This window comes from Pantherophis guttatus, chromosome 2, assembly GCF_059756535.1.
Source record: "Pantherophis guttatus breed Tessera chromosome 2, ASM5975653v1, whole genome shotgun sequence".
Classification (NCBI taxonomy): Eukaryota; Metazoa; Chordata; class Lepidosauria; order Squamata; family Colubridae; genus Pantherophis; species Pantherophis guttatus.
Genome location: NC_142064.1, coordinates 226,402,494 through 226,474,582, shown reverse-complemented (window position 1 = coordinate 226,474,582; position 72,089 = coordinate 226,402,494). Strand labels below are relative to the sequence as shown.

Genomic DNA, 72,089 nt, shown 5'->3' with positions numbered 1-72,089 from the left:
TCTTGTCTTGCAGCTGTACTGATGGAAATAAGCTACCAGTGGAGCTGATTGCTTTGCTGAAGGGAGGCAGATCCTTAAAGATTCCTAGTCTAAAAGAATGGTACTTCTAGTTTCACCTGTTTAATTTAGCATTCTTCAACTAGGTCCCATAATGGGACTTCTTGGTAGAAGGAATGATCCCTGTTTTGTTGCTCTCGGGAAACTCTTTTATTGGACACCCAAACTCTGTCACCTCGCTGAGCTGGTATCTAAAAGAAATAGTGGCAGTGATCAGTCTACTCCTTTGAATCGGAGTTAGATGCAATTTCTGGTTCTCAGTATATTGCTAAATGCCATTTCCTATCAAATCTAGCCAGTGTAGTAAAAAGGGAAAGCTGATGGGAGCTCCATTCCAATGACATCTGGAGGGCCATAGCATGAATTATATGATGGGGGAGCCGATTTCCCTTAACTTCAGGCAGATTGTATTGTGAATCTACACACCCAGGGGGCAGGTTTTTATATTTGTGCTTGTTATCCCTAGTTATCTTTCAATCTAGGTATCAAATCAAATCAAATCAAATAAATAAATAAACACTTCTTGAAACAAAGTTCCCACTTGGCTTTGGCTCTCCTGATATTCTTTGCAATATCAAAGAAATTATTGATGACAACACTTGCATGGCCTCCTAAAAATCTTTGGCTACTTATTTCTACAGATCAGCTTATAATTATATGAGTATGCTGGGTCCTCTTTTCTTTCCCCCTTGTCCAAATTAGTTGTATTAGGAATTAAACCCTGAGGATTTAGGCCACTTGCAAACTCAGCTACTGAATACCAACCATTACATTTTCCTATAAGTAATACAATCCTATACATATCCATTTAAAGATAAGTCCCACTCAGATCCACCAGGCTTGCCTACAGGAAAAAAAGGAAAACCTAAAACTAACCTAACTGACTTTTTCCCAGGTACACAATGTTCCATTCTGAGAATTGGGAATATTTCTGGTAGCCAGCAATGCAATATGTAACTCATCATTTTGCATCTCCCTTTATTGCGGTTGCCATAGCTGTATGCTCAAAATTATTTTATGTCTGATCTAGTCTTCTGTTGTTGTGCAACCATTCTGTTTTTCAAGTAATCTACGTGCAATCCCATTTTGGGCAAACAGCTGAGTTTCATGCTGTTGGAATGACGTCAAAGCCTGCAATCTCCTCCCTGTATTTCATTTCAACACCAGCAGTGGTAAGGTTTCCAGGTGAGATTGCAGCTACTGTCACTGAATGACCAAAATCACATTAGGAGAGTTCGATCTCCACACAGCGTGGTTAATGGGTTACCAAAAGGAAACATGTGCGAGTGAGAGAGATTTACCAAAGCTTGCATTGCTACCCTCCTCTCCTCTATAGAAGTCAGAAATTTCTATAGTCAATAGAAAATTGCTAAGTGTCTCTAAGAAAAATAGGAACTGATGTACATTCAAACTATTTAAGAGTCTCATCTTTTATTCTTCTGAATAATACAGCATTATCCTGAAAAATAAAATATAGGGTTTGATAGTGCTCGAGATGGATGCTTAAGATGAATGACTCAGTAATTGGATAAAATGCTACATGATTCATAATAGTAAATTAAAATAGGTGAACATCAAAAGCAAATTTAAATTAAGTGCCTAGAAACTTTAACGAATAGTATACAACATTTTTGGGATGGTAGAAATCTATTAGAAATACAATATGCTTTAAGGATGTTAATATTTTTAATTATGTTCTTTGCTTCAGGGATGAAGATGGAAGGAAAACAAGATGTAGGAAAAAGATATAGTTGTGTATCATTGAGTTTAGGAGTCATAGTACCAGAGCTTAATCAAGTGTCTAAGTAACACTGCTAGAAGCCCTCCTTAACATTATCATCACTAAATAAGGTGATAATGGAGAAGGATTGCTTGGGGTGACAAAGTTTTAGGATATATTCAGGGGTGAAATCCAGCAGGTTCTGACAGGTTCTGGAGAACTGTAGCGGAAATTTTGAATAGTTCAGAGAACCTGCAAATACCACCTCTGGCTGGTCCCAGAATGGGGTGGAAATGGAGATTTTGCAGTATCCTTCCCCTGCCATGCCCACTAAGCCATGCCCACCAAGCCACACCATGCCCACCAAGCCATGCCCACCGAACCGGTAGTAAAAAAAATTGAATTTCACCACTGGATATATTGGCTGGGTAGAGATTCCATAAAAGGAATCTATGGAAAGGGGCTAGTTCAACCTTCAATCCTTTGCCCAAAGTAGGAACCCAATGCATCTCTCATATAGTTGCCCAGCCTGCATCTATTTAGCACCTCCTCCCTGGTAACTGATCTTGTTTGCCTTTGCTCAAGGTAAAGCTTGAATCCAACTCTTGTACAAAGTAGTTTTCATATATGTTCTACTGCCAGCTTTCATTATCAAGGAGAAAAAGGAAGGCTGGAAGGCTCCCATTTTTCCAGTGAAGAGAGGTGGCAGAATGAATCATCCTTTATGCAAGCTGGAGCAAGAACAATAGAATTGTCTTGCAGCATAGCTTGCAGTGGTTTTGGTAGGGCGGCGCTCTTGCTCTTTAATTATGTGTTTATTATGGCTTGTAGCAGACTAGCAAGTCTTTTGCAGCATTCACCTATGTTCTGGCACAAGTCTGGAAAATACTGACTCATAGGCATTCTCCATCTTGTCCAGGATCCAGGACAATTTCATACTGGGTGTATAATTTCCAGGAATGCAATACTACAATGTATTGTTATTGTTGAAGGGTAAGATTCTTCCAGCCCAGCCTCTTGGCTCTCTCAACCAATTGCAATAAATATTAGTGTCTCATAATAATAATAAAAAGATTACTCTATGTGCCTCCTTCTTTCAGCTGCTTGGTTTTCCTACAGAGTTACCACTTTTGGATGAATTGCAAAGAGTTTTGTATGGCATACATATACCGTACATGCCCTCTATATTTTGTAGAGAAAAAAGGCAATTCTTGAGTTTTTGAAGTCTTTATTAACCAGCCTTTAAACAACCTGCATTGGCTACCTGTCTATTTCAGAATTTGGTGTGTAAAATCCTTATTTAGCATCCTCAAACAAATGAAGATCTTGGTTCCTTGAAGAATTGTTCTACCTGACAGGGGATTGAGAAGAATTGTTCTACCTGAACCTGTTCTGTTCTTGGTTCATTGCCTGCTGATACTGCACTGTCTTCCATTGCTTTTGGAGTGCTAGTATGCTCAGAGCTGGACACCTTGGCACTTCCATTTTTTTTATTTTTTTATTTTGATTTATATGCCGCCCTTCTCCGGAGACTCAGGGCGGCTTACAATGTGTTAAGTAACAGCCTTCATACTTTTGTATATTTTATACAAAGTCAGCTTATTGCCCCCACAAACTGGGTCCTCAATTTACCTACCTTAGAAAGGATGGAAGGCTGAGTCAACCTTGAGCCTGGTGAGAATTGAACTCGCAGTAATTGCAGGCAGCTGGAAGCTAAATACTACCTTTAACAGTAGCATTAGTCTGCTGTGCCACTCAGGCTCTTTTTTAATTTTAATTTCCCACTATGTAACTAACAGAGCACATGGATCAAAATCAGTAAATGTGACAGGAAGAGATGTGTCAAAAGTATGGAAAGGCTAGGCCACTATGTGCTTGGAAAATGAGGATAGAAAGCCAGTGAAGGGGGTTAGAACTGCAAGTGAATAAATATGGTAGCAGAGAGGTGGATGGATGTGAGTAAAAGTAATAGCACCTAGCAATAGCACTTAGACTTATATATCATCCCATAGTGTTTTACAGCACTCTCTGGGCAGTTTACAATGTAAGTGGGGAAATTCAAATTTTTTACTACCAATTCTGTGGGTGTGGCTTGGTGGGCGTGGTGTGGCTTGGTGGGCGTGGCTTGGTGGGCATGGTAGGGGAAGGATACTGCAAAATCTCCATTCCCTCCCCACTCCTGGGGGAAGGATATTGCAAAATCTCCATTCCCACCCCACTCTGGGACCAGCCAGAGGTGGTATTTGCCGGTTCTCCGAACTACTCAAAATTTCCGCTATCGGTTTTCCAGAACCTGTCAGAACCTGCTGGATTTCACCCCTGCAATGTAAGCATTATTTGCACATTACCCCCAACAATCTGAGTCCTCATTTTACTGACCTCAGAAGGATTGAAGGTTTAGTCAACCTTGAGCCCCATCAGGATAGAACACCAGTCTGTGGGCATAGTTATGCAATACTGCACTGTAACCACTGTGCCACCATGGCTCATATCAGTGGCTCCTATCCTCATATCAGTGGAGACATGGAAAACAGAGGAAGAGAGTGCCCATTGAAAGAATGATTAGCTGGGCGGGAAGAGAACCGACGGAACTATCATATTTAGAGAAGAAAGGATATCAACCCCAAGCTTTCCCACCTTTTGGCTTTGCTATCTGAGAAGGACATTTGTAAATCTACCAGTGACAAGGAAGTCAACCTGGGGAAGACTCATATTGGTCCAACTGGATTGTTTTCTCCTTTTTGAATAAACTCTGCACTTTAGGGCTATAATGAATGGGACCCCAATGGGTTTGTGATGGTGAGCGATGAATAAGTACAAGGAAATTGCAACCAAACATAAGAAATAATTATCTTCATTTGTTACAATGCCTTAGGCTCAACCAACAGAGGCACCAGAACACACAGTAGCTGCTTTTTTGAACTACAGTCAGTTAAAAATGAGAAGCAACAGAGTTCCCTTAGCTCCAGTAACAGACGCATATACATTTATTTAGAAATAGGGTCACAAATTACCTTCCAACTTCCCTAGAAGTGATACAAATGTTTTTTGATAGTATTCTGTTCTTCATGCTTCAAGTGGCCTTCTGTTCTTGTTTTAAAGTGTTATGGGCTTTGCATGTTTATTTGATTTGTTTATTTGGAAAACTACTGCAAAGAAGGAAAAATTCCATGACTATCTCGCCAGCCAACCAATCACTGCTGCAATGAGCCTGTTTTGATGCCAAATTGGAAATAGGAGTGTCGTTTGGTTTTGATTGAGATTGAGGTTGTGTCAAATTTTATTTCTATGTGTGTTATTATGAGTGAATTTCCACTGTGAACCATTGCAATGGCTAATTTGCTTTCCATAGAAATTCCATCTTTCAAGTCCTCCTCTCTCTCACTTAGACACAAAGTTGAAGAGATAGTATCAAGAATCACATGATACTGATTCAGCAGATTATCAGCCTTGGAATTTGGTAAGTACTGACTCAGCTAGCAATCAACAGGAGTGGGTTCAGGAGAAGTCAGTTGACGAGGATCCTGATTCCAGCCAAACCTTTTTAGGAAGTGTATTGAGAAGATGGTTAACCTATAGCTCCAGAAACAGATTATCTGGACCTCAGTTCCAGTGAGGACTCAGACCTGGTCATAGTACCAAGAAAAATATTGATCATTCTGGTCTATTTGGCAGGCTTGAGATGAGGGTTGGTGTAGGAGATTGGGAGTGGGAGGCACACACTATTGCAGTGGTTCTCCTTTTTCTGGAGCCAATTTCAATCAGTATTGATGGGGTGGGTATGGAGCAGTGGTGGGTTCCTCCCGGTTCGGCCTGGTTCGGCCGAGCCGGTAGCGGTGACAATATGACAGCACCAAACCGGTTCTCTTTGTTCGGGAGCTGCCTGCCGCCGCGTTATTCTTACCTTTTATTTGGCCCTGCACCCAATCTATTCACTGCTTCCCGAGTCCTAGCTGATCGACTAGAAGGAAAAAAACTGTTTAAACTCTTGCCACGGGGCTTCAAAGGGCCGCCCTACAGCTGATCAGTGTTAAAAGGCAGTGTGGTGGTAAACCAGTGCACTCGAAAAACAAATGGGTAGACCGGTGCCTCCAAAAACAAATGGGTAGACCGGTACAGCTCTGCAAGCAGTTAAAAGCCTGGTAGACCAGTACCTCTGCTAAATCCTAAAGAATTGTCACATGACCATCAAACCACACCCACAAAATAAGCCACGCCCACAGAACCGGTAGTAAAAAAATTTAGAACCCACCCCTGGTATGGAGCCCTGTTTTATAATGTGGAATGCCTTTTCCCTTGTGATAGAGAATCAGTTGAGAGGAGTTTTGATATCACAGTGTTTTCCCAAGGAGGCAGTAAATCTCATCAAAGAGAAGCCTAGTTTAAGAGACCTCAGAGTCCCAGGCTGGATGAGAGAAGAGGGTAACCTCTCTCATGTTCAGAGTAGCCACATTCCAGAATTTCTCAGGATAGATCTAGTTAGAGGATTATAGCCTTAGTTTGGCAAGATTTTGTCCATCAAGTGTAAGCAATAAAGGATTGGACTTAATTGGATTTCTCTGTGCTGTTTTGGGGCTTGAGCTTGACACCTAGATGAAGCTGCTGGGTTAAGTCATTCATCAACAACAAACTCGATTGCAGAAAATACGACTTCTGCAACAGAGTGGTCAATGCCTGGAATGCACTACCTGACTCTGTGGTTTCTTCCCCAAACCCCCAAAACTTTAACCTAAAACTGTCTACTGTTGACCTCACCCCATTCCTAAGAGGTCTGTAAGGGGCGTGCATAAGAGCACCAACGTGCCTACCGTCCCTGTCTTAATGTCCCTTTTTATTCATATCCATTTCATGTATTAATAATCATGTTTATACTTATATCTGTAATGTTATATATGCTTGACAAATAAATAAAAAAACATGTAGTATGGTATCATAAGTTTGTTATTTGTGGGGCCACCTTTGTCTAATTATTTCTGCCATCGTATAAGATCAGTGAGGGTAGGCATGATCCAGAACTCACCAATTAAACAGAATTCCAGATCTGGGCCTTCCCTTTCACTGCTCCCATCTTCTGGAATACCCATCCCTCCTGAAAGGTTGACTGGCTCCGTTTTTGTCCTCCTTTAGAAAAGCACTAAAACCCCATCTTTTCAGACACTTTTAGGAAATGATAATATATCTGTTACCATAAGGATGGCTGAGCGCCAAAGAATTGAGGCCTTTGAACTATGGTGCTGGAGACGACTCCTGCGAGTCCCTTGGACTGCAAGGCAGTCAAACCGGTCAGTCCTAGAGGAGGTCAACCCTGACAGCTCTTTAGAAAGCCAGATCCTGAAGATGAAACTCAAATACTTTGGCCACCTAATGAGAAGGAAGAACTCACTGGAGAAGAGCCTAACGCTGGGAACGATTGAAGAAGAAGAAGGGGACGACAGAGAATGAGGTGGCTGGATGGAGTCACTGAAGCAGTCAGTGTGAGTTTAAATGGACTCCAGAGGATGGTAGAGGACAGGAAGGCCTGGAGGAACATTGTCCATGGGGTCACAATGGGTCAGACATGACTTCGCAACTAACAACAACAACAATATATCTGTTATCTTTAACATAGAATTTCAGACTTCTACTCAGTCCATTTTACCATGAGCCAGTAATCTGTAATTTCAAAACTGATGAAAATTGAAAACATCACAGCCATGTTGGCTGAATGCCCTTGAAAAATATTTTCAGCAATTAATGATGAACTCTTGGTTTCTGTCACTGTTTCTATCTTGTATTGCAATATAGCAGTAGAGGAAAAACATGTTCTTTGTGTCAATACTCCTGTAGCATTAAGAGGACTTGGAGTCCTTATCTGGTAATGTTCAAGGACTGCAAATTAACAAAACAGCCCAGCGGCCTGTGTAGAAATGGGATCCAAACACTTTCATTAATAGCCCAAGCTTATGGCTTTGAAGCACTGTGCATTCTTGCTAAATAAAAGGAAAATAATATAAAAAGCATATATGCTTTTAGCTGAAAAAGATTTTGCTGCTAGCTTTTACCTCATCAGAGCCCATATGAATAATGCTGAGGGTGGGGTACTGTGTAGCATTGAAGAGGTAAGATCTTTGTATTGCTGATTTTCAATTTGAGCAAAAGTAGAGTTTGAATACTTTTGCAAGGCTGATTTTTCTTATTTAAAGCATCTCACGTGAGCCAATATTGACCTCGATTCACCCTTGCCAACATATGGACCTGATTGTCATGGGATCATTACAAGAGTCATTGAAACTCATGGGAGTTCTGACTTCCCAGTCCCTTTTTCACCTAGCCTCTTGGAACAAGACATATCCACAAAATAACATTGCTAATGCACCCCTTGCCTCAAAGCAAGACATTGACACCAACAACATTACCCAAAAAATCCTGACATTCAAAAGCAACTGGGGAATGCAATCACCTCTCCTGCCCACCCTCCCCAAAAGAGAAACCAGGAACATTAACTGAATTGCTCAATTGGGAATATTTCTAGAGAAGTTAGTTCCCTCCTTGTGCTTGTCATCTATTTGTTTATGATGCTTTAAAACTAAGTGGCGTGGGAGCTCTAGCATATTAGATATTAGAAGGAGCTCTGGTAGCGCAGCAGACTAAAGCACTGTTATTAACATCAGCTGCCTGCAATTACTGCAAGTTCAAATCTCACCAGGCTCAAGGTTGACTCAGTCTTCCATCCTTTCTAAGGTAGGTAAAATGAGGACCCCAGAGAAGCTGACTTTGTATAAAATATACAAAAGTATGAAGGCTATTGCTTAATGCATTGTAAGCTGCCCTGAGTCTTCAGAGAAGGGCGGAATATAAATCAAATTAAAAAAAAAAGATAGTGTTTGTTTTTCTTTTGTTGGATTTTGTGGAATGCTTTTGTTTTTATTCTGTTTGCTTTGCTACCCAGACTTTCATTGGATAGATGAGTAACCTATAAATTCATTAAATAAATAAATGACCTTTAATTAGAACAATGAGATTTTGCCTGCTCTATTAACAGAGAGGAACAATTATATTCACTTGCTATCTTTGAAACACCATTCAGGCTTGAGATGCTGGAATATTTGCTTTTGTGCGGTAATTATTACCATGTTTCCCTGAAAATAAGACCTAACCAGAAAATAAGCCCTAATGTTTTTTTTGGAGCAAAATTTGTTACATGATAGTAACAATTTATAGCCAGTACATCTATCTTGCCTTGATGTTTTCCTTCTGATGCACTCACTATGGAGCATACAGCATACAATCAAACATGGATTTATATATTTGGCATTATCTGCTTTTTATGTTATTTTTAGAGCATTTTAATATTTGAAGACATGTTTTCATCTGTCCAGGGATTTCAATTATTGGATAACTTAGAAAATAAATGAATAAATAGATCAATGAATCAATTGCCTTTGAAGTTGCCAGTTCTACAATATATATAATAATAAAATATTTTAGGAATGCACTTTCTTAATCAGCAAACCAAAGTCAGAATCAAATTAATACTAAATTGGAGAGCACCAAAATATTGCCATGATAGCAACATCAATCACAACAACTACAACTTGTGACTTTAAGGTTTTACCCTTTTTATGACATGAGAGATTCACAAGCGAATCATTGGACTTAATTTCCTGCGTAGGGTTTTCAGTGTATGCAAGTTACTATAGTTTATCTGGATTGGCTAATCCTTCTTGAGGAAGTCTCAAGAAGGCAGAAGATTCCTCAGTATATTTTAAGGAAGGGCACCATAGGGTGAGCCAACATGCTTCCCTTTACAGCAGGGCTGCCAAACTCCTGGGCTGGACGTGTCACACACTGGCTACACCCACTCCTGGTTTAGTGAAAGGGAAAAAAGTCCCGATACGTCACATGATGCCGCTGTGATGACATGAGTTTGACACCCCTGCTTTACAGAGAGAGATACTACCACCTCTGCAGGGTTAATTGCCTAAACCAGTGTTGGCGAATCTGTTCGTCACCAAGTGCCGAAATGGGAGCACGTGTGCGTGCGGGGGAGCACTGGAAACCAGAAGAGCAGTTCCCGGCCCGTGCTGAGCTTCTAGTTTTCGGTGTGCGCATGTGTGCCCATCACCTGGTTTTCTGGTTTCTGATGTGCATGTGCATACCGGAAGCCAGAAGCTCAGCTTCCTGGCGCGGGCATGCGTACCAGGGAGTTACTCTTCCAATTTCTGGTGCTCCCGCACACACGAAAACCAACTGACCAGCACGCATGTGTGCACTGGAACCCAGAAGAGCAACAGGCAACAGCTAGCATGCCCGGAGAGATGGCTCTGCATGCTGCTTCCGGTACACGTGCCATAAGTTTGCCATCACGGGCCTAAACACTTGCATATCAGTACATATTGGACATGCAGAATAGCCACTGGTAAGTAATCCTTAATATTAAACATGCTTCTGATTGGTGGTTTACCCAGAAGAAAGAGGAGTTTCTTTGCTGTCGATCAAGGTAGCAGCTTTACCTTTGCTGAGAAGTAATCACATTCTGGGAAACTGACCCCAGCTAGGGCTTTAGAAAGGGACATGTGAAGATTAAAAAAGAAAAAAAAAAACAGGTGAAAAAACTTAAAAGTATTCATGGCTAGCACTTAATCATGGTAGTAAAAATTAAAACCCTGCCCATGTTGAATGTTCTATTTGAAATGGCACTGATTGTAATCTCAGACAAAACCTTGTAGGACTGATAAAGAACAGCAAAGTGGTTCATATGGAGTAGGGAGAAAAAATGAGAGAGTATGATTTAAAATTTTGCAAGATTGCAAAGTAAGAGGTGCGCTTAATGGACCTGTAAAAAAAGATTTTTTAAAAAATTTGATACAAATGCATTAATTCAGAAGATTTTAAAGATTAAAGTACAAGTGAAACCAGTTGCTAGTAGACAGACAACTTGAAATAAAGTTGTGGAGCTTTGTTTTTGTATATGACAACTGCACATTATGTGCTCAAAAGTGGAAAGATTGGATGCTACCCACAATGGAGGAATGGTGTTGAAAATGATGGAATTTGCATAGATGGCTATATTAACTGATTTCATTAGAGAAAAGACAATATATACATTTATGGCTGACTGGGAATCCCTTGCAGACATTTTGCATGAAATAGGAAAACGTGCACTTATGATGCGTGGTGGCAATGATTAGAAAAAGTGCACTTTTTTATAAGCATAAGAGAAGGATATAACTGTAATTATACTTTTTTTTAGTTTAGTTTACTTTATTGTCATTGCACCTCATACACCAGAACAACTGGACACAAGATCAGTTTTTTTCCCAAACGCCATCACTCTGCTAAACAAATAATTCCCTCAACACTGTCAAACTATTTACTATGTCTGCACTACTATTAATCTTCTCATCATTCCCACCACCCATCTCCTTCCACTTATGACTGTAATTTTGTTGCTTGTATCTTACGATTTATATTGATATTGTTTCCTGATTGCTTATTTGTACCCTATGACTATCATTAAGTGTTGTACCTTATGATTCTTGATGAATGTATCTTTTCTTTTATGTACACTTATAAATTTGATTTATATGCCGCCCTTCTCCGGAGACTCAGGGCAGCTTACAATGCACTAAGCAATAGCCTTCATCCTTTTGTATATTTATACAAGTCAGCTTATTGCCCCCACAACTGGGTCCTCAATTTACCTACCTTAGAAAGGATGGAAGGCTGAGTCAACCTTGAGCCTGGCGAGATTCGAACCTGCAGTAATTGCAGGCAGCTGGTCTTAATAACAGGGTGCTTTAGACCACTGTACTACCGAGGCTCTTTTAATATTGCTAACAATATTTCCACAATATTTTTATGCATGTTTTCTTCATGCTCAGTAGTACAGTAGTTTGTTTTTGTGCTAGTCAGCTGTTATTATTCAATGTGGACTTTGCTTTTCCTTTGCATTTCATTATTCTAATAATAAAAGTAGCTTTATAAAAAAAATAGGAAAATCTGGAATGGCACAGTTGTCTATGGTTGAAATTTATCCACATAATGCACATTACTTCAGTATGCACACCTATGTTTTCATATTAATGAACATCTAACTGGGTTCATAAAATCATGATAAAATCTGTAGTGAGGATAATAAAACAAAGTTGCTTTCCTTCCCCTCCCCCCCAAATATTGCAAATAAACTATATTTGATCTTATCAAAATTAGGCAAGTTTAGGTAACATTCAAAGGCAATGCCTGGGCTTCCATATCATCCCAACCCTGCAAATATCCATTTATTGAGGACAGCCTGAGTGTTGTGTTTGTAGCTTACAACCCTAGGATTCAGGAAGAGACTGATGGAACAGTCTCACATTTCCCAATCCAATTTCCCAGACTCTTTTAAGTTTTGACAGTTTGAACACTTGTCTAGTTTTAAGCTATGTGTAGATGTATGATGGCTTTTGAGATTAAAGCATCCCCAACAGATGGCAGCCTAACCTCTGCTGAACACCTACAGAGAAGTTACCACCTCTCTGGGTTCCACTCTCAACAGTTTTTTCTATCATTCAGTTGGAATTTCATGTATCTAAATCCTTTACTCTGTGTTGTGCATTCTGAAGACAAGAAAGTAAGTCTTGACCTCTCGTGTGACAACTTTTCAGATATTTGAGAAGTGCTACCATTTGCTCCCTCAATCTTCTCAGATTCCACATGTCAACTCCTTCACAGAATTGTTCTTCAGAGCTATCACCCATTTTCTGAGCACCAGAAAATCATATGGATAGAAAATTTGTTCTCCCTATTGCCAATCCCTTTCCTGCATGAGATTGATGAATTTCAAGGTTTTTTTTTTTTTTAATTTGATTTATATGTCGCCCTTCTCCGGAGACTCAGGGCGGCTTACAGTGCATTAAGCAATAGCCTTCATACTTTTGTATATTTTATACAAAGTCAGCTTATTGCCCCCACAAACTGGGTCCTCAATTTACCTACCTTAGAAAGGATGGAAGGCTGAGTCAACCTTGAGCCTGGCAAGATTCAAACTTACTTTAATTGCAGACAGCTGGTGTTAAATTACAGTGCTTAGTCTGCAGAGCTATCCAGGTTTTGCTCTCTTCCTGCCAAATATCACCATTGTCAGCAGTCCTATTACTCAAAATAAAGAGTTGGAAGGAACCTTGGAGGTCTTGTAGTCCAACCCCTTGCTCGAGCAGGAGATCCAGAGAAGTGGCTGTCCAGTCTCTTCTTAAAAGCCTCCAGTGATGAAGCACCCTTTTTAAAATGTGGGATGGAGTTAGAGCTGAGGAGAATGTGGGCTTTAAAAGATAGATAGACTGGCAAGTTTATTTCAGACATATGTCATATGGGGGTTTTGCCCAATTAACCAAGCGGGGAGGGGGATGCCTGCACTAACCTAAATAGGAGCTAGTCTGACCTACATTTTAGAGTCACCAGGCTGCCTCACCAACAGAATAGCTAGGAAAGTGGGATAGAAAGGAAAATGCTATTTTAAGACCAGAACAGTTGAACGTATCTTAAATTTGCCTCAGGTATGTGGTGAGCTTCAGATGAAGGCAACACCACGAGGGCAAAGGCAATGAAAAAAAGATTTTGGGTATTGTTTCAGTGTTGCATGACGAAATAGTCTTCTGGACAACATTCTGTGTTTCTCTTTCTTTGAATCTTTTAAAAATATGGACCCTTGAACTGGATACAGTATTATTGGGGGGGGGCTGTTAACCAAAGAGAAGCAGAATAAAATGGAATAATTATTTCCAATTCTAGGGGAATGTGGCATTTAGGAAACACTGCTCTTAGCGTCTTATATGACAATTTCTATCAACTGTAATCTGCATGGCCAATGATAAAAGATTATGGCAGTTGTAGTCCAAAGCTGCTGAAGCACTAGGTTGCCTAACTCTGTGATATCTCAGCCACATTGTTTACCATAGCATGCTATGTACGGGTCGGTGGAGAGGAGGAGCAGTCAGAAATTTATGAAGAAATACGTCTTCTCAAACTTAAATAAAGTTTGTAGTCCTCGACTTATGACCACAACTGAGCCCAAAATGTCTGTTGTGAACCCTGAGGCACCCCACATAATAAGGACTGAGGACGGGACTCTCCTACCAATCATCACCAGCTGGAATCTGTCTGAAGAGCCTAGCCAGAACAACATTGTACCACCCACCCCCAGTCCTCTATACTGATCTAGATGGTTACCATGGTTATTAGTGTAAAAAGCTACAAATGAGGTCAAGTAAGGCAAGTATGGATGCACAGTCCTATCTCATTCGTGGGAATCCAAAAGCATGACGAATGCCATTTCCATCTCACATCTGGGTCTGAATCCTGACTGAAAAGGAACCAAATAATCCACTTCAGCCAGGTCCCTCTGAAGCTATTGTTCTCTACCATCTTCCACTAGAAAGAAGGAGGTGAGATTGCTCAGTATGGAAGGATCTAATGAGGTCTTCTTGAGGAAGGGGCAAACCAAGGCCTCCTTAGGAGGTAAAGAAACAACCCCACCACCCAAAGAATTGCCAGAATCCACTCACACAAAACACAAACACACACTTTAATAAGCTAGGAGGAATCTAAAGAGTAGGTGGCTGAGCCCATAGTTCTGAGGATTTTGTCCACTTTTTCAGGTTCAACAGGTTCAAATAATTCCCAAATAACTGGGCAAGATACACCTGTCTTAACCCACTCATCTCCTTTGGGCCTTTGACAAGCGCAGTGTCCGTTCTGGAACAAATCTGAGTGACTTTATCCAACAGAAGGTGTGCAAATTCCTCTGCACATCTCTGTAAGAGGATGCAATGAGGTCAGAAGTAGGCCTTAATAGTGGCTCTAATTTGTGTTTGGTCAAATTTGCCCTTTGTGGAATGCCAGCAATGCTTAGATGCCTCTTCTTCTGTTTTATCTCGCCCAGTGCCTCCATACCCCATAGGGAGTGTCAGGCTTCACCAGAGGAGGGAGATTGCATAAGCACAATTCTATCCAAGGCCTCACCTATCCCCTTATTCCAAGAGGCAACCAAGGTTTCAAAGTTCTGCGCAACAGACCAATGGGACAACTCCCAGTTCCCCATAGACCTCATTAAGTCCAGTAGTTGCCAGGGGAAAACCACTCTAATGAATCCAGCCTCCCTGTGGTGGATAGTGGCTCTAAAGAATCCTATAGAAATGAAGCATGATTCAACCATTACAACGGTTGGAAAGCCTCCCCCGATTTTCAATCATGTTGCCACTGCTCTTGACATCAAAATCAGAAAGTGACCAGTGTCCTGAGATGGGCTCTGGTGTGGATTCTCAGCTGTCATGGAAACCATGAACTCCCAAACCACTTCACCCTAGTTCTAGGGAAGGCAGAGTAAAGTCCTGCAGAACCATAGAGTTCTAGGGAACTCTACAGCTAGCCCAGAAACTGAGTCAAAGAGTCCAGATAGGGAGGTTGCTATGCAGCTAGAAAGGATGGCACAACAGCAACAATCCCAACTTTTTGCTCAACCAATCTCATTATACATATGTTGTGCGCTGACAATAAAGATTTGAACATTTGAAATTGAACTAATTCCTAGGGCCCAATTCAGGGGTGAAATCCAGCAGGTTCTGACAGGTTCTGGAGAACCGGTAGCAGAAATTCTGAGTAGTTCAGAGAACCGACAAATGCCACCTCTGGCTGGCCCCAGAGTGGGGTGGGAATGGGGATTTTGCAGTATCCTTCCCCTGCGACGCCCACCAAGCCACACTCACCAAGCCAAGCCACGCCCACAGAACCGGTAGTAAACAGATTTGGATTTCACCACTGGCCCAACTTCATGACCAGGGTCTCACAACCATTTGTGCTCTTCTAGGAAGGGCATCCTTGAAAACCCCAGGCAAGGACCGACCATTGTCAGAGCTGCCCACGTGATTTCCATCAAGGGAAAAAAAAAAAAAAGGGAATCCTGTCTAGAAGGCTGGGAGATTTCCACTTCGCGAGGAGGCAGGAATCTTTTCGTTCGTGGCTGAGAATCAGCACGGAAAGAAGCCACCGCTGGCCGAGCGGGCTGGCAAAGAGAGCGCCAGCGTGCCAGAGGCTTCCATTGACGACAAAATCTCTGGCGCCGCCCCTCGACTTTTCCTTAGCCAATCAGACCGCCAGTTTGGGTCGAGCCTCCTTCAAGCCTTCCCCTGCTTTTACTGTGATAACCTCCCCGGCAGTCATGTGATGGGGATATAGTACTACGCGAGGAGAGCTAAAGGACACATCACCCTCTGGACTGCTGGCCGCACGTCGGGACTCCCTTCGCCTGTTGGCGACTGCCAGGAACGACGTTTGCCATCCTGTCAATCTTCTTGGGGGAAGCGTTGGGTTTTTTTTAAAAAAGAAAAATAGCTGCATTTTTTTTTCCTCATCTCCCCCCCTCTCCCCTTAAATGCCAGGAGGAGTGGCTGCCGGTCGGGATCTTTTTTCTCCGTTGCTTTGGGGGTAATTTAAAGTTTGGCGGGGTGTTTCTTTGCCTCACCCCCCCCCCTTTTCCAGACTCGCCCGCATTCCGGGGGTCGAGAAACACAGAAAGTTCAGGTAAGGAGGAAAGGACACGATCCCGCCTCTTCACGCAATGGGAGGGCGCGGCTGAAGAGAGAGAGAGAGAGAGAGGACGGGGTCGACGGGTGGCGAGGGAGAAGAGGAACCCCGCAAGGGGGAAGAAGAAGAAGAAGAAGAAAAAGGCGAGAAAGAAAGAAAGAAGCGGGAGGCTGTAGTGAAGGAATCCGACCCGCGTGCGTGTGTGTGTGAGCACAGTGTGTGCAAGCCGCGTTACGCGGGAAGGAAACGGGCTACTCGCCGATCTCCCGGGTCCTTGGAGAGGAGCGGGGCCGATCGGTTAGCCGGCCTCTGGTGGGGAGTGGGGGGGAGGACGGAGACTCTGGTTTTCGGGATGCTAAATAAGTGGACGGAAGAAGGACGGGCGAAAATCCGCCTTTGCTCCAGGACATGGAGGCCAAGACGGCGTTCTCTGCGCGCGAAGTTGTTTGTCATAAAGGAGGGGAACGGGGAGGGGGGGTAGGTGGGAGAGATGACGGAGGAGCCCCCTTTGAAGGACACGATCCGCCTTCTGAACGCGCCGATGACTCTCCGATCGATCGGAGCGCCCAAGTTCCGAAGAATGAGCAAAAAAAAAAAAAGACGATTTCCCACCATATGTTTCAGGCAGAGCTTTTTGCTAGAGAAAACTCGTTTTCGTCAAGGCGGGAGTAAAACTCTGGGAGTCGCTGTGCCGGAGCTCGGTGCGGTGACTGTCGCCTCCCCTTCGGCAGCAAATAAACAGGCAGGTACTTTTCCATTTCTTCTGTTAACCCAGGACGTGAGAAGGCCGGTTTTCAATGCCACCTGCCAAGGTTTCAGATCTGACACTTTGTGCTGTTGTGTGCAAAATGCTCCCTGGCCTTTTGGTTCCCTTTTGGACTTAAAAGCAGCTCAGAAGAGGTTCTGCTTGATGTCAAAGCTGGGCTGCTGTCCTTTTTAAAAATATTTTTTAACACCCCCCCAACACCCCCTTTCTTCAATATCCCCTGGAGGGCTACAGAAACGCAGGCTGCAGGCAGGGTGCATGAGCAGAGCAGAGAGAAATTAATTGGTGCTTTTGGTAGCGCTGAATATGGAAGCCGTATGAAGGTGTTTGACTACATCTCCCATCATTCCTGCCAGCACTAGGGCTGCTGGGGGCTGCAAATGATGGGAAGTGAAGATATCTGTTGGGTGTCTTCTTTTGAGGAAGACTGGCCCATGCCAACCATAAAAACGCAGAAATTGCTGGGTTAAGTCTTAAGAAGCAACTAACCAGTTGTGACATTGTAATGTTTAAAAGGATGGATTTGTAGTAATGATAGTAGCAATGCAGAGTTATATGGAAGGTCTTTTTGATACGACCTGCTATGGGATTTGAAAGTTTTCAATCTGCCATCAATACTGTTCACTTGCCCAGGAAAAAAATCCTTCTTTTTTTGGGAGCTAATAATAGAACTCGAATGGTTAGAGCTATCTCTTTACCATAGAGCATACCTCAAATCCTGTTTTGAGGACTGGGTATAGCCAATAACCCAAAGTTATTCTCCAAAGAGTCTTTTTTTTTGTTTGGTAAATTTTCTGGAGAAAGTATAGGATTGTTTCCTATTTGGAAGCTGTTCATTTCATGTGTGTGTTTGCGCAAACGCGCATGAAAGAGAAAGCTGTATATACTATACAATACCATCCAAAAACCACCCATTTATTATTCCTCATGTCAGTGAGATAGTTTTCAAGAATGTAGGGGAAAACCCAACTCCTATTATTTTTCACAAATGTTGCCAAGGCAAAGACTTATTTTTGTCCCCCTCTCCGTTGATCTTCTGCAGTCTTGCCCTTCCACATACAGTTTTGTATCTTCAGTATGGCCATTGGCCAAGGATTGGAACAAGGTGTAATCCGCATATTCAGAGGGCAGCAATTTGGAGAAGGTCTCTTTGCACCTGGCTAGAGAGCACTCAATGTGTTCTTGTTCTGAATTGCAGGGAGATTTCCCTTCGTCCTTGCAACATTTTTTGCTGTGGAAACTTTGTGGCTTACATCATTTTTACCTTTGGAGATGTGATGATGTTTCCAATGGCTGCGGCAGAAACATTTAGTATTTTTTCCCCAGCAGAACTGGAAAAGGTGTGTGTGTGAGAGTGTGTACCAGACTCCTTTTGGAAGGTAATGGTGAGAAAGTAACCTAGAGCAGGAACAGGAGGAGGCAGCTGCGCGTTCTGTTCTGTTTTGGCTGTTGTGATAATGCTGAAAAAGAGAGGGTGGGGGGAGGGAGAGAGAGCGCGAGAGAGAAATGGCTGCTGGGTTACTTTCGGTCATTCCAAACTTCAGAGTCCAAAGGAAGGGAGTGGGGAAGAAAGAATAGCACCAGGGAAACTGAGTTCAGCCCCTTTCTTTAATACCTGCTGTGTAAAGCTGAGGCCGGGTTTTAAAAAACATTTGCCTAAACTGCAGTGTAATTTCATACAGCTGTCCTCCATCTCTTCTCCCTTCTTTTCTTCCTCACTGCAATGAATCTCAGAGCCTTCCTCCATGGCCAGCTGGATAGATGAGCATATAGGCAGATTCAGGACTGCATGTGTGTGTGACCAGCATGAATGACCACACCTCAGGTAGTTTGGCCAGAGCTGCAAATTAAAGCTTATAAATTTTGGTACACATAAAGCAAAATCTTCAGAGAAGAATAAAGGAATGGATATATTTTCAAGCCAATTAACTTCAGGCAAGGAAAGGGATCTCAGTCCCTTACTTCCCAGCCATGTCTCATTCCTAGCAGAAGTATAGATAAAGCTAGGAAATCCTGAAAATTATAAAACAAGCTTGACAACTGCTTTGAACTTGAATCCCTGTGTCCTAATGGCTCTTTTGCTTTAAGAATCGGAACTCCTACCTTACTGCCCATCCAGCCAAGTGTGACAGGTTATGTGCTATAAATTACAAAGTGCAAAATGATGCAATAATCTTAGGAAATGACCTATGGTGGGCAGTAAAGGGACTGAAATAGTGCTTGACGAGGGAGGAAAAAGGGTGGGAACCCATCCTTTAATATTTAAACCTTCTTCTAAGAGGCCTGTAGAACATCCTTGCAGTGTTTTCAGTGGCCGTGAGATATATAAAATAATTCTTCTCCTTGAAAAAATTAAGCAGATGGTATCATGTCCAGTTGTTACCATGTTATATAGAGACACAGCCTTATGTAGACATTGTAGAAGGGCCATGTTAGTCTGTGGTAGTGAAAATTGGGGTCTAGTAGCATTTTTTTTCAATTGCAGCAATACATTTTGTTAAAAGGCATTTCATAAATTCACTTCATCGGATGCATGGAGTAATGAATTAACACATGGAAATTATTGTCTGATGCTACTAAACGTTTGTTTTTGTGAAACAGCAGCCCCCAATCTTTTTGGCACTAGAGACAGGTTTTGTGGAAGACAGTTTTTCCACAAACCCAGGAGCGGGGGCGGGGGGGAGGGAGGAGGGGGGTGCAACCTAGATCCTTCATGTGCACAGTTTCGCTCACCTGCTGTTCAACTCCAGCTGTGCGGCCCGGTTCCTAACAGGCCATGGTCTGGTATCGATCCATGGCCTGGGGTTTTGGGACCCCTGCTGTAAAACATGCGACCAGCCAAAATTAACAGTTCTGAAAGACCTGAGTCTTTCCTAAGCTGGAAAGCCTTTCTTGCAGCTATATATTTACACTTCCCTAAAAGGAGAGACAGCAAAGGCTTTTTTTAGGAGATACTACATAGTATACATTTGATTCATTCATTCATTCATTCATTCATTCATTCATTCATTCATTCACTCACTCACTCACTCACTCACTCATTTATTCTTGTCCCAGCATGAACAGCAGGGCATACTGTATGATTCAGATTCAAATGCATCTTTTAAAAATGTTCATATGATACTCACCAAGTTGAACAGTGCCCAAGTTTGTCTCTAGAGTGTTGGATCATACAGACTGAGAGTGTGAAATCTCTGGTTAACCACAAAGTTCAGTGAATGAATTTGAGTCTGTCGCAATTTCTCCATCGCTCTGTCATATGGAGTTATTGATCACGCAAGAGCACTCCAGATTTGCTGCCCTGCCTTGGGTTACATCAGTACCTAACACTGGATTATTATATGCCTTGCTCAAAATACATGTAGTATAAACTCTAGTTTCATTTTTGTGGATTGGAACTGAGTTCCTCTTCTATGTTGTATTCTAGATTATCATCTGGAGATTTTTGTTTTTTGGCAGAGCTATCAAACCTTACAATGTGAGGATAATCAAGAGCACAGTGCTTCTTGTTGTAAAAGGAAAAGAAATGATAGAGTGAGCAGGTTTGTGCAAGTAGTCCTTGACTTATGACCACAAAATTTATGTTGTTAAGAGAGACATTTGTTAAGTGAATTTTGCCCCATTTTACAACCTTTCTTGCCAAAATTGTTAAGTGAATCACTGTAGTTGTTAAGTTAGTAACGGTTGTTAAGCGAATCTGGCTTCTCCATTGATTTTGCTTGTCAGAAGGTTGCAAAAGGTAAGCATGTGGCCCTGGGACACTGCAACCGTCATAAATATGAATCAATTTCCAAGTGTCTGAATCTTGATCAGATGACCATGGGGATGCTGTAAGGGTGAAAAACGGTCATAAGTCACTTTTTTCAGTGCCGTTGAACTTTGAATGGTCACTAAATGAACTGTTGAAAGTCAAGGACTACCTGTATACTAAAAAAAAACTCTGAGAAGTGCATTGTGTTCATAAACTTGGCCTCTGGTATGTGCACATGTATGGATACACCTAGGGAGGGACTTCCAATAGAATCTAAAGCATCAAGGATTAATTGTGGAGGACAATTATTCCCAACGTAATACTTTACTCAGTGTCTCTATATAATATAAGAAGAAGTAATGAATACATAATTGTGTACTTGCATTGCATTGCTTCTTGCTTCTTTTGACTGCTTTTAAGCATCAAAAGTAGTTCATCTACCCCAAGAATGCAGAAATCATTGATTGGCCCCTCCATTGGCTCTCCCCTCTGTCACCAGCTAAGTATACAAATAAATTCAGACTGTGCATTCCTGGAATATTAAAAAGGTATATTCTGATAGACCCAGAATTGCCTCTACAAAGAAATTCCTTATAAGTATACCTCTGTACACGAATAGGACCCATTTCCAAGGCAGCCTAATGTGCAGATGGTTGGGTGCCTAAATGGCACATGTGCATCAGTGGCAGAAGGAACACTGATCAATACTATTTTTTTTAACCTGGTGTTGTTTGTGGGACTGGGCCACAGAGCCCATAATCTCGAGTCAGTGTCATTGGCTGTTTTGTTTAACAGCCAACTCACCACATCCAACTCACCACAAGACAATTTGCTATGGCCAACTCTCTGCAGGACAACTTGCTGTAGGACAAAAGTGACATAATATCAAAGAAATGGCGGAAACATGTCATTAAAGAAAGGATGACAAAATGAGGACAAAAATGAAATGTGCATGACAAAAATTAAAATAATATTTTTTTTTAAAAAAATAATTAAATATAATCATTGAATTATCCCACGGCAAGTTGTCCCACGGCAAGCTGGCCACAGCGAGTTGTCCTGTGGCGAACTGGCAATGATGATTTGCCGGGGCAAGTTGTCCCTTTCCAGGTTAGAAAGCAGGAGACTGTGACTTCTAGTCCCAATTTAGGCATGAAAGATAGGGGAATAACTTAGGGCCAGTCCCTCTCTCTCAACGCAATTCACCTGACAGGGATTGTTGTTGTGCGGAAAATAGGAAGAGGTATGTTAGCTTCCTTGAATTATTTATTAAGATAATGAAGGTGGGATTATAAATACATAAACCTTTTTAAAAAAAAATTTAAACCTGGAGAGAAAACGTGAACCAGGATGGGGAAGGCTATAGGCTGTAGTTAAGCAGAGTCTAGAGCTCAAATTTCTCCATCCAAACAAGTCCAACACTGACTGCTGGAGCATACTAGCTTCTGGATTAATGTTTTCCCTATATAAAAACAGTGGCAATGGTATGTTATGTTCTGAGTTTCTTGGAATTTCTGAGCCACAGCATTCCAGTGAATTTGGGCAAAGACCAATGTAGAAAGTACATACGCTTACGCTCCACTCTGGGTTATACCAAATGTAAACAAGTATCTACACATTATATCTGCGCAATTGGTCCTGTCAGGAAAGCAAAGATTTATGGGATTGTTTTGCATCAAAGAGAAAAGAGATGTTGGCAGCTCTAGAATGCAGTTGTCAGCATATCCACAGCTGCTTAAAAAACACCAAATAAGCTAATGATGCTTGCAGTGACATAGCATTCCCTTGTAATGCTCCCAGCTCCTCCTAGAATGACAAGCAGATCAGTTTTTGCATAGCTTTCTACATTCTTCTCTGAATGTCGAGTCCAAAATGCAGCCATACAATTCCTGTCCTTTTAATATTTAGTTGCTGACCTAAACTGACAACTGTTCTTTGGAACAGAGTAACGTTTGTCTTCCTAAGCTTGTCTTAAGGTTGGTGTGAAAGCAACATCGAATAACAACCCAGCAGAAACTTCAAGGCTATTATGAGTAGGGAAATCAGTTTTTCCTTAGACATGGCTCCTTTTCAGTCACAGCAAGAGAGGAATCTATTCTCTATTAAACCAGAACCAGTTTCAATTGGCGAGAGAGCAGATTTCAATAAACGAAAATACAGATTCTCTCCTATGCCTAGAATTGCCATATTATCTCTTATTAGGTTTGGAGATTTTGTTCAAATCAAAGAAGACATTTGCTCACTTTATAAACATAGTCATTGTATTGTTCCTTTTTCTGGTAAATATGGAAAGTGCAACGAAGGAATAAGAAATAATAAGACAAATATTAAAACCATAGATAAGAAACAGAAAAACAAACAGCTAAATCTATTTTACACCAACAACTCTTGTGTACTATCTCTTATGTTTCTATCCATAGAAACCATTCTGGTTTCTGTATCTATGCAGCATTTTGTATATTGCCTTTTGTCTTTGGTCTCCTCACCTCACTGTTTCTGAGGATATTATCAACTCCATACAACCACAGTTTTCTTGGTCTCTCTCTTTCTCTCCATTTGCTTTTTCTTCATATTTTTCAATTGATCATTGTTCATTTTCCTTATATGACAAACAACCTCAACATACTTCTTTACCATTGGCCACTGATTTCTGGTGTTCAATTACCCCTTCATTCTTGATCCTATATCTTCTTGCTTTACGACATGCATTTGCAAGAGATCACATATTATTCACAGCTTTTCCTTCAGCATTTACATTTTTGTCTACTTTTTTTATTTTTTTTTTAGTAAACATATTACCAAGATATACAAAGTCATCTATTTACCTTTTCACAGTTTACATACAACTTGCATTTGCATTCCTGCAGTATCCAGAATTGAACCTGCACTAAATGACTGCTTTGATGGGAAAGGGAAGTGGCTTAAAGCCCTGCATCCTTTTACTAAACTCTGCATCATAGAGTAATATGTTTACCCTAAATTCGTGTTTCTAGAGCAAGATAGTCCTGGGGGCTCCCGCTGATATGGTAAACGAAAGACGAAGAATAGCTGAGCTTTAATTAGAAAGCATACTTTTCATTCAGAGTCTCGGCTAGTATTCCATCTGCCCTCTCATATATCTTGCTAATATCACATTCTTCAGAAACGCTGAACTTCGCTATCATTCTTGATTCTATTTTAAATGAGAGAAGGGAACTCCTTCTCCAGCTAGGATTTCTTTAGATGTGTTGGACATGCCAACCAGTGTAAGAAGATGAAGCCAAAACATCTGGAGGCACCCGGCTGAGGAAGCTTAAAATTTTACAAAGGAACTTTCTATCTTCTTTGCTTTCTCTACTCTTCTGCTGAGCTCTGCATTTTTTATGGGCATAGATACTTCCCTTCTCCAGTGTACATCTCTTCACTGGTTGCATGGCAGTTTGGATGTGCCATTGTTTCCTACAGTAGATCCAGTGATCACAATACAAAACAGGGGGCTTAAAGTCACAACCCGTTTAACCTTGCTTTTTAGCCTTCTAATTCAATCCTTCTATTTAGAAATGGAAAGAGTTATGCTGTAGGAGTCTCTAGCTCTGGGTAGAATAGTCTCAGTAAAATATGAAGAAGAAATGCTCCTATAGACCGCAGTGGTGTAGTGGTTAGAATGCAGTACTGCAGGCTACTTCTGCTGATCACGACTGCCAGCAGTTTGGCAGTTCGGGTCTCACCAGGCTCAAAGTTGACTAAGCCTTCCATCCTTCTGAGGTTGGTAAAATGAGGACCCAGATTGTTGGGGGCAATAGGCTGACTCTGCAAAACTGCTTAGAGAGGGCTGTAAAGCACTGTAAAGTGGTATAAAAGTGCTATTGCTATTTAAATATTTGGAGCTGAGAAGATTAAAGTTGGGAAAATATTGCCCAGTTATACATTCGCTAAACATTTGGGGATTTTGGCTTGGCTTGCCCTATTCCAGTTTTGTCAAAATATATGTGTCACTTCATATGCCCACAAAACGTAAGTAAGGAGTTATCCCAAGGACCCAAGTTAGTTTATTCCCTTGGGCAGAGCTACACATCACTCCCTAATGGTCAAAGGGAAAAACTTACAAGACTAAATTCCCACCAGCAGCCCATCCTTCCTTGATAGCGTCAATGCAATTATCATTCTCGTTGCCAATAAGCAATTTCTTGTCTTTTCATGACATCAGATCTGCTCCATGAAGAGGCTGAATGGCACTTCTAACCTTGGATGTGAGTGTGCTGCCTAATCCTAGGTCCGATTGCAGCCTTGGAACTAGGCCAAACGGTGATGCTGTATAATAGTTACTTATTTGTTTATAAATATTGTGTCCCCTGCAGAAAGGGAATTAATGTTAATATAAAAAGGAAGACATCCAATATATTTTACTGTAGTATATTTTAGAGTATATTTTCTGTTTAATTATTTTAATTTTATTTTTGGCTACCCTGTGTAACGTACTACTGGAATGATCAGAAAGAATTTACCCAATAAATAATAATTACATAATGTTTAAAGGCACAGTCCAAAAGCATCAGGATATTACACTTCCAATCCAGAAAATTGCAGCTTCAAAAAAGCAGAAATAAAAATGTTGAACTCCCTCTCCCTGCTGCCCAAATAAAATAGTTCTACCTTTCCTAAAAGAAAAAGCAAAGCAATTTGCTGGGCTCTTTATGGGTGGGCTAGAATAGCTTTCTGGTATGATTTGAACTTGGGTCTCTCTGGATTCACTTAAATCACTTTAACTAAAAGCAGAGAACACGTCTCTTCTCAAGTTCTGATTTGTTTGGCCAAATATGTTTCTGGAAAAGCCAGTGTGCCCAAAGTATTGGAAAAGTTTCATCTTCAACTGACCAGAAATGGTCAGAAGAACAACGGTGCATAAAACTGAAACTTCCAGTTCTATCACTTGCAATCGTTGTGGCTTTTTTTGCATTTTACACAAATCAAGTTTCCTAGAGGGAGAAAGATATTCGTATATCCAATTTGTGGGCTTGTTCAAGTGTATTGGTAGACCTGGCTTTTCTTTCTTGAGTAAATTCAAGTACCAGTTTTTATAAATTGATGCAATACTTGCCTACCTAGTCATCTACTTGTCAAAGAATGAATTATTCAATTCAATATAAATTCAATGGTAGAGTTTTAAAAAAACATTCAAATTGATTATTACCGGGTACAGTGTTATGGGAATGCCAATATACCAGCATCAAACAGCCTGAACAAATATACAAATATTCTCCTAGTTCCAAACATGCAAATAGAACATTTGCCATAGTAGTGATTTAACTAAAGCTTAGGCTAATTAAATTTAGTGAGTACACGGATTAAAGCTGCAATCCAATGTACATATACTGGGAATGGGTCCCAGAAGACTTCTGTCTGAGTGAGACACATCTAGGATTATGAGATAATGTTTGTGGAACCAAGGAGAAAATTTTGAAGTATTTGCTGCCAATGTAACTGGCTTGCTTTGGCTCTAAACATTCAAATCAGTGTTGTGAGGAATTAATTTTGCTGTTCAAACTTTTTCTGGGCTAGTCACACAACATGGGCTCTAACTTTTGCTTGAGCTTCCTGCTATTCTATATATGTGAGCACCAGGGGTGGGTTCTACTTACCTTTACTACCAGTTCGCAACAGGACCGTGCGCTGGGGTTGGTGGGCGGAGCCTCCCACCAGTTTTATTACTGGTTCTTGCGAACTGGTACGAACCGGGGGCAACCCACCACTGGTGAGCACTTCATAAATGTTGTCTGTTAAACAAAAGAGAAGCCTGGCATTTGTGTTTAAAGTGTGCAGTGGCAGGCCGATTAGTGCTTTTTCTTCCAAACTATCCCTGCTCCAGATCATTCAAAAAGCTCTTTCTCAGAGAAATGTACTTGTACTCTGTTGGATGCTCTGTGGAATATTAGCAGATGGCTCCTGAGGGAGTAAGTGAAAAATACCTCTTGCTAAATTACTCATTTATCTTCTATGTGTTTCCTTCAAATGGGATGAAGCAAAGATTGGGAAGTTAAGAATGCAGAATAAATTGTATCATTTATGTGAATATGATTTTCCTTTCCTTGAACGACAAGTAGTCATAGCAGCAATAGTAGAAGATCAGGTTAAAAAATAATGCAAACATTCAGATTTTCTTTTTCTTTTAGGGTAGACTACAGGCTTTTTATTACAATACTCTCTAACTCTTGTCTGTCTCCCTGCATGCCTTGCAAATGCAGACCCAAAAACTTCCCTCTACAACCATCATAGCTTCCGTAAAAACATGTATATTCTTCAGTGTGTTCATAAAATCCTTTGTTTGTTTGTTTGTTTATTTTCTGGTTCTTTGAAGATTTATTTGTTTTGTCGAGTACATATTAGATAATATATATAAGTATAACTATGAATTGAATACATAAAATGAATACAATTAAAGGGAACAGTAGGACAGGGACGGTAGGAATGCTGGTGCTCTTATGCACGCCCCTTACAGACCTCTTAGGAATGGGGTGAGGTCAACAGTAGACAGTCTTAGGTTAAAGTTTTGGGGGTTTGAGGATGAGACCACAGAGTCTGGTAGTGCATTCCAGGCATTGACCACTCTATTGCTGAAGTTGTATTTTCTGCAATAGAGTCTGGAGTAGTTCAAGCAGTTCAAAGTTGACTAGGATGAAAACCTGGGAAAGGGTTGGTTGGAGACATTTTTCAGCTTATGCTTCCATCTGAACGTAACAAACGCCTGTTTATGAATTCTGCTTTGATGAGTAGAATGGATGTCTGTCAGTGATTTTTTCCCCTCCCTTGAACGCTGGGCTTTGTAGAGATGCTGAAGTTGAATGAATTGATGGATGGCAGCACCCAGCTGACTGGATTGGTTGCAAGGCTTTGAAATCTAAAACCTGAATGAAGGACTAATTCTAAACCAAATTTAGAAATGGAATGTGGTTTTGATCATTCTACAGCAGTGTTTGCAAATGATAAATATTCAGTAATGCAGGCAGTGAGCGGCAGCGCCATTTAACAATGACCTTGTAGTCGGGCCAAATGTTGCAAAGGAGAGTAAAAAAAAAAATGAATGTATTTTTTTTGTTGTTCATAATCTTTACTTATTTATTGGAGAGGAGAGCTGGCACAGCAAAAAAAAAAATGGATTCTACCTCTAGAAATATAGTAACTGAGGAATCCTGCTTGATTCAAAACTTTATAAGGACCAGCACTGAAGATATTAATGCTAAAAGCTTGATTCATTAATCTAAGGAAGGAAAATTGCTATGGTTTATTTGCTCTTGAAGACCAGCCAATATTTTTAGCTCCTGCGATTTTGAACCTTGCTTTTACACAGTAATTAGCCTATATTTGTATATGTGAAAGAATAAAAATTGCAGCGGATAGAAAACGGCTTCCTTGGGGATAAATGCTCTATTTTATAAAGAAATTCAGGGATGGGAGAAAAACTCTGTATTCTTTTTTTTTTTTGTTCCCTCTGCGTATTCTTTAACTTTATTTGTAGGATTAATGGCTACAAATATAGAACTCTTTATCTTTTTGCCAACAAACGTTTGAAAAGAAAGCTGACTGTAAATCTACAGTCGCCAATGTATAGTTATGAAATGGTTTGGGGAGATAATTCTTTTGTAAGCATGCGGTGCAATCTTGAAGAAAGCTTTCAAGCACTCAAGAAATCCTCTTGGGTGATACAAACTAGATCAAAACATGTAGCAACATGTGCTGCACTCCGTAAGCATTCTAAATCAAGCTATACGGTTTCAGTGTGTTGGGATGAACAATTACTTCTGGTTTCTGACTGTCAATGTTTGTGTTTCCCACATTCAGGTTTTCACTCATTTGGTACATGCTGGTGGGACACGCGTAAAGAGATTATCCAGGAATGGTGGATCACTTGCTTCCTGCGGATGAATCTTTCTCATCCACCAGGCCCTCAATTGGATACTTTGGGGACATGACAGCTGTTGGGAGGTCATACCAAATGCTGCCTTCCCCAGTGTCTGAAGATGACAGCGATTCCTCAAGTTTTTGTTCTTGTTCGAGCCCAGATTCACAGGTTCTAGGCTCCAGCTATGGGAGTTCATCAAGTGCTGAGAATCAGGACAGTATCTTAGACTACTTGCTGTCCCAGGCATCTCTGGGGAATGGCCATGCTTCTTGGTGGGATAAAAGGAGACTTCAGCCCATTGTGAAGGAGGAGAATTTTAGAATTCCAGAGTTCACAGTGGAGATGGAAGATTCCGGACCATTCCAGCCTACCCTTGAGGAGATAGAGGAGTTTTTGGAAGAAAACATGGAGCTTGATCTCAAAGAAGGACCTAAGAGTGAGACCAAAGACATGAGAGCTTGCAGCCAAATCACTGTAGCTTCCATACAGCAAAAAGACCAGATGGTACCAAGTGTTACTTTAAAAGACAGTAAAAATGAACAATCAGATGGTGCAATGGAAGGCAGCCATACATCTAACGGAGCAGTGTCCCTTGATGGAGGGATACCAGTCATGCTCCAGATCCAGCCAGTTCAGGTTAAGCAACCGTCAGATGTGAGCCCTAGTTCACAAGGATCAGTGCAAGAAAACATTAAAATTGCACAGCTCTTGGTCAACATCCAAGGGCAAACTTTTGCACTGGTGCCACAACTTGTTCAATCATCCAACTTGAACTCATCTTCCAAATTTGTCCGCATAGCTCCAGTTCCGATAGCTGCAAAACCTATTGGTCCAGGAGGTACAATCCAGGGTCAAACTGGAGTCATCATGGGTCAAAAGTTTCAAAAGAATCCTGCAGCAGAACTCATTAAAATGCACAAATGTACTTTTCCTGGATGTACCAAGATGTACACTAAAAGCAGCCATTTGAAAGCCCATCTAAGAAGGCACACGGGGGAAAAACCATTTGCATGTACTTGGCCTGGCTGTGGATGGAGGTTAGTACTATCAATTTGGTGGCTGAATCTGATTCATAAATTCTACTGCACATCTAATAAACAAAGTAATTAGAGCATGCTCCCTTAAAAATTGGTAACTCTCCAGAAAAAAAGCTGTATTTATATAACAGGACATTGGCCTTTATAAAAATACTCAGTGGTATCCCATTTATAAAAGATAAGTCAGACTTGACAGAGCAAGTTTGAATGCCATTGAATCAATCCCAGTTTGCTTTTTTTGCAAACTATTTTAGCAAAGCTTAGATACCCCATATAGTTCAACAGGAAAAGATACATTTTGCATTCAGAAATTCCAAGGTTCATTCTTGTCTACTCCACTTAAGAGGTCTGATAGCAACTGCGGGGGAGTGATTTGTATTAGAGAGACCATGTTCCTATCTACTGTATCTAGTATCATAAATTCAAAAGACCAGACTAAGTAGGGATATGCAAAACACATCAATTTAGAAGTGACGTAAGTCAGCTTCTTATATTTCACCCAATACAATTCATAAACAGTTGATTGTAATTCCAAAATCCCTTTTAGCACTCAGATCAAAGGATATCTCTATTATGTAAATAGCTTAATTTCCTTCAGAAATAAACACAACACAAATGCAGTTATACATTCTCAGATAAGGAGAAATTTCCTAACAGTAAGGACAATTAACTGGTGGAACAGTTGGCCTTCCGAAGTTATGGGTGCTTCATCACTGGAGGTCTTTAAGAAGAGAATGGACAGCAACCTGTTTGAAATAGTATAGGGTCTTCTGCTTGAGCAAGGAGTTAGACTAGAAGACCTCCAAGGTCCATTCCAGTTCTATTCTGATTGAAATCTGGTCTCTGAAAATAGACACTCTTAAAAATCTAAGATATAAATGACAAATATTTTGTACTATGGGTAGCCACAAGTGTAATCTTCCAGTAGTTTTGGATAGTTTGTTTATTACTGTGTGTGTGAGTTTATAAATGTATGTTTGCATACAGAGAGAAATTAATATACATTTTTTTCACAATAAGGAAAGGTTAGTTAAAATAACTCCTAAATCTGTAGATAAACAGAATTTAAACTTCCATGACCGCCAGTTGTTACTGCCAGTAGTTAAAAGATATCAGGAGTTTGAATTGGTCACTTGTTAAAGCATGATACCAGATAAACCCAAGACTTAATTTCTTAAATGTTGAAATGTGGGGGAAAAAAATCAGAATTAGTGATATGAATTCCTGCCTTGCGTGGTATAAAGGTTCTCTCCTCTGATTCTTTTTTTTTTTTTGGGTGGGGTGGGGTGTGTGGAGTGGTGTCTAGTAATGACAGGGTTTAATATAAACATTTGTAATATTTATTTTCCATTATGTAAAACATACTGTGACTAATATCTTCCTGGCAAACTGCTTAAAGAGAAAGAGAATAATAATAGAAATGACTTTGCAGCATCGCCAATGGAGCTGCATCCTGCCAGGTCTACTTAAGGGGTACGGATGACTTTAGCTAGGTTTGATTTACTAAGCTTGGGCTATTCTGGAATATAACCTTGTATGTTCCTGGGCAACCATTGTCTTTTGAGTATCCACACAGAGACAGAGTAGACATGCCTGCTTTAGTAGGCATGGTAGGCTTTTTCCCTGACTCTCAGAACATGGCAGTTGAGTATTTACTAAATAGGGCCCTTTTTCAGATATTTTGGATGTGCATTAGAATCTTGGATTAGTGCAGAGTTGGGCAAACTGAAGTACCCCTGAGGCCTTTCGGTCTGGCCCTCAATGATTTGTTCACCAAAATTGCCAAAAATTGTACCATAGTGTCCCACCATTGTGTGGTGGGAAAGATGGGAAATGATACGTAAGCCCTAAAATAGGCTTAATGGTTTAAATAACAGCTACTGCCTTCAACCCTCACTCTCCCCTCAGCTCAAAAATCCAGACTTGTCTTATTTTTCATCTTACCCCAATGTGGTCCTCACTATCCTCCTCCCATTTTAAGTACAATCCCTCTCCCCCGAGCTACTCTGTGCTCTGAAATTTGCTTGTATATTTGTATTTATGGATATTTGTTTTTGGGCAAATATAGACTGGCTAACCAGAATTCAGAAATAATGCCCTGAATCAACCAGATCAGTGGTCCTTCTTCAAATACAAAGGGGAAAGGAACATTTAGAATAGTTTGTGGACTAGATATGTCAGAAGGTGTGCGACCTAAAAAAAAAAAAAATAGAAGAAAAACAGTGGCAAATGAATCTCAATGCTATAGGATAGTGATGGCAAACCTTTTCCGGACTGAGTTCCCAAAGCATGTATGTATGCACCTGAACCCCCCAAATGCAATGCACACCCCACCCTCACGCATGCGTCCCACCCCCATGCATGGGCAACAGCCCCCACGCATGCACCCCACCCAAACACATGCATGTACAGCCCCCATGCACGCACCTTGCCCCCCACATATGTTCAGCAGAGACCAAAGACCAGCTGGTCGGTAGGAGGCATGCGCGCATGAGCCTTGTCTGAGATGCTTTCTCACAATTACAATTCTTGGCCAGACTCAGAATTCTTTTATCTGACCATTACCTTGGTTGCAGCTCTTCCTTCTGTTCCTCAAGGCTATTCCTTCTTCCCATTACATTTAGTGGTTCAACTTGTTAAATACACAAATCAACCAAGTGATTTAAGAATTGCTTTTAAGTTAAGGATTAAGTCTGGGGTCCCCAACCCCTGGTCTGCGGCATGCCAGAAATCAGGCTGTGCAAACAAACAAAGCCCCATTTATGTATGTGCGAGATGCAGGCAGCATGCAAAACCATACATACACCCACACACCTGTCCTCAGAAAAGCCTCTCTCCACGAAACTGGTCCCTGGTGCCCAAAAAGTTGGGGGCCACTGGATTAAGTGATACAAAGGGTAAAGCTGCCATTGTCAAGGAGCTAATCTTAGATGTTTCTCCAGGTTTTTCCTTCCGACTGGACAAATGCACTCAAGAAAGTCATATGCCTCCAATCTAATCCCACATAAATTTGGCTGTTATTCTGCTCCCTATCCATATGTTTGCCACTAGAATTCCTTGCTATACAAAAGAAGGGAAGTTGCTGCATTTTTCCTTCAAATGTTCCTCCCTTTGGGGACAGATCTCTGCTTTCTCAACATCAATTGAATGTTCTTCTTGAACATCAAAGTCAGATTGTCAAATTGACTGAGCCAGCTGAGCTTAGAATTACACAGCTTTCTTTTATCAGCAGGTTATGTTTACTTCTTTGGAGTTCGAAGAGAGAGCGAGACCTCCTAAGACTGGAACAAATATATCTGAAGCCTCTGGTTTTTTTCCAGATTTTTAAAAATGCTTCTGGTATTTTTCTCCCTTTCTTTCTTCTTTACGTCCGGTTGAGTAGACATTTTTTCCAAGTAAATGCACAAGATTATTGGGAAGCTTGAAAAATGTCGCATAAGAAGAATATATATATATATATATATATATACCAGAGGTCCATAAACCATTACTGGTTTCAGTATAGAAGCATTAGCATTTCTGCTTGGGGATAGTAAATGTGGGTTCTAAGAGCAATGATCTGGAGTTCAGAAAAAAAGGGGAAATCCAGAGCAGAGCTCTGAATAGAGGCTGGCTATTTACTCAAAGTGTGTATCTTTGAAAACAAACAGAACTGCTAAGAAGAATGAAAAGTTTGTGCTTTATTTTTCTTGTTTGAAAATCAAATACATACACAAATGTAGCGAGCTTGTTTTTTTTTTAAATTGTTTGCTTTCACTGGTAATTCCTTCCTTTTATTAAATATCAATTCAGGTAGTCCTTGATCTACAGTTATCTGTTTAGTGACCGTTCAAAGTTACAATAGCACAGAAAAAAGTGAGTCATAACCGTTTTTCACGCTTAATGACTATTGCAGAATCCCCCACGATCAAAATTCAGATGCTTGGCAACTGACTCGTATTTCTGACGGTTGCAGTGTCCCAAGGTCATGTGATCACTTTTGGCAACCTTCGGACAAGCAAAGTCCATGGGGAAGCCAGGTTCATTTACCAAATGTATTACTAATTTAACAACTGCAGTGATTCACTTAGCAAATGCGGCAAGAAAGTTCGTAAAATGGGGCAAAATTCACTTAACAACTGCTTAGCAACCGAAATTTTGGGCTCAGTTGTGGTTCTAAGTCAAGGACTACCTGTATTATTGCTCCATTTAGTTCAGCATCGTCTATAGCGGCTTTGCACAACCTGGTTTTCTTTCAATGTGGTTGGGCATGTTATAATCAAACATTATAACTAGTAGTGGTTTTCACTTATCTTCGCTACTGGTTCAGAACTGTGAGCGTGTGGCGCTTCTGCACATGCGCAGAGTGTCCGTGATGACATCCGGATGGGTGGGCGGAGCCTCCTGCAGCCGCCGCTACTGGTTCGCCTGAACCGGGGCGAACTGATAGAAACTCCGATTATAACTGATAACATACCAAGTTATAATATCCTAGTTTGCACTGATTGGCCATATTTCTGAGATTACAAATGACCCCTCCCCCCATACAGTCTTTGGAAACTTAAATTTTAATTGCTCATGATCAGAGCTACAGCCCTTCTATAAGGATACTGCACCAGAATTAAATTCTTATTCCCTATCCCAAGGTTTCTTAAACAAAGTAACTCATTATCTTTTCCAGAATCAGTCGTCCATGGGTTCCAGCATCAAGTGAGCCGTTAACCAAACTGTAGCATAATTTCTAGAGAAAAGGGTTGAATATAGCTTGGTAGATGTTAGCATACCTCAGCCTGGCGCTGAGTCTCCTCTTGCTTGGTACCCATTTTTTCAGAGGTATGAGGTAAAAAAAAAACAGCAGAGGAGCAAACAGGTAAATGGGAGAGATGAGTTCAGTATTTCCCAACCGTAGCAACTTTGGACTTCAGCTCCCAGAATTCCTTAGCCAGCATGGTTGGCTGCATTAGATGTCCCTGCTTCTGAAATGAATTTGGATTGTACTACCTCCAGTTCTGTTTGTGCCTTACCTTCTCTGCTCCATAGAAAATAAATAAATAAAGCTGCTCTTGTCACTATTCTCTGGACTTAATATCAGCCCCACTTTCTTTCTCACCCCCACTGAGCAAGCACAGGGTAACACAGAGCTGAACAGCAGAATGAAGGAAATCTGAAACAGATAGGTGCGAAATTGATGATCCCATTTCCTGATGTGTTTTAGAGCTCAGAAGAATTCTTCTTCAACATCTTATTGGTACTAGAACAAGAAACACTCTGAAAAGTACAGAAGTACAAAAGGCCCTTTGTCTCTGCTTTTCTGAAGAGCCCAGCTTTTCTTATTTAAATCTCGAGCCAGGCAAGGCATCTGGTAGCAGCTTTGTTGGGGAATGGAAGGATTGATGTGTTTGTGTCTCTCTCTGTGTGTGTTTTCCTTTTCTTAGCAGCGCCACTCTTGATCAGAATACTTGCTCGCCAACCCAAAAAACCTGGATGTTTTATATTTATTTATTAAATTTATATGCTACCCTTTTCACTGTCTCGAGTGGCTCTGGATGGCCTACAATAGTATAAAAGCATAGATACAAAAGCATTAAAATTTAAGTTTGGCAACAAAGAAATAAAAGATGAAAATCAAGGAAACGGGCGATACCGGGGAAGGGATGTGGTGATGGGATTTTGTTTCTCATTCACTCAACCATTTCTAGCATAGCGGGGGGCCCATCAGGAGCCCAACCCAACCAGCAGAGGCATGTTTTAAGGCCCTTCCAGAAGGCCAGAGGGGTGGGGATGAATCTCGCCTGTGAAGGCAAGACATTCTCAAGGACGGGAGGCCATGACAGAGAAGACTGTTTTCCTTGATCCTGCTAGGTGAAATTCCTTGGCTGACAGGATCTAGTAAAGGCCTCTTCTGCTGATGCCAGTGGCGTGGGTTAATCCCATTGGAGCAAGACAGGGTTAAGGAAACATCAGGAAATCTGATATCAGTCTGTGAGATGATCTACTACTTTCTTCCACCTTTTTCGGATCTTCTGTTGTGTGAGCAGGGCCTCTTTTTACTTTCAGTATTTTGCCTCTGCCAGCAGCAGCAATAGCAGCCCTGTTTCTGCAGATTGTGGAGATCTTTCTTATGATGTAATATATACACTCAGGTAAAAATCTGTAGAGATTCTTAGTCATCCAGGTCATGGTTGCCCCAAAGCTGCTTTTGCAGACTACAGGAACCAGGAGCACTACTCAGGTGACCCTGAGGACACAGATAAACCTCCAAGTGCTTCAAGGACCCTCTAAAAGGATGCAAATTATCAGCTGTCTGCAAGGAATATAAATCCTTCCATTACCCACTATCCTGTCAAAGCTAAAGAAGCTTCTTGGATGAGAAGCGAAATGTCTTCAAAAGAAAAAATAAGAAAGTCCACTTGTCTCCTGAAAAAGCACCTTTGGGATACTCAGGTAGCACATCACCTCCTAAACGTATACAGTATTGCAACCTCTCAACATGAAAATGTCCTACATTCAGGAGCCATTTCTCCAAGTGAAAGGATTAGGGAACTGGGTATCGGAAGAGACAACCCTGGATTGAATAGATAAAATTGCTCTGACAAAATATAAAACAGCTTCCTCCATTCTTACAGTATATATACACTCTAGCCCAACCAGATTGGGAAAGCATGACATGGTTACAATTATTCTGGGCAAAGCAGTTGTTTAAGCTAACTCCTTTGCTAGCCCTGATTAATTTTTTAAAATTAATATAAATAGAAAAAGCAACATGTTCAAAATCCATATAGACAGTGTGTTGTCTTGTTACAATTCTTTTGAGTAACATTCATCATAGTAATAATAATAGTATTCTGTAATAGTAATCTCATAATAACAATGTTTTTCCCTCATAATATTAATACATATTAATTGTTAATAATAATCAAAATTAATCAAAATTAGTAAGTTACAGTAATCAACTCTAATAATAAAGTTATTCTTTCTCTTGTAATTTTAGAAGTTCTAACTCCTGTTTCTCTTATTTAACCATAGATGAAACAGATGGATCCCATACCTCAAAATATTCAGTGTCTTCCTTTTCTTTAATTTCAAATGTTAGTTTATTCATTTCTGCACATTCTAAAATTTTTGTTATTATCTTTTTTTCTGTGGGGATCTTGCCCTTCCAATGTTGTGTGAACATGATTCTGGCTGCTGTTAACACATGTATTACTAAATATGCATTCCTTTTACTGTATTTGTGTGGTATGATGTCCACCAGAAATGTTTCCGGTTTAAAATCTGTATGTTCCTTTATCATTTTTTCTAGCCAGGTGTGTATTTTAGTCCAGTATTTTTTTGTTTTTGGACATGTCCACCACATGTGGTAATATGAGCCCAGGGTTTGGTTGTACTTCCAACACTGATTAATTTTTAATTGCATTGATAGTTTATGTAATCATTGTACTATTATGGGGTTCTTAAACAGCAGTTACATGAAAAAATCCCCTTTCCAGAGAAACAATTTCCCATGATTTCTTTCCCCATATAATTTTTTTAAAAAAGATCCAACTGATGTTATTGCCACAAAAAAAAGTACCAGGCAAATATAAAATGCAAGAGATAAGTAAATGGGTAGAAGATTGGTGGAAGTACTGAAAGTGATAGAATTAACAATATATGAATTCTGCTTTCAAAAATTCTACTTGGAATCTGTTGCAGTTCACATACCTAAACTCAGTTCCATGAATCATATTTCACCTTGAAGTTAGTCTTAATTTCACTTCCTTGATATTTGAGGAGCCAGTGCTTGCAAATTTAGAGATGCGACAGTCCTTGGAACTACAAACATATCAGCGATTCCTTCAGAAGATTAGATATATGTCTATGAGAGTCCTGTTCAATTTCATAAGAAAGTTGAATTAAAAATACTAAAAATGTGGAACTCCTTCCAAAATTATTCTGGGAGAGATGTTTTTGTGCAGATCCAGCATGGAATCTTGTTCTTCCACTATTTTTTTAGTACTGCACTATGAAGATATAACTGTAAAGAATGTTAATCATTTTGCTCCTTCAGTTGTCCTTAAATTGTGTTCCTTGGAGAACTAGTGACTTCAGTGGACTTTCTGGCAGTTAACTCTGCCAGTAGCAACTAACATAATGATTAATACTAAAGACTCTTTCTGGAGTAATAGGGTTTTTATCTACTTTAGACATCAGCTTCTTTACTCTAATGCAGTTCTGCTAACTGAATCTCATTAGGAGAAATAATTGACTCTCCAGATCAGTCAAATGCCTTGGAGTTGATCCAAGAGATGCACAAAACCCTTTTTAGATTGATTCACAGATTTGAAATTGATTACTTATTGCTTCCCTATTCCTAGAAAAAATGACACCAGTGTCTTCTGAGAAGAGTAGCTCAGAGAATCAAGGCAACTTTCAAACTAATCTTCAATTAGCATATTTAATAGCACTAAATCCTTTGCTCCTGCTGCTACTATTCAAATGCTTGTGCTGCAGAGCTGTCTTTTTATCCTCAGCATATACATTTCCTATGAAGAAAAGGGCAAAAGAAGTGGTCAGGAAACATGGGAGGGTTAAAAATGGAAGATGATAATATCTGGAGTCCCTATAAGATTCCATAAATGAAAGATAATGATTGTATATTAATACCTAATCACGCCTAAATGGGGAAAAATCAGTTTATAAAACACATTATCCATTTCTGTCTTCAGAGAGCATTATATAATAATCTGAAGGCTTTTACTCTGATCTTATGTTTAATGTTTGGGTGGGTACATGCTACAAGCACATAAGGAGCTGCAAATTTATTTCTGTAGTTATAGTAAACCGATCTTTTCAAGCAAACTGAATGCCAACATAGCAATGTTGTTACCTGATCAACTGAAGGCTTATCTATGACACAAAATATATTTTTATAATATTAACTCATGTTCCTTTTCATGGGCCAGGTAGCACATACCCTGAACCTTCTCCCTTCCCTTCTCCAAGAGGTTTTGCTCCTAAAGTCAAACTACAAGCATTAAGAAATATTTTGTTCAAACATGCTTAATAAATATCAGAGAAACTATAGACAAGAACTCTATTTAGCAGGGGTAATTTTTTTAATTCCCTAAAGAATAGAGATAAAATACAAAAAGAAATCAAAATGTCACATAATTGTTGGTAGTCTTTCCATTTGGAAAATCAAGTTCTCTTCTAGGTAGCAAAGAGAAGTTCCATCTTTTTCTTGAAGAAAAAACTAACTTTATCCTCTTAAAACAAAGTTGCACCACTTGAGACCTCAGGGTCCTTACATTTGGCTTCTCAATACTTAAGTCCCGATATGTCACATGACACCACAGTGGCGACATGAATTTGATACCCCTGTTCTAGTCTATGCCAGTCTTCATCACTGTTCTGGCTGACACCAACTATGGGATTCTACTATTCCACGGTCTGCAACCTCAAACACTCAAAGAGCCATTTGGAGCTGTTTCTCACAGAAAAGAAAACACTGGGAGCCACAAAACCCTTCCTATGCTTGACTATTTCTTGAGCGGCCACAAAACTAGCATATATAGTTGAATTAAATGTTCTGTTTTATTCTGAAACTTTTCTTTTCATGGATTTATCCATGGTTGGCCTACCGGGGGTTGAAAAGCTCAATAAATTGTGTGCCAACAGGTGTCGCAAATTGGTAGTTGTGACTCATATTTTGAGTGACAGGGAGCCTCAATAGAGGGGTGAAAGAGCCACATGTGGCTCCAGAGCCGCAGGTTGCTGACCCTTGTACTATTCAAAGGGTGCCTAAGTCCAAGTGTGTTTCATGAATTCTTAGATTTTCCAATTTTTATTTTAACTCTGTATGCAAATGATACTTTGAAAATGTCTATGCAATTTCTGTGGGGAAAAACCCATTATTGGAGCAGAGGACATTTCTTTCTTTACCTCAGATTTGTTGCAGGTGACAGTAGCAATTATTTTATCCTAGCAAATGGAAAATTCAAACCATCTTTGGAGGGGAGAGAAGGAAAAAAAAAGTGCCTATAGTCAGACATAACTGACAGTGAAGCCTTAACCATATTGCCATAAAATAGATTGGTTTGTTACTGTTTGGGTAGGTGGGAGCAAATGGATACTAAAAAGCTTGTGGACAATCACTGCTTTATAACCTACAATGTATGAATAATAGGGGCTTATTAAGACGTGAGTACCATAATATTCATTTGAGATTTACCTCTGTCCAGGCAGAGGTACTTTTCATAGCATCCCTTATAATTACCATTCTCTCTCTCTGTTTTGGTGTGTGTGTGTGTGTGTGTATACATAGTATATGAGTATATTGAAAGCCATGGCCAGTAAACAGGAGGGTGGAGATAATTCAAAATTTTGAAATAACTCACTTTGAAATGACAATGGTTTAGATATTGAACCATTGTTTGGATGACTTTCTTTCCATATATGGATCTTGGGCCAATTGTCTCCCTGAGTACTTTCCAAAAAATGTTCTGATTTGGCAGATTATTGAAGTATTCTTCAGCTGAGTGGTGTGATAACCTAGAGATGAAGACATTTGTCTTACACTCTGGAGGCTGAGAGTTCAGTCCTAGGCAGCGATAGATGTTTCTCTATCAGAGCACAAAGAGTAAATATCTGCTGTGAACTCCACATAGGTATCAGGAAGGGCATCTGACCAGTAAATGCTCAGCTCTATTTTGTCACCCCTACAAGAGATTACAGGGCCATGAAAAGAAAAAAAAATGAAGTATTCTTCAGGAGTATTTCTTTGAAAGAATGATCATAATTTTAAATATTCTTGGTTCTGTTTTTATATACTGTACATTGATGACCACCTAAAGGAGAAGGCATCACACTGATAATCTTTTCTTATTTGTTTCCAGGTTCTCACGATCAGATGAACTTTCTCGACATCGACGTTCCCACTCTGGCGTGAAACCGTATCAGTGCCCTGTGTGTGAGAAGAAGTTTGCACGGAGTGACCACCTGTCCAAGCATGTCAAAGTCCATCGATTTCCACGAAGCAGCCGCTCAGTGCGCTCAGTCAATTGATGTGTCCGGTCCAGTCCTTCCCACCATGCCTCTAAGAACTGCCAGAAGCAGTATTTGTTCCTTTCTGGTGATAATTTATTTCTCTCCATGTAACCGCTGCCATTAGGACATCACATGTGCCTTCCCCCTCCCCCATCATTCATCAACTTTGCTTCCCCCCCCCCCTAATTCTTTTTGTTGCTGCCGCTGCTGCTTCTTTTTGAGAATTACAGCATTTCATTTTCAGTCAATTGAGCTCCAACATCATGATAATATATGGGCAACTTGCTGCTAGTTAATTACAGTTCTGGCATTCCTGAGCACTTTTGCTCATGTACAGGGCTATTCATCATGAGGTTTTTTTTTTTAAAAAATGCATTATTAATATTATTAAGTTGGCCTATTTGTCCGCTTTGGAAAGAGCAATTTCCTTTTGAAATGGAAAAGAAATCCACTTCATTTTCATGAGTTCATTTTTGTTGATACAATGATTTGGTGTTTGGTTCACTAGCTAGATCTTCATAGGTGCTCTCAAAGGAGACTGAACAGAAGAAACAGTCAGCAATATGTGCACGTGAGTGACTGAGTATGTCTGCGTATAGAAAGAAGGTATTGCCAAAAGGTGGATCTTTGATTAGACTAAGCAATAAACCAGTGTGTGGAATGATTGTTCTAGTCTGAGTAAACCCTAGATTTTTCCAGATTGTGTGCACACCAGAGGTGGGTTTCAGCAGGTTCTGACCAGTTCTGGAGAACCGGTAGTGGAAATTTTAAGTAGTTCGGAGAACTGGTAGTAAAAATTCTGACTGGCCCCGCCCCCATCTATTCTCTGCCTCCCAAGTCTCAGCTGATTGGGAGGAAATGGGGATTTTGCAGTAACCTTCCCCTGGAATGGGGTGGGAATGGAGATTTTACAGTATCCTTCCCCTGCCACGCCCACCAAGCCACGCCCACAGAATGGGTAGTAAACAATTTTGAAACCCACAACTGGTGCACACCATATCTGAGCCTATCAGTTGCTGCCATTTGCAGACTTACCAGCTCTCCCTCTTGAGAAGATGCTTCACTGGAACTGGCAGAGTTCACTCTCCCTTGTTCTTAGTCCCATGTAAAGATTAGTATGTTTGAAAATGCCTGTTACATCTCACGTGGCTGAAGGAGATAAATAAGTTAGGAAAAGGCATCTGTGCCTTTTCACTCAATCATCTCTGTTTCCAAAATATAACCTTTTGTCATTCAGCCCAAAGATAATGGCTTTGCATGGGTTGCCCCACAATTTAGGCACAAGCCTTCTTTAGGTTGTATAAAAACTATGATAAATTTCAGAGAAGTATCCTGTTGCCCAGGTCTGCATTTTGCACTGTTCAGATTCATAATCTCTGGATTGGATACACAGAAGGGGCTAAAATTGGCTTTCCTCAATTTGGACAAGTGGATTTCTCTTGCAGAATTCCTCAAACATCACAGTCAAGTTGGAGAAGACCAAGCTAAAGCAATTCTCTCACATTTAGTAACTAGAATCTGATAATATTTTTCCCAAGGTCTTAAACAGTTAAGCTTGCATAATTAAAGACTTATACCAAAGATGAATAGAATTGTCAACCATAGCAGTTAAGAAGGCCAAAAATTTATCTATTCAATATATTAAATCATTTATCTAGGAATTTTATTTTGGTTCTTTACTAGTAGAGCACATCAATCCTGCACTATATGTCATAGTGCCAAAATCCAACCATGGACAATCTGTTCCTATAAGAAGCCAAGGTAGGCTATTGATTTGATAGGTGTGTGTTTGCATGTGTGCATGTGTATTTGGCTGATCAGTGCTGTGGAGGAAATGAATGAAGTTTTTCTATGAAGTTCAAACTATCACACAGCTATGGTGCTACTTTCAGAAGTAGGGAATGTGATGGCCATTGCTCCAGACTCTCTACTCAACTTGATATTTAAAAAAAAAAAAACATAACCCCCACCATGGGAAGCCATATGCAAGAATGCCTCATAATCTGATATGAACTTGAAGGTGCTCTTAGAAAAAAATGGATAAGGTGAGGAGGTGAAGAATATTCAGGAGGCTTAGTGGTAGTGGTAGTGGAAAGCCATTTCCCCAGTCTTGTGTATTGTTAAATGGGTCTTTGGTGATTGGCCATCTCATCTCTTGGCAGCCACTGTATGAACAGGCAAACCTTCCTGCACGATGACCATTTGCTAACTATGATATGGTTCAAAATTAAAAAGGTTCTCCTGGTCCTGGAAGGGTGGCCACCTCTGCTGCTTTATTGAATAGCGGAAAGGGGTCATGCCCCTCTTTTCCAGGAATGATGCTTGTCATTAGTCTTCAATAGATCCTTCAGTGGGGTAGTGTGTCCTGTCCTGTGCCCCCTCCCCCCAACTTGATTGTTCTGTGGGAGAATGGGATGAAATCCTGTGTCAATTTCTTGCTGTGCCATTGACTTTGGGTCTGCGGGCAGCCTTAAATCAACTACCATTCCTGCAAAAACATCTATGTGACCTCTTCTGGAATGTTACCCTTAGTTTCTAACTGTGCCAATCCTTTTGCCTCAGATTATGTAGAATCTTCCCAGACTAAGGGTGAAACCCCCCCCCACACCTGCTGAGCCAATTTGCCCTTGTTTACAGTACTGAACATAATCCATATTCCTAGTAGCTGAGGAGGAAGGACTTCAGACTTAGTGAATGTTTTATGAAAGCACTTTGAGAGATTTCAGCAGCAAGTGGTACTAAAATGCTCAGTGCCCCTATGGGCCACTATTCAGAGAGCAATGCAACTGGAGCATTGGGTGTTCCAGCCAACTAGCATGGTAGCTGTCTTAAGGGCCTTTAATTTTTTTTTTTTAAGGGAATATACACAACACACAGATAATCTGACGAAGCAGAAAAAAAATATCATGTTAGGCAACATTTCCTTATATATATATATTTTTGTACTCTACTGATTTTAGGATGTTTCTAGAGAACGAGAATGTAGTAAGTAGGGTTGTTGGATATTTTTAAAGAATAGGCTATGATCACACAACATGCATAACAAATCAGTTAAGGACCTTGTGGTGGTATTTGTGCAACATTTTAATTTGGATTGCTTTTAATGAAGCTTTTTGTTCTGTTTTAGCTTTAGATGATCATTCAAAGCCCCAATCGGTCAAGTCAATCGCAAAACTAAATGTGTTGTACAGTCATAGCTGTCATGTTGACAGCAAATCTGAGCAAACGTAGCCATGGTTGAACCTCACTGAGGGACAGGATTAGCTGTGAGCAGTTCTCTGCTTTTGGAGGGGCTCAATAGCAATGAATTTTAGCATCATGCCCTATCTTTTTATGTTAACCAAATGGGAATTAAAACACTGCAATTCTGGGTTGAGTAGGTCAAACAGAGACCACGTTATCATTTAAGAGCAATAGTTCCAGTTCTTTACGCTAGGAATGCATTCCTTTGGTCCTCTGGAAATTTGTATACTATATGTGAATGTCTCTCCTATTGACTGGTTTTTATCTCACATCCTATGAATGTATGTAAATAAAATTGTACATATTGCATATCTATATAAAATATCTTTTAAAAACACAAAGATGATGTAAATTAGAGTCAAAATAATATCTTTAAAGCCAGTGTACATAAGTTACAATTCTGTATATTTTTCTTTCGTTCTTCATAAAATATATTTACTTTGACAATAAAAAAGAAATTTTAAATTTTACAAATAATGTTATATTAATTTCTGGTTTCCACTCATACATTGGAAATTCTTAAGCAATCAGTAGTTGGGTGGTAATAATTTTCCAAGTAATTGGCAACACTCGTATACTATGGTTGGCAGGTCCAAGATCAAACTGAACTTATAATATATATGACTTTATTGAGTTTTCCTTATCCTTTCTAATTCCATTTATGCTTGCTTGAGACTTTAATGAGAAGCTACCCTAAATGCTACTTCCATGATCATATCGATTACTTCATCCTTACTGAGATTCAAAGTTCTTTTTTCCCACAAAGTTTCTGCTCATTACCAAATATTCTTACCTACCTTTTGGCATATTAAAGCTTTCTAAAAGTCTTATAATAAGGAATAATCTTTCAAGAGTCCAGGTAACTTTGAAGACTGTTTGGAAAGTACCATTAGTCCAGTTTTTTGGACTAAGTGGTTAGCTGTGAATATCCTGTCCCCAGGCCTGGGGGCTATAGAAGCCTGGATGGCATGCAATGGACTTTGTCTCAACCCTAGCAAGACTGAATATGGTAGCTTTGGGCATTTGGGCTTTCAGGTGACAAAAGTTTTCCCCCTGTAGTCCTGGATGGAGTGTCACTACCCCAAATAGATCCAGTGCACAATTTGGGGAACTTCCGTAGCCGCTCATGTATTCATGCCCTCTCTGGATTATTATAATGCTCTCTGGAGCTGCCTATGAAGAGCATTTGGAAGCTTCAGCTGATGTAGAATGCAACTGCATGAGTACTCAATGGTGTTGGATCTTGGACACATGTAACATTGCTGCTCTGTGGGTTGCATTTGGTCCTTTGTTTGAGATGGATGGCCATAGACATTGAATAAAATAAAGCTATAAAGTTTGGTTAAAGTTGATCACATGCCAATTTGGTCAGTTTCTGAGCCTAAAGGAGCATTGAAGGAGCATTAGGTATGTTTGCCACATTGAGTTATTTATACAAATAATAAAGGTGAGATATAAATAAAGTGTTCCTTTTGATTTTTCAAATTGCACATACTTAGCATCAGAATATTTTAAGCAACATCATCTTTCAAAAATATCTGTCTGGATTTTTGATATGGAGGTCTCTGGTTGCCTCAGCTAATCAGATTTGTCAGGTGCCTACAAAGGAAAAGGTTTTCTTAATTGTGATTCCCCACATAGGAAAAGGGAACATGTCCCTGAAACCCACACACAGATGGCTTTTCGATGCATTAACTCATTAATATTTTTCCAGCAGTATTTTGATAGCTAGTTTTTAATTTTAACCCTCCACACCATACTGGGATTTTTCTCCTCGTGTTGGTGCCAGACTTATCACTCCACCTATTGCATCTGTGTAATTTCGGTGGGAATGATGTTCCAGATAATGATGTTTCAAAAGGTGATGGCCATGGCAGAAAAATCTCTCCCTCTGGACCCTGCCAGTTCACACTACCTAGCCGATGGTACCCGGAGCATGTGCTTCAGTGGTGGGTTTCAAATTATTTTACTATCGGTTCTCTGGGCGTGGCTTGGTGGGCATGGCTTGGTAGGCGTGGTACGGGAAGGATACTGTAAAATCTCCATTCCCTCCTCACTCCAGGGGAAGGATACTATAAAATCTCCATTTCCTCCTGATCAGCTGGGACTTGGGAGGCAGAGAATAGATGAGGCCAGTCAGAATTTTTACTACCGGTTCTCTGAACTACTCAAAATTTCTGCTACCGGTTCTCCAGAACTGGTCAGAACCTGCTGAAACCCACCTCTGATGTGCTTCCTGTCAGATCAGTTAAGATGGATAGAAACAATTGGATAGAAACAATAGTAGCAGACAATGAATAGGCTGATTTGGTTGTTTTATTTGAATTGTGTTTATTGTTGTTGTTTAAATCTGTAAGATGTCCAGAGCCACATAATTGGAACACATATATTCTCCCTATAAAATGTATATCTTAGCATGTCACAATGGACTGAGAATTGCTGATCCAAGGACATGTTTATGGAAGAAACAGCAGAACAAAAATAATTGGATTTATGAAGAGACCATTTATCTGCATGTATTTAAAAAGTATGGTAGATGAATGCTTCTTACAACTGGAGTCAATTAAAAGCTTCTGTCTTTGCAAGGAATTAAACCAAAATCATGGTCACCAACTTTGGAAGTTTCTACCTATAAAAACCTTTTCCAATATAGTGCCATTCACATATGGGATTTTGACTGATTAAAGTAAATCATTTGATATCATTTGTTGTCATATTGGTGAGTTCTCACACGATCAGAAGAAAACAAAGTACTAGATTTGCCAGTTAACAAAATGAGGGACAAATGGAAACCAATCTTTCTGCCAAAAACAAAGGGATGTGCATCCTATTGTGTAGCTTGAACATCAGGAGGAAGGGACACAAAATTAACAACTTTGATTTCATTATAAATAGGATTTTCATTCCATTTACAGCAGTTATTCGAATTTTTTCAGAATGGTTCACAGTTTTTTCTACAATAAACTACTTATCAAAAGTTCCTGGATTCTTATGTTTCTGATCAATTGATTTCAGTCCAGCCTATTGGGGAGAAGTCTGATAATACGAGTGAGTATTTGAAGTCATTTGGAGGGTTGTGGATTTTACTGTGACAATCATGATATAACTCCCTAGTACAGTGATAGCTAACCTTTTTGCCATCTCGTGCCAAAAGTGGGGACAGTGGGGGGGGGTCGCGCACGTGCGTGCCCACACCCATAATTCTATGTGCCCCACCCACTCCGTGCATGCGCACACGACCCTCCCCCCATGCTTTTGGCACGCGATGGCACAGTGGGCCTGGTAGGCCTGGTTTTTTTTGCCCTCCCCAGGCTCCAGAGACTTTCTAGGAGCCTCAGTAGGGCAAAAACGGCCTCCCCCCACCCAGAGGCCAGAAACAGCCCATTTGCCGACTTCCGGTAGGACCGGAAGGCCCAAAAATCAGCTGGCCAGCGTGTGCATGCGCGCGGGAGCTGAGCTTGCGTGCCCACCGGTATGGCTCCATGTGCCATCTGTGGCACGCGTGCCATAGGTTCGCCATCAAGGCCCTAGTACTTTTTAATGTTTGAAATAAACATTGTAACTTAACAAAAAGGATGCAACATGGTATGATTAGAGGCTTTTTGAAATAATCAGGAAAATCAAATTCCGTATCTATTCCTGAACAGTATTACGTGTGGTTGATAAGCAGAGAGAGGCGACTCACATATTTTAATTCTTCCTTTATAAAAAAAAGATACTGAAGTCATAGGAAAAAAAATTCCAGCAACATCCCATTAGTATTGCATCTGCCATTGTAATTCTATATGTGCTGTGTGCCATCACCTTTCTCCTTGAAAGGGGATTCAACAAAGATATAATACCTTTCATCATAGTCTAGAGATGGCATCTTTCTGCTGATGTTATAAATTGGCCATAATTGATAGGAATTTTCATTGGAAATTAAGACCCGTGGCTTGTCTTGAAATATCTTATTAAATAAGTGTCAACAAGATACCAAGGACATTTCCTTTGTGGATAAATTTTCCTGTTACATTTTTAGTTCATTAACCATGACACTATAGTTGTGAATATATTACTGTATTGCCTTGGGGCTATTTAAATAAAAGATGGTGGAATTTTCCTTTTTAAAGCAGCTTTTTCTGGAATAGTTGTCCTCTTGGTCTCCTTCTCTCTTGAATTCCATGCACTATCAAAGAATGCTACAGCTGCGAAATGTTTTTCCTTCCCTAACATCCTGCTATATGTTTAATCCAAGCAAACAGGTGACTTGAGAACAAAGTGAACTGGAAGAGGGCAAAGTTAATGATTACTGTGACCCTTTGCTGAGTTATGTAAGATGAACCCTTGATGTTTTTTAAGACGGTACACTCCAACGTTGTCAGAAGTACACTTGTTTTACGTCAAGTGAGCCAATACTTCATGGTATGATACCAATGACTGAAACAACAGGATGGCATTATCTAGATTTTAATAAGGACATTTGATTTCTGAGACAAGACTCTTGCTGGCTTTTTCAACTGAAAGTTCTACATGATTGCATTTTCTAGATTATCTTATTCTTATTTTTTCCAAATTTAGGTGGTTATTATTGTGCCATATTAAACCCATTGTAGGAGTTGAAACATTAAAGTAACTAATAAAATAGCTGTAAACAATACTGCTGATACTTGGTGTTCTGCAGCTGAATTTTAGTAGCTCATTTTGTGGGGCACAATGGCTTGCCAAAAAAAAAAAAAAAAACCAGTTTGGGAACTGATTTGTTTCTTGGGTTTCAATTTGTCACCATCTTCTCATCTTCTCATTGTTCCCATCACCCATCTCCTCCCACTTATGACTGTATGACTGTAACCTTGTTGCTGGTATCCTTATGATTTATATTGATATTGTTTCCTGATTGCTTATTTGTAACCTATGACTATCATTAAGTGTTGTACCTTATGATTCTTGATGAACGTATCTTTTATTTTATGTACACTGAGAGCATATGCACCAAGACAAATTCCTTGTGTGTCCAATCACACTTGTCCAATAAAGAATTCTATTCTATTCTATTCTATTCTATTCTATTCTATTCTATTCTATTCTATTCTATTCTATTCTATTCTATTCTATTCTATTCTATTCTATTCTATTCTATTGCCTTGTAGGACAGATCATGTGCAAGAAAGCCTTTCTTTTACATGAAAGACCATGGAACTCTCCAAACCTTTACTTCTCAGATTCTTAATGACCTAGGGCAGGAGTCACCAACCTTTCGGACCTCTGGGACCACTAAATTCATAATTTAAAATCCCACTGACCATTAATATGATCTGCCTAATGACCGGCTGGGTGGGTGTGACTAGGTGGTCATGTGAGTGGGTGAGCATGGCCAACTCAATGTCACTCACGTGGAGGGGCGCCTCACCGGCCTCTACTCGCCCCTCCCCTCCCAGCCACTCCTCGCCTGCCCGCCTCGGCTCCTTAGGGCCCCAACAGGAAGCAGTTGTTGGAGCTAAGCAGCTACCATGAGAAAGAGTTGGCAAAATAGCTGGCTCAGTTCAGATTGGATCTGACCGTGAAGGAGGCTCAGCAGAAGCACCTCAGTAAGGATTCCGAGCATAGGCTTTCCAAGCAGAGGGAAGACCTGTGGGAGTGTAAGGCCAGGAACTGGTGCCTGGAGGCTCAGTGGGCTGAGATGGTCAGCCAGTTCTAGGCCATGAGGCAGTCCCATTGGAACAAGGCTCTCCAGCTCTTCACCACCAGCGGCGCTTCCCTCCAGCCTTTGCCCAAAGCCCCACACCAGGAGGCTGAAGCAGACCCCGTCAGAATTTCTGCCCCCTTCCAACCCACACAAAAAGACCGCAAAGGGGGAGACTCTCTGCAGCAACACAAATGTTCATTGCACGTATCTGGCCCAGGGGCCGTAAATTGAGGACACCTGATTTAGTGCAATATAAAAAAATGCAAATAATTTTTCTGCAAGCCACCAAAATTTTCTTGCAGACCACCAGTGGTCCACAGACCACAAGTTGGTGACCACTGACCTAGGGAGTCTCAGGTAAAATGGCTAAGGGCAATCTGACATCCAATAGCATCAGGAGTAGCTTAATTTTAGTAAGATTTCTAGATAGACATATATAGGGTTGAAGCATAAAAAGGAAAGGGAAACGTGTTTGAAAAAAGCACATTTCTTGTTATTTCTACCCCAACATTATTTCTTCAGGTGAAACATTAACAGAAATGCATTGATTAGCATAATACACAGTTTTGTCATCTCTGTGAAAGTTACCTTTTCTTTTACTGTTGTTAAGATGCCCTCAAAGCCAGAAAACATTTCAGAACAGCTCTTATGTAATGAGTTCTTGGTTCTCATGATCTCAAATTCACTCCACCTCTAGAAACAAAATGTTCCAGCAGCTGTAATTAGTTATTGATCCCAAGCTCAATCTTATGCAAATTTATTCAGGAATGCGCCTTATTCTCAGTTAGCATTACTTCTTACAGTGTTTAGGATTGCAGCCTAATTAAATGAACATTTACAGTATCTAGTTTCTGGTTATGCGTTTGGAGTTTTTGCATTGTTATATTATGATCTTAAATACTGCTTGGAGTCATTTAAACTGGGGCGCTAAATAAATGATGTTGAATCAATCGATCACACAGCTAAAATAAGTTAAATTGCAGTTGTACATATTTTGGATGTGTCTAAAATGATATATATTTTGGATGTGTCTAAAATATATATGATTGCTATGACTGTTTTTAGTATATGGCACATACTAAAATGACTGCTGAGACATACTTCGCAAGATGAAGTAGATTACATGTCAAAGACTGTTCCAAGCTGCCCATTCAACTGCAGCACTTAGGATAGGTTGCCACTATTGAGTTTGTCCTTCTCCCAGGTTTAGGAAGACTCTAAGATGTTTTTTCAGATTGCCTTGGTATCATTTTGTTTTTCACTAGCCAGGTGATGATGGCAATGGCGCTTCATTAAGGCCACTCTGTGTAGCAAACAGATACTATTTGCTGCCAGCAAGTGGCCATTTGGATTTTTGCAGCCCATGTACAATATGCAGAGTCTCCACTAGCTTCTCCGGTAGCCACCAAACTAAGTAGCCACCTTTCAGAGTTGGTGCTCAAAACGTATTCAGTGGTAAGCTGGGACCCAGCTCAAGGCATGGCATTAAATAAGAGCATTCCCAACTGTGTGAGTAATGAGCAGAAGCTAACAAAATCCGTTGATCTTTTTTGGGGTGGGCACAGGCACAGTCCCAGGTCATTATTCTAAGATCTTCATCAGTTTCAATAAACAGATTGCTATTACTGCTTTTGAAAATCATTTTATGTAATGAGGCGGTGAACACTTGGCTAAGGCACTGAATAGTAACTACAATATCAGGCAAACATGTCAAATCAATGCCAGGCATTTAATAAGCCATCCTGTAGCAAAATGCAAGAGAGACATAAACACTCAGTGTATGTTGGCTGCTTTCAAGTTGATATTTTTTTCAGTATCCTATAAAAGGCAGTCAGGTAGTCGCCTTGTTTTGCAACCTGCTCTCTTTAATGAGGGCTATTTTTCCATGGACAGTGTGTCCCAGGCATGGAAAACAGAGAGATGGTTGGGTCCCCAATGGCAGCAAGGGAGGGCAAACGCTCTGCAAATATTATTGTGCCAAGGAGTGGCAAATACAGGTCTACCAATTCAGCCTGCAGAGAGTATGTGTTGTGCACTGGAAACAGAAAAAGACCCAGCAACTGGGATTCGTGCCAATTCCTACACTTGGGTTCTCTGTCACTTACAAGTGGAGAAAATACACAAATGGATCTGAATGTGCTGTGGACCAAAATAACCCCTCTACTCAAATGCTAGGCTCAATATAAATCATGCAAATTGACTGCAGTTTCACCTCGGGCCTGACTTGGCCTAGCTTTGGACTGCTTTACAAGATGATGAGTTTAGAGGCTTTTGGACAGAGGAGAGAGTGGGGAGGAAAAGGGGAACAGGAAAAGAAGGCATGGGAGTTAAGAATAGGCCGAACAGGTGATGAGGATGTAAAAGAATTCTGCCGCAAATACTTCTGGGTTTGGAGTTGTTGTTTTTGCTATTTTTCATTCCCCAGAGGCATATGTGAGGGAACACAACTCATCATAAACACAGCTTGGCTACCATTGGTCTTTCCCTCTCAAAAAAATTGGCTGAGGAATTGCATGGTAAATTACTAGGGAAGCATACCAGGTCAAGGGGAAAGGTTTTCTGTAACAGGCAGCCCTGTTGTACTAACAGCCCTGCTGTTAGTAAATCCCAATTTTATAAAAGTAAAAAAGCCATCAAAACTACTTGCGATCTGTTAATCACCTAACTCTAGGATAACAATATTACCTCCCTCCCTCCCTCCCTCAGCAGCAATCACCACCAAAAACTTTTGAAATTGTTCTCTCAAGTTTAACAAAAAAAAATTTTTTTTTATGATCATGTATTCTTAAGCAATTTTTAAGACTATTGATGACCTTTCCCTGGTGACTTCAAGGTTTGAAAATAATTTCTGTGCATGACACTTGAAATGGTCAAATGAGCCATGTTCAGGGTCTCTCAGGGAAAGTGTAGTCAACTGTATCATTTACCAGGCAGCAATTACAATACTGAATTTGGAATATCTCCTATTTGAGGTTGGATGCTGAATATAAAATAAAAGCAGGAAGAACAGGAAAAAGGAAATAAATGTCATTGAAGAGCAGGATTTGTGAAGGCAATGTTTGGTCATCTGAATAAGCTCCCTTCTCCATTTTACCAATCATTTCCAGATTTCTGTCTTTGCAATAAATAATTGGAAATCCTCAAAAACACATTTTGAAAAGAGAAGAGTAACTCATTCACTACATCTAGCGACTAAGCAGTCATCCATTAATGTAGGCAACCAGGTCTAGATAAGGTAGGTTTCCCACTTCTAAAACTTGAAAAGCAGTCTTTATTCAGGCAGCACTGGTTCACTTATTCATTTGATTCAGACCTCTCAGATGAAACAAGCTGCTGTGTTAAAATTCACACTGTCCATTCAATGAGCCTGAAGTATTTTGTTTTTCATCAGGTTTATTGGATCAGCGCATCACGTACCCACGAAGGAGCACTATTTTGTTTTACATAACATAAGCCATGCTTATGTTGAGCATTAATCTTGATTTTTATTGGGGATAACAGAGGAAGATTTATTTATTTATTTATTTTGTCAAACATGTACAAGATAAGAAATATAAGTATGAACATAAACATGAACAAAGGAAGTAAATACAGATAAATGGGGACAGTAAGACAGGGATGGTAGGCACGCTGGTGTGCTTATGCATGCCCCTCCGTGAACCTCTTAGGAATGGGGTGAGGTCCACGGTAGACAGTTTGAGGTTGAAGCTCATCATTGAAGATGATGGAATATGCTTTACATAAGAGTAGCAGTTGCTGGGATTGGTATCAGGATATCAAGTTTATTGTCTTCACCCTCTTATGTGGGAAACCCCTTTTGTTTATTTAGGATAAAATAACCAAAGGAGTCAGAAATTAGCTCTGGCAGCGCAACTGGGACTCTCATTTCTGGGAGCCACCTCATCTAAGGTGTCAGGCAGATGTTAACAGAAATACATTATCTAGCTAAATGTAGAGAAAGCAACATCTCTGAGCTTTTGCATCAACTTCTCTGACTCAATTGTTTTGACTATGAAACTTTTCTGGCTGCAGTGATTTATGTTGCAACTGAACAAGCTCACTTTCGCCACCCTAAATTGCTAAACCAATATGACATCCACGCTTTTTGATAACTGCAATACCACTGCGCTGGTAGGATGACCTTTGAACTGTTTTTAACTTTTGCCTTGCATAGCAGATCAGCGAATCTGACTGTAAAGTTTAGAGATTGCAATCAACCAACACAGATTTGTTATAATGTAAATTGTGTGTAATTAAAACCCACTTTCTTCGGAGAGATAAGTAATTTAATGACGGAATGCAAATGGCTATAAAACTGGCCAAAGTATTTATCTTGTAAGTAAGGTGAAAAGTACAGTCAGAACGTTAAAAATATAAGGCTTAAAATGGGTGTGGAGAAGACTGTAGGAAGGTCTAGAATTGGGTTCAATAAGAGTCATTTGAAAGATCAGTGATGCTCTCAAATGCTTGCTACCGGAATGAGTTTGACGTTCATGTTTAAATCCACATGGTGACTTGTAATTCTATAATTTAGGCATAGCTTGACAAAAGGTTGAGAGTTGTTGAGGGAACTGACTACCACAAAATATGGTGATAGATTCAAACTTAGATATTGTAACACCAGACATAAAATAATACAAAAATATGCTTCGATTTGAGGTCAAGTTGATCTCAGGGTTCAGATGTTACAGTTCTGATGTTCTCATTTCTAGCCATCAGAGCGATATCATCTGATCACATGGTATGTGGAAGCTTACATGACCCCAATACACTGCAACCATCATAAATATGAACAAATTGCCAAGCATCTGACCATGGGGATGCTGCAACAATCATAATTGTGGAAAAACAGTCATAAGTCACTTTTTTTCAGTGCAATTGTAACTTTGAACAGACACTAAACAAATGGGTATAATCAAGGGCTACTTGTAAAGTGATAGTATATTGAACATTTAGTTCCTTTGCGTTATATTCTAACCAATATTTCTTAATCATTGCATAAATTCTTCAGTAGGCGAGTGAGGTAGCCTGGTACATCCATGCTTTTAAGGGACTTTTGCGATCAAAAGCTGTATTATAATCAATAAAGTGGAACCAGACATCTTTCTGGGATTTCCTTGTCTTTTGGATATAACCAGTGCGATCCTGGTTACATGGTGGTTAGAATGCAGTACTGCACGGCTAACAGACTGCTCACTCCAGCAGTTCGATTCTGAGCGGCTCAAGATTGAATCAGCCTTCCATTCTTCCGAGATCACTAAAATGAGGACCCAGATTGTTGGGGGCAATATGCTGATTCTGTAATTACAGCTTAAAGTGGGCTGTAAAGCACTGTGAAGTGCAGAGGTGGCATTCAACCAGTTCTGACCGGTTCTGGAGAAATTTTGAGTAGCTTGAAGAACCGGAAATGTCACCTCTGACTGGCCCTGCCCCCATTTATTCTGCCTCCCGAGTCCCAGCTGATCGAGTCCCAGCTGATCAGCTGGGTCTTCTTTTGTTGCCCTGCACATGGAGCAGGAAAGCAGGTTAGTGGGGTGGGGAGGGAATGGAAATTTTACAGTATCCTTCCCCCTGGACTGGGGTGGAAATGGAGATTTTACAGTATCCTTCCCCTGGACTGGGGTGGAAATGGAGATTTTGCAGTATTCTTCCCCTGCCACACCCACCAAGTCATGCCCACTAAGCCACACCCACAGAACCAGTATAAAAAATTTTGAATCCCACCACTAGTGAAGTGGTATATAAGTTTAAGTGCTATTGCTATTTGCCTCTTTGGAATGCAGTTTGCATGTATGGCAGTTCTTCTTGTATCTATTGTTGAAGCTTGAATTGCAAAATCATGGGCATTATTTTACTGGCATAGGAGATGAACATGTGTTCAGTGGTCAGAACATTATTTCGCATAACTTCCTTTAGATCTTGGAATATAAAAATCCCTTGGTGACAGCTGTGTTTTCTATACCAGCTTACAAATAACACAATAACACCATCATCTTGAAAGAATTGAAAGCTTTAGGATGGTATTTTATCAACACCTGCAGCTTTGTTGGCAATTTTTTCTAGGACTCACTTTACTTTCCAAAATGCTTGGCCCTAGTTCAATAATCAAATCTCTGAATGAATCACTGATTTGGGAATATTTTTCTCTTTCCATATAGTTGTGGTATCCTTCCTTTATATCTTCTTTCTTCAATATAATATCCAAGTTCCTTCTCTTATAGTTTTCCAAAATCATCTTGTCAATTAAAAGTTCGTCTTTTGTTCCCCCCTGTATTTAGGCAGTTTCTTTTCTATTCAGGTGGAAAGAGTTTGTTTTCAAGCAGATGTTGCTAGACTGCATCAGCTACAACATCAATTAGCAATCTGAAAGTTGTTGGTAGGCAGGTAATTGCCTGGTGCTGCCCCTTTTATTGGATCTTTTAGTATCAAATAAGTTTTGCTAGACATTAGCTGATCTTCAATTTCAACTACATGTAGTCCTCGAGTTATGACTCTAATTGAGTCCAAAATTTCTGTAAAGTGAAACATTTGTTAAGCAAGTTTTGCCTAATTTTAGGACCTTTCTTGCCACAGTTAAGCGAATCACTGAGGTTGTTAAGTTAGTAACATGGTTGTTAAGTGAATCTGGCTGCCCCATTGACTTTTTTTGTCAGAAGATCACAAAAAGTGATCACAGGACCTTGGGACACATCAGTGGTCATAAGGATGAACCAGTTGCCAGTTGAATTTTGATCACATGATCATGGGGATGCTACAAAGGGTGTAAGTTTGAAAAATGGTCACAAGACACTTTTTTCAATGCCTTTGAACAGTCATTAAATGAATTGTTGTAAGTTGAGGACTACTGTAGTTGCAGTTTGATGTTCAACTGCTTGGCAATGAGTGGGTGCAGACTAGTCAGATGTTTCAACCAAACCCCATGCAATTATTCTTCATCTGGTTCTAATTCTTGACCTTATTAGCCCCTTTCACTACCATTTCTGCTACTTTGCAAGGTCTTCCATCTCAGCTTTTTGTTCCAAAAGTGCTTTTTCAGGAGGCAACTGGACTTTCTTGTTTTTTCTTTGAAGACATTTTGCTTTTCATCCAAGAAGCTTCTTCAGCTCTGACAGGATAGTGGGGAATGGAAGGATTTATACTCCTTGCAGACAGCTGGTCATTTGCCTCTTTTTAGCATTGTTGAAGCACTTGGAGGCTTGTCTGTGTCCTCAGAGTTCCTGTAGCCTGCATTTCCCCCCCTGAAAATCCATTCCTACTCCCACACCATTCAAAGGGTGTTCACCCCAAATTGTATAGCTAAAGGTCTGTAGAGATTCTCAGTCATTCAGGTCATAGTTGTCCCAAAGGTGCTTTTTCAGGAGGCAACTATTTCCTGTAGATAAACCTCCAAGTGCTTCAACAACCCTCTTAAAGGATGCAAATGACCAAATTGCTTTATTGTATACATGGATGCAGTGGTGGGTTCCTCCCGGTTTAGCCCGGTTCGGCCGAGCCGGTAGTGGTGACAATATGACATTACCGAACCGGTTCTCTTTGTCTGGGAGCTGGGCCCTCCCACCCTCCCCTGTGTTATTTCTACCTTTTATTTCTTCTTTTTTAGCCCAGCTGATAGGTGCGGCAGAGTGGATTACAAAGTGTGTGCACGAAGAGAACCGATAGTAAAGCTGGTTAGAACTCACCACTGCATGGATGGCTCATAATCTAATATCATGTCACATTTGGTTTTCTTGGCAAAATGTTCTAGTGAGTTGCCATTACCTTGAAATCATATTTAGCCTAACCCTCCTCATCATGGGTGACCTACCTGCAATAAACACAAGGGATATAGAACAGGGGTGGGTTCTACTTACCTTTACTACTGATTCGCAACGGGGCATGTGCAGAAGCGTTCTGATGATATCAGTGTCGGTGGGCGGAGCCTCCTGCTGGTTTTACTACCGGTTCTATAGAACCGGTGCGAACCGGGGGCAACCCACCACTGATATAGAAGCCCTTTAAACAATATAGAGTAACGATCCACTAAGAGACCTGTAGTCAGTAAAATTGTGTGACTCCTTTGAAAACGCTCCTTTGCATCCTAGGTAGCAGGATATTATGAAACATCTCTTTTCAAGTCAGTAAAACAGCTGCTTCTTTTTCCAGGCTCACAGAGTATGTGGCAACTTTGGGAGCTGTTTCTGCCTGGGACTTTTATTCACTGGAAGACAGGTCCTTTGTATATACTCCTGAGTTTTGTGAAAGAGCTCTTTCAAAGGATTTACCCAGCCCTAGTTGGGATTTTAGGTTGTTCTTGAAAGTAAAATATAACCGTCTTTACTAGCTGCTGTCAATATCATTTTTTTTAAAAGTTAATCTCATCCTTTTTTAAGGCCATCAAAATTCATTGCTGTCACCATGAGCTTCGCCAAGGAAGTAAATTTCATAGGTTTATTATGCACTCAACTTTACCGGAGCATCTCTTGTATCCTAAGAGAGCAGGAAAAACATTTATCTTCACCCAATTCAGTGTCACTGTTTAAATACCGCTTTCCTTTTTTAAAAAATAATGAACCATATTTTTAGGCCTTAGGCTTTAGAGCTGAAAAGGCTAAGAATGAGAAATAGGCCAGTTTAGTCTAATGATTAAGACACCAGACTAGAACTGAAAGACCATGAGTTCTAGTCCCTCCTTCAGCATGTCTCAGTCACTGTCACTGTCTCTCAACCCCATCTACTTCACAGGGTTGTTGTTGTGGAGAAAATAAGAGGAGGAAGGAGTATTAGATATGTTTGTTGCCTGGAGTTGCTTATAAAAATAATTAATTAATTAATTAATTAATTAATTTACTGCCTTTATTATTTTAAATAAATAAATAATTTTATGTTTTATTTTAAATAAATAAATAATTTATAAATAAATAAAAATAAATCTTAAAACAAACAAACAAACAAATAAATAAATGCATACCGGGAAGTATTCCAGGACGTATCTCCTTCAGGCAAACCTTATACAACAAAAGTCTATCTATAGTTATTCATTTTGTTGATTCTTGATTATGGACCTCATCTGGGTGCCCTGTTTTATGGATTTCTCAAAGCATCCAAAAAGAAAGAATCTTGAATTGATAGGCTTTGAGATAATATTGCAGATTTCTTCTTAATTCCTAACATAGTCTTGGTTTTGATGGTACAAAAGGAATAAAACTATTCATACCAATGTCAAAAGTTTTGGCTTTATTTTTCTTTTAATGGCAAGCCATAATCTATAGTCTCCTAATGAAAAATAATGGCTCACCGTTTTGGTGTTATAGGGCACGAGGCAGTCCCCCCACTATATTTTTAAACAAAAGTTATCTCTATGAGATAGCCTCATTTTAGGGATTCAGCAAAATAGCTTTTAATCTTCCCAGCTGGACACATATGTACCAACATGAGATTTTTCTGCCTTGGAACCCAAGCCCAGCTGCACTCTGACAATTTACAATAACATAAATATTTTTTTAAAAATGTAACGAGGGATATACATACTAATTCCTTGTATTCTTGGCTGGTGGGGTTATTTGGCTGAAATTCCTTAAATATAGCATGCTTCAATAGCTCAAGAATAGGCAACAAACAAAGCCTACCATTCAACTCTTCCTTTGCCTCAAAAAGCTGTAGGGATTATTAGGCTAAAAAAAAAAAAATCTAACCACAAACCTACAGATCTGTATAGAAGACTGTGGCTAAGGGTCGGGGAAAAGTCAGCTGAAAGATGGGAAGGAGTAGCTCTCAATAGTATTGCATTTTGTAAAGTGTCCAGATCATACATATAACTGGCAGTAAGTTACTGTGTATCAAATTGTTTATTTATTTTCTCATAATTGCCAATTAGTATGATGCCAGAATAATCAAGACTGTAGCTTCTTACATCCCTTAATGTTGAGCATTTGTGTTATCATTTGAAAGTCAAACTGGCTTAAAACATACTTATACAGGATCCTGAATGCACAATCAGACCTTGTCACTGAGAACATCAGGATGGGATTGCTACTTTAAAAAGCTCTCAAAAAGCTTCAGTTCAGTCTGCGCCAGCTGGTCTAAAATGTAGTCAGTTAACAGGGATCTTTTTTGTGGGTCATGTGTATCCGATATTCTACATTTCACATTGGTTTGTTTCTGAATCAAGTTCAAAATGCTGGCCTATGAAGTGTTTAGGACCTATTTTATCTACATTCATTTATTTACATTTATAACCCTACATATTTCCCTATGACTATCATTAAGTGTTGTACCTTATGATTCTTGACAAATGTATCTTTTCTTTTATGTATACCGAGAGCGTATGCACCAAGACAAATTCCTTGTGTGTCCAATCACACTTGGCCAATGAAAAATTCTATTCTATTCTATTCTATTCTATTCTATTCTATTCTATTCTATTCTATTCTATTCTATTCTATTCTATTCTATTCTATTCTATTCTACACTTATCCATTTTAGTCCTTGGTAGAAGTCCAGATTTAGAGCCCATAAGCCAAGTGTGAATAAGTGATAAGTAGAACAGTCATCTGAATTTCACTCCCTGACATTAAATATTGTGAGAGTCTACTACTCTAAATCCTTGGATTCTATGAAAACTGACATTTTTTGAGTGGCTTTTTAGATTAATCCAGTCTTATTTTTACAGAAAACATTTTTCTATTTGAAACTCTGCATCTCTGGCCCTGGCTAGTCAACTGGTGCTACTGATGCTGAGTGTCAGTGCCTGGAAGCTGTGAGGTCTGGATAGAGATGAATGGGCTTCAACTCAACCCTAACAGATGGAGTGACTTTAGGCATTAGAACTTCCTAAATCAAGGGATATATTATATTTAATTCTGGATGGAATTGCACCAGCCCAGCTAGAAGTAGTGTTTAGTTTGGGAATGCCCCTGGACTCACAGCTCCTGTTAAAGGAGCAGGTGGCAGCATTTGGCCAAGGGGTCTTTGGGCCCCTTTCTGAGTCTTGAGGTACTGCATTCAGTCACTTGTGCTTTGGTCAATCCTGAATGAATTACTGCACTATGCTGTATATAGGGCTGCCTTTGAAAGAACATTCAGAAGCTTCAATTGGTGCAGAAACCAGTGGCCCAGGGAAGAGATGTCGCACACGTTTCTAGCTGACAAGTACAAAATCACAAGAAAGGAGAGAGTCTTGAAGCTATCCATCAATATTTACTTCTTAGATAAGCCAGCAGATATTATATTGTGTTATATCTAAATGCCGGTAACGATTTCTATATTTGTATTTACTTAGCTACCCTACTGTGCATTCCTACCTTCAACCTTCATGCACATACCTTTCCCCTTCCCTCTAGCGCCTTTCCTTTTTCCTTTCTCTCTTAGGCAACGAATAAATGATCACCCTAGCTTAATTCTTAACTCTTAATTGCTTCTTCAATTTTTTTAATTTTTATTTTTTGCTGCTATTTTTACTAGTTCATTGGCACATACAGCTTTGTCCCTAACATCTCACTGGTTCTCTGCCTCTTCATTCTAGCTGTGTAACATAGGTCTCCCTACAGTAATACTCTTTTTGTGTAATCACAATTAACTGTGATGGCTTAATAAACAGACCCATGGTTGAGAAAACTCGCTGAAAATGTTATCTCACAATGATGGGTCAATGAAAATAAAAGCCAATAAGCTGGATATGGGAGTAGAAAGTCCAATAGCCATAAGTATGAGTAACTGATTGGTTCAAAAACTTTGCCCAAGAGTTTATATATTGCAGGGCCATGAAAAATATCAGTTCCTTGCCTTTTGCAATAGTTGCACAAGTTCTTGCACAACAATAATAATATCTTTGGGTTTATTTCAATTTATTTGCACAAATTCGTATGATATGCATGTGTGAATGACTCCTTTCAGGAGTAAAAGAATTGTTCTGCAAACGGAAGAGTATGTTGGGGTTTTTTGGTGTGATTATTAGGAAAGAAACAACAAAATAATTAATATATAACATATGTATAAATCACACACATCTGCACTGGATTATTGCTACCCTCACAAGGATTGGTAGATAAAAAGGAACAGATAGAAATTCTCATGTTTTTTTGGAACATATTGTTGGAGAAGCACAGCCTGGTCTAAAACGATTAGGGGATATAAAAATCATCTTCTAGGATGAATAATTCTATGTTCAGTTATTATTTGCAAGAATATTATATGTACTTTGTTCAATAATTCAGTTTTTAGAAGAATGATAATATTCCTCTAAGCATTACTAAATTATGGACATGACACAATTTATGACTGGTGCAACTGTAAGTATATTCCCTCTTTAAAAAACAATATATCCTGTATTAGGATCACCCAACAAAAGTAGCTTAGGCCAAACAAAAAAGTTTTTTAATGGAACACATAATCATCCTTATTATTCTCCTCCAGCAAGGAACTTTGAAGGAACTCTAATGTTCCTTACTCAGTGCAATCGCATTTGAACTCTTGCTGTTCAGCTTCAGGGAAGTTTCCACTGTTCATTTATTTCACTGTTCATTTATTTTACATAGAGTTAAATCTATGAATCTCAAGTATATCCCACATTGATCATTTTACAGGTAATCTTCGATTTAGACCACAACTGAGCCCAACATTTCTGTTGCTAAGTGAGACATTTGTTAAGTGAATTTTGTCCCATTTTATGACTTTTCTTGCCACAGTTGTTAAGTGAATCAATGCAGTTGTTAAGTTAGTGACCAAGCTGTTAACTGAAGCTGGCTTCCCTATTGATTTGCTCGTTGCAAATGTGATCACATAAGCCCAGGACACTGCAAGGGTTATAAATATGAACCAATTGCCAAGGGTATGGATTTTGATCATGTGACCATGGGGATACTGCAAGGATCATAAGTGTGAACAATGGTCATAAGTGACTTTTTTTTCAGCGCCGTTGTAACCTTGAACGGTCACTAAACAAACTGTAAGTTGAGGACTACCTGTATTTACTGAAGGTTCCTTGGTCCAGCAAAGACTTCAAACCTTTAAGAGGCAACATGCATATTTCCCCTTTTTCTTTTTCCATTTCTCATACCGTTCCTGCATGATTCCAGAGGATACCCAGTGACTCATTTGGAAATAATATAATATCAATTCTAAGAACAAGCACAGAGAATTGCTTTCTTTTTTTTGAGAATATGTTTATATGGGTGTTTTGTTTTGTTTTTTGTTTTTTGTTATTTAAAAGTCTTCCATTCCTGGCCATATCCAAGATTAAACATTGGGGAAAAAGTATATTTTGAGAATGTATTTATAGTTACTTCTTTGTGCCTAATAATTATAGCAATGTTAACAGCACAGGTCACATAACTGCCCTGTTCTTATTTTTGAAGCAATGGGATTCTTTTGCCTTTAGAATGCATATCTAGGTTGTCTGGCCATGTTTATAATTTTTTTTCCCCTGAGGAAATGCAGAACTCTTCTTCTTGCACAATCCACAGCAATTTCAAAATATATGATTCATTAAATAGAATCAATTTTGTTTTTTTTTTTCTTTTGAAAGTTATGGAGAGTGCTTTCTATTTTTGTTTTTAAGCTAACCTGTTGTAATTGTGTGTATTTTATCATTGTTGTATTTTTTTTTACAATTTTACACAACTCTCATGATGATTGATGGAATAAAAAAAGTACAATTCTATGCTTCTTGCTAAGCACTCTCCTAGGTCAATGGATAGTAATTTCAGCTCTACAATATTGGCATCTAGCCATATTTTGATCGAGGTCAATATTTAAGCCAATGCTATAAAGAAAAATTGTAAAAACGCAGCTATTCCCTTTTGATTCCTTTTTTTAAAAATCATTTTGGCAACTGTCCTCATCCATCCAAAGCTAGACAAACATTAAAGATAATTTGAATTATGAATAGTAATTGTACAATCATTAGTTAGACAGATATTGCCAGTTTTCTGGATATTATCAATGTCAGCTTCTTGTTCCACTTAAGTTGCTATGGGTACAACAACATGTGGGCTGTAAACCATTCAGACAATATCCTTTTTTTAAAAAAAAATCCTACTTATTACTTCATAATTTTTGCATGGAACCCATAAATCATTGGTTGCTTCTCAACTTTATATATCTAGTATAGGAATCCTGAAGAGCATTGGAGACAGAATGCAGGACTGAAGGATATTCTGTCTGACGTCTCCTTTCGTGAAATCAAGGGATGTGATTTGGAGTTCTGTAGTTGCAGAACCTTAACTGTGGCTCTTGAATATTCCATGAAATTTTCATTTTTATTTTAACTGGATGAGGAAATTGTCAAATATATGAGGACTACTAATATTAATTATACTTAACTGATTTGATTGCACTAAAATCATGTAATCAAGTTTAGGATTTTTTTCTATAGTTCCATTGATATCTTTGTCCTGGTCCCTCTTTTTAAGGGTGCTCTGTAATGAGCTACTCCAAGGATCATAGAAATTGAATACTCTTGCATTAAATATTCCCCTGAATGAAATAATTCTGTTTTGTCTGGCTGTATCACAGAAGGCATAAAAGGTACACAATCTGGAACCTAGTCAAGGTTTCTATTCCTCACTTATAAAATGAATCAAAACAGGGAATGCTTGACTCCCACAGGCAGACACAATGTATGCCATTAAGTGACTAAACTCTACAAACACACAAACTGTATCTACAAGCCATCCACCGTATATGCATATGCAGTCATCAAAATGAGATTCAAGAAGAAAAGGCTGTTCATGGAAGCCTGATCCTCAATAGTCCTATACGCTAGGCTCCTGTGTATCTATCTGTGGGCAGTGAGCACAAAGATTTACAGGAAAATTGTAAGCAAATTTGACTATGATAGGAGACCCTGGCAGGAATCGACGTAAGAGGACGCGTGTGATTAGGGGCTTGCAAATTCTCAGAATGATAACTCTTTAGCTTCCTTATATGAAGGCTGAATGTCTTCACAGGGTTGGTTTCTCCTATATGTTAATAATGTTGATGCGAGTTTGGAATTGGTATTGTTTGCCCATTGTAGTACAAGAGTGTCCTGATAATATCAAGTGCAAGTAGCTAGCTTCAAGAAGCTCAAAACTCAGAGTTCCCTGTATAGGGGATAGCTCAGTACTACAACATCTCTGAATCCCTGCCATATGATTTACACTCTGGCTTACACTCTCAATCCCACTAACTCACATGCCATCTTTCCATCCTCTCTAAAAATAAGTGAATAAATCAGCTGAATGAGACAGGGGATTCAAGTATCTCTCCTCTGGCCTTTAATGAATGCTGCATATCACTATCTCAGATCCAGGATCTGTTCCTTATGTGGATATAAAAAGAAGGTGGGGGAGGGGCACAATCTGGCAGGGCACAGAGTGCAATGGCTGCAGTACAAAGTTTCCACAGTAAACATGATTTCTGTTTGCTGAGTGAGGCTTGGTTCAAAGGCGGAGGTGGGGGTAGTGCCTATGCCATGGACCCTTGCTGCTAAGTTAGAGGGTTTCAGTTTAGAAAGTGAAATGACTTCCTTCAAAGTTCAATGAAAGCCTTTAAATGGATCACATTGAAAAAAAACATGGGTACAAATCCTGGCTGTTTTCAAGCTACTTTACACAAACAGATTTTTTCTTCTTCTTCTCCCATTCTGAAGCACCCATTCCTGAGATTGGCCTGTAATCTTGTGGGCGATGGACATCTGAAGGAATTGCAGACCATCTGAGCAAATATTCCCATTTCCAATGGATGGGGGGTGGAGACCCCAGTTGATGTAGATGTGGACAGTAGAAAACTTGTTCTTCAGAATTTCAGGGCCCTTTGGAAAAACATCCATTGAGTTTACTCATGTGTGCATTACATGTGGATCACCTGTCTTCTCCATGAAGCAATATTCTGTTGTTTTGTTTTGTTTTGTTCTGTTCTGTTCTGTTCTGTTCTGTTCTGTTCTGTCCTGTCCCGTCCCATCCCATCCCATCCCATCCCATCCCATCCCATCCCATCCCATCCCATCCCATCCCATCCCATCCCATCCTTTTAAAATTGTATTTGTTTGTTAATTTTCCTTTATTATTTTGTTTATAAATAACTTTTTATGATCCAGGATACATTTATGCTGGTAGCAGACTTCAAGTTCCACTGGAGAGGGACCATCAACCTCCTGCTTCACTTCTCTTGCACCTGAAAAATTGTATGAAGCTGCTTCTCTGCAGAGGGAGGGAAAATAAATAAATATGGTTTCCTGAGTTGAATATTATGTAGAGTGCCAACTATTTGTGTCCAAGTCCAGATGCAGATGCTACTGTATTTAAGCAGTTCTCCACGAAATGTTCTCTTCTTCTGACAAATTCCTTGGCATGACTATGAACAAATACCCTGGATAAAATGTTTTCTCTTCCGGCAGCTGTAGATGGTGGCAGCTTCTTCTTCTTTCTTTCTTTTTTTTAAAAAAGTTGTACACCATGAAGTCATGTTCTTCTTTTGGCACATAGACTGCATGTCTGAGGGGTCCTGAATAGGAGATGGAGGTATAAAGGGCTGAAGGCAAATCTTTTCTGCTAAACAACATAACATTTATGCTTTATCTGTGAAATATTTAGGATTTGTAGATGCTTAAGTACAGTCGTTCAATCAACACTGGAAATAAATAAGGGCATTTACCAGTTCCATCTAGTTTTATTTGTGTTTGCTTGAAATAAGACATTGAGCTCTTTAGGAGTTTTCTGTTCTTCTAGAAGAAGGGGAAAAGGAAGAAGAGGATATTCTTTGGTTCTCAGTTCTTCTGCCCAAAAGTCAATGAATTATTTTATAGTTTATTGAAGCAGTTGGATGAAGAATTCAATTATAGCAGCCTTTTTAATTGGATTCTGGGTTTTCGCATGCTCTATCTCTATCTTTCCCTGTCTCCCCTAGGGTGCCATAAAAGCTTGCTATTGCTCCTGCTATAGTTTTTCCTGCAACTAGACGTTTTCAAAGGCCTTTCACTTATTTTATTTTATTATATTTTATTTGCAGAAACAAATCAGATTTAGCAACCATCTTTATTACTTTGGAAATAGTGCTGTGACTAAAAACAGCTGGCTTTTTCTTTATAAAGACAATACAAACCTTAGAACTTTTGAGGATGCATGTAAACAACAGATCAAACCTGGGCATTTTAGATTATCCACATTGTTTATTTATTTATTTAATATATATCCACTTCTTTCTCTAAAAGCTTGCTTATTTCATCCACTCTCCTCCAATTTTATTCCTACAAGAGTAATCCTATGAAATAAATTGAGATAAGAAATGGGATTAAGCCAGAATAAATCTTTGACCTTTCAAGGAATTGAACCCAAGTTTCTTTGATCCTAGTTCCACACCTTAACCATTACAACTTTTTTGAAAATAAAATTTGGAATGGAGGGAAAAAGAAAAGACGGGATTGTGCTGATATATTAAAGGAATCCCACAAATGAATGCTGTGTACATGGAGTAGTGGATTCTATAATTTGCTGTATCTAACTTTGGATGTTATGAGAAAAGGAGATTGAGAACAGATAATGCTCAGAGGCACCTTGAACCACGAGATGTGCAGCAAATAAATTTGATAATAATAAAACATTTAGCAACTTAGAACTAGGAAGAAATTTCCTGACAGTTAGAACAATTAATCAGTGGAACAACTTGCCTGCAGAAGTTGTAAATGCTCCAACACTGGAAGTTTTTAAGAAGAGATTGGATAGCCATTTGTCTGAAGTGGTGCAGAGTTTCCTGCCTAAGCAGGGGGTTGGACTAGAAGACCTCCAAGGTCCCTTCCAACTCTGTTACTGTTAAAACTGTTAAATCTTTTTCTGATTGAATGCATATATGAATGAATGAAATTTCAAGTGCATAGCAGGATCCAAGAAATGTATATGGAAAGAACTTTCAGGAAGAAAATGCTGAATTTGCCTACACCAGACATATTCATTTAATTTTTATACTGTCCCATCCCATTATGTGTTTGTATCCATATATTTAAATAATCAAAAAACCCCAAAGCTATTGAAATACAATTAAAACAATTAAAAACGGGATAGTGTATTCTGAATTTAAACACAATATAACCATTGAATGAGCTCAATATTTCCCTGAGATCTGTAGGCTCAGTGAGAAAACCAAGTTTTAAGGGCCTTCTGGAAGACTGACAGGATTGGGGCCAATCTCACCTTGTAGGGAATAACATTCCAAAGGGTGGGTAACAGAACAGAACAGCCTTTCCTCCTGGCCTCTGTCAAAGAAAACTCTTTGGCCAACGGGACTCACAATATTGCCCTCCTGCCAGATCTGATAAAACGGATAGATGTAACAAGAGAGAGACAGTCATTGAAAAAACCCAGCTCCATGCCATGTAGGGCTCTAAAAGTCATTAACAGTACCCTGAATTGAATCAGAAAGCAAACTGGTAATCCATGTTACTTACAGCATAGGTATAATATGTGTGGTTCCAGAAGCACATATATTTGTAGGGTGGACACCTGAGTTTAAGGCGTCTTCTTAACTCCTACTTCAATATTTGATTTGTGATATTTGCCTTTGTTTTGATTAGGTTTCTAAACAGTTTCATTATTGCTGCATTGCTCAAAGCAGTGTGTCTTTTTTGGTCCATCTGAAATAGTTAGACTCTGTAGATATTTCCTAATTTTTTTAAAAAAATGTTCTTGATATGACTAATCAGAAACTTCATATCTATAGTTTTACAAGTTACACAGGTTTATTCATGCTATTTAGATGTAGCACAAAATATTAATGCTTAATTAGAACCTTTTGCAGCAAGCTGGTACTAATTTTCTATTTTTTGTCATTGAATTTTTCATATTTGGTCTTTATAATATGTGACTTAAGACTCTTATTTTCAAGCCAAAAATAAATACCTTTAAAAAGAAGTGTAATGTTTATCTTATCAAAGTTTTGCTCATTTTTACAAATTGCTTTGAACAACTTTTGAAGAAGAAAACAACTAGAAATGTTTTAAATCAATCAATCAATCAATCAATCAATCAATGCCTAATGTAAAATTTAAATTCGAACACTGGAATGAACATTTTATTTAAAATATATTGTACATTCAAATTTAATTCATTCTTGTCATATTTTTTTTTATTGAAAAGTTTTACAGAAAAAAAAAAGAATCCCTCCCCAATATTCCCCCCACCCTTTCCCTCCCCCACCAGACTTCCCAGAGCAAAATACAAGGTGTTTCAGTTAACAATCATAAGCTAAATTAACCTATCTATCCTCAGACTACTAAATCCCCCCCTGAAACCTTAACTCCACTATAGATAACATAATACTTCTAATACTTAACGTTCATTCATAAGCTATTTGATATTTTCTTGTCTGATACTTATTTTGAATATAATCAATCCATCTTCTCCATTCCGATACATATCTTTCTTGTGTATAGTCCTTCAAATACACTGAGATTTTCGCGATTTCTGCTAAATTCATTACTTTCAGTATCCACTCTTCAATAGTAGGCAAAAAGTCCTTCTTCCAATATTGCGCTACCAACAGCCTAGCTGCTGATAGTAAGTTCAAAATCAATTTAGTCTCTAATACTGTACAATCCGTCATTATACCCAGTAAAAACAATTGAGGAGTAAATTTCAACCTTTTTTTCAGAATGTTCTGCATCACCCACCGAATTTTTATCCAAAATGCCTTGATTTTCTTACAGGTCCACCATATATGATAATAGGTTGCATCATCACATTCACATCTCCAACATTTAGCTTGCAAATTCGAATACATACATGATAATTTTTTAGGATCTAAGTGCCATCTATAAAACATTTTATAAAAATTCTCTCTCAAATTTTGTGCTTGCGTAAATTTAACATTTCTGACCCAAATCTTGTCATAAGATATTTTGAAAACTGCCACCAGTTTGTTTGTTTAGTTATTTAATTTGTATGCTTCCCTCTCCCCTCCCCCCCCCATGGTAAACTATAATACAATCAATTAAAGGGATAAGACAAAAAGGAAAATTAAATATATATAGCAGCTGAGAAAAATTATACTCTGTAGATCTTATCATAACATGAAAAGGAGCTGAAACACTCTGGGGGCCCCAGCCTCGGCACATACCCAGGTCTTCAAGACCTTATGAAATGCCATGAAATGAATCTGAGACATCCTAATCTCTGGGGGGAGGATGTTCTAGAGAGCAGGGGCTATGGTATAGAAGGCACATGTCCAGGTCCTTGCCAACTGACATTCTTTGGTTGACAGGACTTGTAGTATGCTCAACCTGTTGGACCAACTGGGAAGAAACAACTGAGAGAAGATAGTCCCTCAGGTAACTCAATCCCAAGACAAGATAGGCTTTAAAGACAACCAGCATCTTGAATTGCACTTGGAAACATACTGGTAACTAATGCAGCTGATATAGTAGTGATGTTACATATGTTGCATATCTGACATCATTTATTACCCATGCAGCTGCATTCTGCACCAGTTGAATCTTCCGAATGTTCTTCAAGGCAGCCCCATGCAGAGGATGTTGTGGTAGTCCAAATGAGAGACTACAAGAGCATGGATGATTGTGAGCAAAGCCTCCCAGTCTAGGAATGTGCGCAACTGATGCACCACTTGAAAGTGTGCAAAGCATCTCCTAGCCATGACTGTCACCTGCTCTTTGAGCAAGAGCAGTGAGTCCATGACAGAGCCCTAATTTGACATGAGTCTATCTGTGGCAGTGCTACCCCATCCAGAATAAAAAAATGGAAAAGACTTGTGTCGAAAGGTGCAAATATCCTACAGCTGGCACAGATCCAGGGGTGAAATGCTCCCGGTTCAGACCGGATCACTCAATCCGGTAGCGATGGCGGTGGGTGGTTCGGAGAACCAGTAGCAAACATCCCTGCCCCTCCACCCCATGCCCAGCTGAGCCACGCAATCATCAGAGGCTTTTTAAAAAATTTTAAAAGCATTTTTTCTACAACCTTTTTGGCCAAAAAAATGCTTTTAAAAGTAAAAAAAAACCCTCTGATGATCACGCGGCTCAGCTGGGATCGTCAGAGGCTTTTAAAAGCATTTTTTTACAACCTCTTTGGCCGAAGAGGTTGTAGAAAAAATGGTTTTAAAAGTAAAAAAAAGTTGGCCACGCCCACCCAGTCACATTACCCCCCCACCAAGCCACACCCACAGAACCGGTAGTAACAAATTTTACATTTCACCACTGCACAGATCTAACATCGAAGGGCTAAACTAACAGTTACAGGAGCCCTTTCTAAACCCAAATATTACTAAATATTATTTCTTGAATCTCTCACAAATGTTTGTTTATTTATTTATTAAATTTAAATGTCATTCATCTCTCTATCTCTCTATATTACAGAAAAACATTTTAACCATTTGGACTCTGTGGCTTTTGTATAATGCGATTGTCCTTTCCTCAGAAGGGACATTGTTGCACAAACAACTGATCATACAGCAGTTTACCATACCTTAATAGTACCATCAGTATTACATTATATTTCCCAAAAGGAGGATGACCCCAAAGTTAATATGATTCTTTGCAAAACTGTTAGGGGACAGGAGCGAGGGAGGGAAGGAGAGAGGGAGTGGGAGAGGGAGTGGGAGAGAGAGGGGGGGAGTGGGAGAAAGAGAGGGAGAGGGAGAGAGAGAGAGTGGGAGTGGGAGAGGGGGAGGGAGTGGGAGAGGGAGAGGGAGAGAGAGGGAGAGAGAGAAGCAAGCACTGGGGAAATGCTCAGCTTTCCCATCAGATGAGCCCAGTTAGATACAATCCTGGGCATTTTGTTTGTATAGAACAGTATTCTCTGTCATTCTGAATTCTGTACTCCTAACAGGTCTTGGTGGTTGAAGCCCTTGAAAAGGATGAATCAGGGACAGCAATGGAACATGGATAATGTACTAGATTTGCCTTGTCCTTCTAATTACAGAATGGCAACCATCCCCACATTTTGAGAGTCTCTAAGGTGAAGACCACTGGCTCTTGAATAAACAAGCAAGTTTGTCTGTTTTCTTTTCCTCTAAGCTCCCATGTGTTCTAGCTTTCCTATTGGTGACACACTGGTATTACTCTCCTTAACTATACACTGTTGCTGTGGCTGTCCCTACAGCATTCATTCCTGAATGATATCTGCAGGTAATCAACAGACTCTAAAAAGACAGTCTCTATCAACTATAAGAAATATTATCGTTCTCCATACTACTTTCGTTCCCCAATCCCAAGATAGAGCATTATGAAATCATAAGCTTGTGGAACAGGACATAGTTCTCATATTTCTCACATTTTATTTTCTTGCATAACAGCCCATTATAACTATTTTTTGCACCTTGCCATGCAGTATCTGTTTACTGCCATAGACAAGATACCTGAGTCAAATAAGTCAGTGGTTAGTCATTCGTATAAAAATTCCTATGGTCATGTTTTCCGCAGCTCTTTCCAAAGTGGTTGCATCAAGCAATTGATAACTAAATAAAG

General features: G+C 39.6%; 1 protein-coding gene across 3 annotated transcripts; it reads left to right on the top strand.

Annotated features, from left to right (window-relative positions):
* The first annotated feature begins 15,928 nt into the window (after positions 1-15,928).
* KLF15 (KLF transcription factor 15) lies at positions 15,929-44,475 on the top strand. Of its 3 annotated transcripts, none has more exons than XM_034431544.3 (4): positions 15,929-16,315; positions 16,943-17,064; positions 28,651-29,748; positions 40,605-44,475. In XM_034431544.3, exons 3-4 carry the CDS (start codon positions 28,706-28,708, stop codon positions 40,771-40,773), a joined length of 1,212 nt encoding a protein of 403 aa, XP_034287435.1. In that variant the 5' UTR covers positions 15,929-16,315; positions 16,943-17,064; positions 28,651-28,705; the 3' UTR covers positions 40,774-44,475. The 3 variants fall into 3 exon arrangements, with proteins under 3 accessions (XP_034287435.1, XP_034287433.1, XP_034287434.1); XM_034431543.3 differs by having other exon boundaries at positions 15,958-16,315; positions 16,943-17,060; XM_034431542.3 differs by lacking the exon at positions 16,943-17,064 and having other exon boundaries at positions 15,938-16,315.
* Positions 44,476-72,089: the final 27,614 nt, after the last annotated feature.

Bases quoted from the DNA above. Each gene is read 5' to 3' on its own strand.
- KLF15 (XM_034431544.3), top strand. From the start codon at position 28,706: ATGGTGGATCACTTGCTTCCTGCGGATGAATCTTTCTCATCCACCAGG. The intron at 29,749-40,604 runs GTTAGTACTATC...ATTTGTTTCCAG, and splicing joins TGGCCTGGCTGTGGATGGAG to GTTCTCACGATCAGATGAAC.